This window comes from Enhydra lutris, unplaced genomic scaffold, assembly GCF_002288905.1.
Source record: "Enhydra lutris kenyoni isolate GAN:26980312 unplaced genomic scaffold, ASM228890v2 scaffoldscaffold18, whole genome shotgun sequence".
Classification (NCBI taxonomy): domain Eukaryota; kingdom Metazoa; phylum Chordata; class Mammalia; order Carnivora; family Mustelidae; genus Enhydra; species Enhydra lutris.
In genome coordinates this window covers 2,285,524-2,357,612 of record NW_019154102.1, presented here as the reverse complement: position 1 = coordinate 2,357,612, position 72,089 = coordinate 2,285,524, and positions in this window count along the sequence as shown.

The window sequence follows — 72,089 nt, the reverse complement described above, 5'->3', positions numbered from 1 at the left end:
GAGAATGGCATTGGTAGAAACTACTCCATCCCATTCATGACTCCATTTCAAGTCGCTCCACTCACATACTGCAGTCTTCAATCCATGGCTATTACATCCTTTACTTTTCACCTCCTCCCCATTTCTTTTTATTCTTCCTTATCTGTGTCACCTCTGTATTGTAGCTCCCTTTCATATACCATCTCCCTTATCCCTCTCCTCTTTCAGTGTTTCTGTTTTTGTTTTTTTCCCTTTTGGAAAAGGAGCAATACTAGATAAAGGCAATTCTTCATTCACTCATCACCTACATTTGAGAAGCTGAATTTGTTTCATGAAAAATAAACATCCACTCTAACAAATTTTATTTCATATTCATGACCACCAACTTCAAGTGAGCCTTTAGAAGTACCTTTGTTGGTCATCTTGATTGCTTTTTTTTTTTTTTTTAATTTCTAACCTTTTTTTCCTTCTATTTCCTTTAGGTTTCCTTAGCTATTCCTTTTCTAAATTCTTAAAATGCTTTCTTTGACCACTTAGTCAAAATGTTCTAATTTTTATTGTGGTATCTTTTTTGACCTAACAAATTTTAAAAGGATCTCATATTTCAAACGTTTAAGTTTTTGTTCTCATTATTTTTATTAGCTTCTAGGTTAATTCCATGGTATTCAGAGAATATACCTTGAGATTTAAATCCTTTGAGATTTGCTGAAACTTTCTTTAAGGCTAAGCATATAAGAATTGAAAAACATATATTGGGTCCATTTGAAATGATTATATCCTGTGTAATTCTTTGGTGTCATGTTGCATGTGTTATTTACATGAAATTAATTGGATTGTTCAAATCCGTATTAGATCTATCAGTAAAAGATGTTAAAATCTGTCTATGGTTGGTTTTTTTTTCTAATTTAATATATTGTGAAGTTACGTAACTGGAAGTCTACAGACTCAGAATTGTTACACCTTTCAGTAGACTGAAACTTATATCATGATGAAGTCGTCTTCTTTCTCTGGTAGTTCTTGCCTTAAGTTCCATTAATCAGATATTGATATGTCAATATAGCTATACCAGCTTTATGTTAGTGAGCAATGGTTTTACCAACCTTTTGCTTTCATTCATTTTGTATCTTAAGACTTGAGATCTGTCTCTTGTGGTTCGTATAGCTGATATTGTATATGCTCCCTTCATGTTCCCTTGGACTGCTTACCCGCTCTTGTGCATGTCAGTCTATCAATATCCAATACTTACGTCAAATTTGAGGGCTGCCCTCAGGCTATAGGACCTACTTTGCCCATAGACAAAAATGCTCAGAAGTACTTGGAAATTAACATTCACCAACGGCATCCCTTAACCTATGACTGACCCGTGTGGAAAGATGAGTACCTCAAATCACTTGAACTTTGGTAGGGTTGTGCATTTTGCAGGACTGTCTAGGATTTCCTCACTGTTTGAAGCAGCAATCATGTCCTCTGGCAGCTGGCTGGACAGCGTCCACCTTATACACTGCCTTGCCTTCCCTATATCACATCTTCTTCTCCTATCTTTGTTCTTGGTATCTTCTAATAAGCTACTTATACTTGATACCTAGGCACAGTGTCTGCATCTAGGGTAATCCAAACTAAGAAGGCTTTTGAAGCAATTTTTAAATCTAATTTGATAATGATTGTATATTAATTGAACTATTACTATTTTACATTTAATAAAATTACTCATTTAAGGGTTTAAAACTATCAATGACTATTTCATTTGTCTTTATGCTATCAGTTTTAGGCACTTTATTTTTTGAGGATTTTTAGAAGTGTTCTAACCCTTGATAGCTCCTTAACTGTACATTTTCTGCTATTTTTAGTAGTTTTTAGTTATTAAAACATATATTCTGACTTACTAATGTCTAATAAAAATCAGTACTGTTAAGATTTCCTATAGCCAATGTTTTATTAAGGACTTTAGATGATTTGCTCATAGGAAAAACTGAGATAGATAAACATATATTTCATGGATGAGTCAACATTCTAAGCTGGATATGTTTAATCCAGAGCCCACAATTGTAAGGCTGACACAATACTTGGTATAAAAGGTGCTCAATAATACTAATTTGCTCCTTCCAATTAAAAAGGTAAAATTGTAAATGAAATCTTGTGCAATTATTCTTAGCCTAAAGTTTGCAAATGAACACTTCTTAGCATCATATCCTTTCTAATTTTAAAGAGCAGAAAGAAGGGCGTCTGGGTGGCTCAGTGGGTTAAGCCGCTGCCTTCGGCTCAGGTCATGATCTCAGGGTCCTGGGATCGAGTCCCGCATCGGGCTCTCTGCTCAGCGGGGAGCCTGCTTCCCTCTCTCTCTCTCTCTCTGCCTGCCTCTCTGTCTACTTGTGATCTCTCTCTGTCAAATAAATAAATAAATAAATCTTTAAAAAAAAAAAAAAAAAGAAAAAGAGCAGAAAGAAAAATGAAATAGCACTTTAGAAAACCACAGCCTACTCTGTTATCATTAGAAGTGGAGCTCACTGAGTATTGCTTGATTTAGGGCACTGTATACTGAAAGGAGGATATACTTTCAGGTGTACTCTAAATGACCCACCTTGAGACCATATTTCAGTGATTGTCTTTATGGCATAAGGTCAATATGAATACCAAGATTTCCACATTCCAAAGTCCAGAAATGGCACAGTGGTATGGCCCATAGTGTTAGCACATTTGTAGGGGAGGGAAAGAAAGTAAGGAGGAGATAATGCTTTAGTTTGAAGACTCTTACAAGTTCTAGGGATTGGATGTTTTTGATCTGCTGCTAACACAAAGGGATTAGAGAAAATACATGCAAACACAGTTGCCTTTATCACTAGCTTCATTTTTAATAGCAATAATGGTAAAGAGGAGATTAACATTATATGTGCCTATATATATATACATATATATATATATGGAACTAAAGAATACAGATAAGGTTGAAAAAGAGATTAGCTTACTCAGTACCTGTACAGAAATGCACATTGAAAACCAATTTTGTAGAATCCTTTCTATAATACTACCTTGTATAGAAAAGTATTCTGAATCAGAAGGTTTTATTTTGGACCTTTCATACACGATAATCCAATTGCTCAAGTCCCTTTCTCTGGGGAGTTAGGGACTGCCTTAGTCGCTGCCTGGCCTTTAGTTCTTTGATGCTGGCTATGAGTGAGGAGACGTGGATATCAGTGCCTTGCTGTAGGTGGCAATAAATGTGTAAGTGTTTCATGAGAAAGCTCTGCCAGAACATCAGAATGTATTCAAGTCTGGGGTTCTGTCTCCTTAAGCGACTTTAGAGTAATGAGGTCAGTCAGAAAAAAAGCTAAATAATTCTTGATATTGGATTAGAACAGAGATAGGATATAAATAGAATGATGACTCATAATATTGCAGTATACTGGGGTAACGCAGCCTTGGTAATAGAGATGGAGAGAAAGGGAACAACCCCTCACAAAAATGCCATGGCAGCAGTGTCTGTTCCCACCACCCTCATAGAGCTTCCTTTTGATAACTCAAAAGTGATCAATACCATTCAAACAGTCAACTGATACTTAAAATTTTTCCCTCTCTATGAGTAACTAATATACCCAATAGTTTTTACCCTGTGCTGGAGAGAGGTACATCAGGCTTTTAGAAATAGATAAATTAGACTAGTAAAACATAGAACTAACTCCCTTTGCTCATTTTCCACACTTACGAAAAGTCTTTTTTACACACACCTAGATGTGCATGTAATTTTTTTTACAGAAGAAAGGGTATTGATGAGGCTGATGCAAGTTTTATCTCATGAGATGATGAATAGTAAATAAGATACATTTTCTCACTGGCACTAGTTTCAGATCGTTCTTTCACTAAGATGTAAATTCCTGATGATTACATAAAATGTTATTTACATTGCAGATACTCCTAGTAAATCCAGTCAAAGATTTAGGTTAGAGGAAGAAAGTTCTTGTCAATTACATCTCAAGAGCCAGTGGAAAGGGTGAATTTGGGCAGTGGGAAGCACTTGGAGTCCAAATATCTGGTTATTGTCTCTACTACTATGTAAGATCCATTTTAATGATTTTTTTAATAAAGATTTTATTTATTTATTTGACAGTCAGAGATCATAAGTAGGCAGAGAGGCAGGCAGAGAGAGAGAGGAGGAAGCAGGCTCCCCGCCGAACAGAGAGCCCGATGCGGGGCTTGATCCCAGGACCCCGGGATCATGACCCGAGCCGAAGGCAGAGGCTTTAACCCACTGAGCCACCCAGGTGCCCCCATTTTAATGATTTGGAGAAAAAAAAAATACAATCAAATGTGGAGTGATCCAGGAGAATCTGATTCTTTTTATAAATTACCATAGATCATAGGAGATACTTAAGTTTTTACACTCGAGCGAATAAGAACAAGTTTTACCATATATGAAAAGGGATTTCAAGCAAATGAACCTTTAAAAGTATGACAGCTTATGGGTGCTGGGTGGCTTAGTCAGCTAAGTGTCTGCCTTCAGCTCAGGTCATGTTTCCAGGATCCTGGGATTGAGCCCCACATGGGGCTCTCTGTTCAGCAGGGAGCCTGCTTCTCTCTCTCTCTCTCTGCCCCTCCCCCTAGCGTGTACTCTCTCTCTTTCGTTCTCTCTCAAATAAATAAAATCTTTAAAAAAAAAAAGAGTATGAGCTCTTGTTCTATATTCTTAGAAATCTTCAATGAGGGAAAGATGTTCAAATGTGGAAAGTATATAAAACTTGCAGTGTGCATTTGCAACTTAAACTATGATTCAGAATACAGTTTGTGTGATTTTTATGGTAAGCAATGTTTAACAAAGACTAAAGCAAGGATATTTCCTTTCTCATTTTTGTGTGTTTTAGCCTCTTTTATTTGCATCATTATTGTAATAGGTGCCCAAAAGTTCAAAATTTAAACAAAGGGTTGTGTTTGAGTCCTGTAATTTAGCGCTGCATTTTGCTTTAAAAGCCTGAATGCTAAAATTGCATTTGAGATTTCTGTGTAAAGTAGTGACACTGTCTTCCAAATGCCAATTTACTGCTATAATTTTGACAGCCAGTTTTTGAAAGTGGACTTTTACCTGTCTTGAAATGAACCTATGCTAATTGTTTTTCTTTCTTTCTTTTTTTTTTTTTAAGTTAAAATGTGCTGGTTTAAGGCAGATTTTAGCATAGTTTTGATACTCAGCATCACATTATGGGTTGTTTTCTTCCTTTCACTTACTACTAGAATCAGAAAATCAATAGATCACTTAAGAAAGAATTTGAAAATTGAGAAGCTAAATCAATAGATTGATGGGTCAATAAATTTATCTATTGGTAGATAATACATTTTCCCCCTCCCTTTTTTTGGAAATCACGAATGCTCCTTAGGGGTTACAAGTATGATTTTTAATGAAAAATATACACTGTGAAATACTGTTAACTTAGCTTTCTTACATGAGGCATTTGGGAAGAGCCCCTTTCACAACTAGTTGAAATAAAACGACTATCTAGTAAGTGCACCTGATAACTTTTGCAAGTTGAATACTTCCCAGGAGCATTATAAAATTGGGTTAAAAAATCAGAATTTGACTTTCTTTGGGTACAGTTCTATGAATTTTAACACTTGTATAGAATTGTGTAGTTATACCCCACTCAATCGATAAATCAGTTCAATTAACCAAGAAACTCCCTCATATTATCCATTTGGAACCACATGCATCCTTAAATATCTGATGGAGAACTGTTCTCTATCACTATAGTTTTATCTTTTTGAGAATGTCCTATAAAAGGAATCATACATTATATAACCATTTGAGACTATCTTCTTGCCCTCAGTGTGATGTCTTTGAGATTTAGCCAAATCATTGCATGTATCCATAGTCCATTCCTTTTAATTGTTGCTAATGCTCTATGGTGTGGATATATCATGTTTTGATTATTCATTCACCGTTGAAGGACATTTGGGTGATTTCTAGCTTGAGGCATTAAGAAATAGAGTGGCTTACAAACTTCTGTGTACAGGTATTAGAGTAAACATATGCTTTTATTATTTTAGGTTAAATATGGAGGATAGAAATTAATGCATCATACCTAAGTGTATATTCAGCTTTGTAAGTGTCAAATTATCCTCCAGAGTGGATGTATCATTTTGCATTTTACCAGCAATGCGTGGGAGTTCTGTATTTGTTCTGCATCCTTGCTAGCTAGCCCTTGATATTGTCAGTGTTTCTAATTTTAGACATCCCATTAGGTGGATAGTGATATTTTGATTTTTCCAATAGTTAATTTCATTGAACATAATTTGTGTGCTTATTTGCAGTAAGTATATCTGCATTGGTAAAGTACCTGTTCACATATTTTGCCTATTTAAATGAGTAATTTTATTTTCCTACTGTTGAGTTATTTATATGTACATACAAGTCCTTTGTCTGAAACATGCTGTTTAATATTACCTCCCATTCTGTAGCTTGACTTTTAGTTTCTATGCAGAAACTGTTATAGGAGAAAAATCTTAAATTTTGATGAGACGTAATTTATTACCCCTGCCTTGCCATTATGGATCATGTTTTTGGTGTAATCTCTAAGAATTCCTTGACTAACTCAGGTCATAAAGATTTTTCTTCCTTTTCCCTGGAAGTTTAATAATTTAATGTTTTACATTTAGATCTAACACATTTTGAGTTATTTTTCTATAAAGTATGAAATTTAGGTCAGAATTTATTTATTTATTTTTTTGCATATGCATGTCCATTTTCTCCAATACCACTTGCTAAAAAAGATGACCATTTCTCTGTTGAGTTGCTTTTGCACCTTATGTAAAAAATCAATTCACCACTAAAAAACATATTTCTAACTTTCACATGGGTCATAGAAGAAATATCAGTTTTAAAAATATTTTAATGGAAAATGAAAAATACACCATATCCAAATATATAGAATGCAGTGAAATCATCTCAATGGGAAATTCGTAGCATTGAATGCATATATTAAGGAAGAAAATAGATCTAAAGTCACTGGTGGAGGTTTCCACCACAGAAAAATAGAAAAAGAGGAACAAATAATCTCCAAAGCAGAAGAAAATAAATAATAGAAGAGGAAAAATACATGAAATTTAAAACAAGAAATCAATGAAAAGCAAAGAAAAGCCAAACCAAAAGCTCATTCTTAGAAAAGATAAAATATTTAAGCCTGTAAATACACTAAATAAGAAAAAGCAAGAGAATAAATCACTAATATCAGAAATGTTAAGAGACATACCCATAAATCCAGTGGACATTAAATAAATAATAATGGAGTACTATAAACCACTGTATGCTTACAAATTCGATAATCTAGATAAAATAGATCATTTTTTGAAGGACACAACTTTCCAAAACTCACACAAGAAGAAATAGTAGACTATCAGCATAGGCATGTATCAATGAAAGAAGATTAATAATAAGGCTTCCAAAATAAAAACAATACCACGCCCAGATTGTTGAATTCCAACAAATGTTTAAGAGAAGAACTCTTGGAATTTGTGAAAATCTTTCAAAGATAGAAACAGATGAAATAATTCTCAACTCTTTCTATGAGACTAATTATACCCTAATTTCAAAACCAAACTACATGTTCTAATATTTCACATAGACTAGAAGTTTATTAAAGTGGACACTAAAGGATAAGAGATTTAAGAAACAAGCACATCTTTGTTTCTTTACACATCAAAATATATTTTTGATACACTCACATGAGAGAACTATTCATCAATAAAGTACTGATGGACAGTTCCGTAGACACTTTCATTTCATGTTTCTTGTCAGCTTTCTGTGCCTTTAATCCTAGCGAACAATGTAGGTAGTGCTTCAAAAGTTAAGAAAAGTCATGTTTTAAAGTTTAAGAGTTGTGTTTTCCTTTTCATTTGTTTCCATGATTTTTTTTTAATTCCTTAATTTCCTGGTTGACCCATTCATTCTTGAGTATGATGCTCTTTAGCCTCCATGTATTTGAGTTCTTTCCAACTCTCATTTTGTGATTGAGTTCAAGTTTCAAAGCAATGCAGTCTGAAAATATGCAGGGAATGATCCAAATCTTTTGGTACCAGTTGAGACCTGATTTGTGAGCCAGGATGTGATCTATTCTGGAGAATGTTCCATGTGCAATTGAGCAGAATGTGTATTCTGTTGCTTTAGGAGGGAATGCTCTGAATATATCTGTGAAGTCCATCTGATACCAAAACACTGTATTTCTTTGGTGTTGGTTGTGATCTCTCTGCTTTCCTTCATGATTTTATTAATTTAAGTCTTTTTTTTCTTTCTTTTTGATAAGCATGGCCAGGGTTTTATCAATCTTAATTCATTCTTTCAAAGAGCCAGCTCCTAGTTCCATTGATTTGTTCTACTGTTCCTTTGGTTTCTATTTCATTGATTTCTGCTCTGATCTTTATTAGTTTTCTTCTCCTGCTGGGTTTAGGCTTTATTTGTTGTTCTTTCTCCAGCTCCTTTAGGTGTAGGGTTAGGTTGTATATTTGTGAATTATACAACCTTTCTTCTTTCTTGAGAAGGACTTGTATTGCTATATACTTCCCTCTTAGGACCACCTTTGCTGCATCCCAAAGGCTTTGAAGAGTTGTGTTTTCATTTTCATTTGTCCCATGAATATTTTTCATTCCTTCTTTAATTTCCTGGTCGACCCATTCATTCCTTAGTAGTATGCTCTTTAACCTCCACATATTTGAATTATTTCCAAATTTCCTCTTGTGATGGAGTTCAAGTTTCAAAGCACTGTGGTCTGAAAATATTCAGGAAATGATCCCAGTCTTTTGGTACTGGTTGAAACCTGATTTGTGACCCAGGATGTGATCTATTCTGGGAGTGTTCCATGTGTACTGGAAAAGAATGTGTATTCTGTTGCTTTGGGATGGAATGTTCTGAATATATCTGTGAAGTCCATCTGGTCCAGTGTGTTATTTAAGGCCCTTATTTCCTTGTTGACCTATTGCTTAGATTATCTGTCCATTTCACTGAGGGGGTTGTTAAGTCCCCTACTATTACTGTATTATTGTTGATATGTTTCTTTGATTTTGTTATTAAGTGGCTTGTGTAATTGGCTGCTCCCATGTTAGGGGCATAAATATTTAAAATTTTTAGATCTTCTTGTTGAATAAACACTTTAAGTATGATACAGTGTCCTTCCTCATCTCTTATAATAGTTTTTGGTTTAAAATCTAATTTGTCTGATATAAGGATTGCCACCCCAGCTTTCTTCTGATGTCCATTAGCATGGTAAATGATTTTCCATCCCTTCACTTTAAATCTGGAAGTGTCTATGGGTCTAAAATGAGCCTCTTGCAGACAGCATATTGATGGGTCTTGGTTTTTTTGTTTATTTGTTTTGTTCCTTTAATCCAGTCTGATACCCTGTGTCTTTTGATTGGGACATTTAGCCCACTTACATTCAGGGTAACTATTGAAGGATATGAATGTAGTGCCATCATGTTGCCTGTAAAGTCGCTGTTAGTATATATGGTTTCTGTTCCTTTCTGGTCTATGTTACTTTTAGGCTCTCTTTTTGCTTAGAAGACTCCTTTCTATATTTCTTTTAGGGCTGGTTTGGTGATTACAAACTCTTTTAGTTTCTGTTTGTCCTGGAAGTTTTTATCTCTCCTTCTATCTTCTGTGACAGCCTAGATGGATATAGTATTCTTGGCTATGTATTTTTCTCACTTAGTGCCCTGAATATATCATGCCAGTCCTTTATAACCTGTCAGATCTTTGTGGATAGGTCTGCTGCCAATCTAATGTTTCTGCTATTGTAGGTTACAGATCTTTTGTCCTGAGCTACTTTCAGGATTTTCTTTTTTTCCCTGAGACTTGAAAGTTTTTTTTTTTTTTTTAAATATTTTATTTATTTACTTGACAGAGAGAGATCACAAGTAGACAGAGAGGCAGGCAGAGAGAGAGAGAGAGAGAGGGAAGCAGGCTCCCTGCTGAGCAGAGAGCCCGACGCGGGACTCGATCCCAGGACCCTGAGATCATGACCTGAGCCGAAGGCAGCGGCTTAACCCACTGAGCCACCCAGGCGCCCCGAGACTTGAAAGTTTTACTATTAGATGTCAGGGTGTTGACTTATTTTTGTTGATTTTTGAGGGGTATTCTCTGTACCTCCAAGATTTTGATGCCTGTTTGCTTCCCCAAAGTAGGAAAGACTGTCCAGTGGACAAGACAGTCTCTTCCACAAATGTTGGGAAAATTGGACAACTGCATGCAGAAGAGCAAAACTGGACCATTTCCTTACACTGTACACAAAAATAGATTCAAAATGGATGAAAGACCTCAATGTGAGACAAGAATCCATCAAAGTCCTTGAGGAAAAAACAGACAGAAATCTCTTCGACCTCAACCACAGCAACATCTTCTTAGACACATCACCAAAGGCAAGGGAAGAGAGGGCAAAAATGAACTATTGGGACTTTATCAAGATCAAAAGCTTTTGCACAGCAATGGAAACAGTCAACAAAACCAAGAGGCATCCCATGGGAGAAGATATTTGCAAGTGACAGATAAAGGACTAGTGTCCAAAATCTACAAAGAACTTATCAAACTCAACACCCCAAAAACATATAATCCAATCAAGAAATGGGCAGAAGACATGAACAGATATTTCTACAAAGTAGAAATCCAAATGGCCAATAGACATATGAAAAGGTGCTCAACATCTCTCAGCATCAGGGAAATATAATCAAAATCACAATGAGATACCGTCTTACACCAGTCAGAATGGTTAAAATTAACAATTCAGGAAATGACACATGTTGGCAAGGATGCAGAGAAAGGGGAACCCTCCTACATTGTTGATGCAAAGTAAGCTGGAGCAGCCACTCTGGAAAACAGTATGGAGGTTCCTCAAAAAGTGGAAAATAGAGCTACCCTATGACCCAGCAATTGCACTACTGGGTATTTATCCCAAAGATACAAGTGTAGTGATCTGAAGGGGCACCGGCACCCCAATGTTTATAACAACAGTGTCCACAATAGCCAAAATAAGGAAAGAGCCAAGATGTCCATCAACAGATGATTGAATAAAGAAGATGTCACACACACACACACACACACACACACACACACACACACACACTCACACACACTCTGGAATACTATGCAGCCATCAAAAACTGAAATCTTACCATTTGCAGTGACGTGAGTGGAACTTGAGGGTATTATGCTAAACAAAATAAATCAGTCAGAGAAAGACAATTATCATCTCACTGATATGAGGAATTTGAGCAACAAAGGCAGAGAGGGAAAGAGAGGGGAAAATGAAAGACCAAAACTAGAGAGGGAGACCAATGGTAAGATACTCTTAATCATAGGAAAACAAACAGGGTTGCTGGAGGGGAGGTGGATGGGAGGGATGGGGTAGCTGGGTGATAGACATTGGGAGGGTATGTGCTATGGTGAGCGCTGTGAATTGTGTAAGAATGATGAATCACAGACCTGTACCCCTGAAACAAATAATACATTATATGTTAATAAAAAAATGATTAATTCCTTCAATATGTAAAGAATTTGTCAATGGTCAAAATCAAGAAATACATGAGAAGGAACACAAATGGCCTATAAACACACATGTGCATGTGTGCACATGAACTTACATATATACACAAAATTTCCTAACCTGTAATTTAAGAAACACTAACTGGAAAAAATAAAACAATATACCATCTCTTAAAGAAAAAAAAATTTTTAAAGAAAATGGCAGATTGTATAAATTAGATTTATTGTTTAAACTCAGGATCCAAGATATTTTAACCTCCTCATGAACATACATATGTCAAAGAAAATAGAAAATACTTTCCCCACAGGGTCACTAACATAGTTCAATCTAATTGGTAATGCCTGTCCATTAACCATTTATGCATTATTAATAAAATTATAAGAATAAAATCACAAGACATTTGAAGGAAAGAAAACTAGACTAATATCTCATAGTCTCATATCTCATAAACATAGATGAAAAAATCCTCATCAAAGTAACCTATCAAATGAATTATACACTATGACCAAGTGAGGTTTATTCCATACATACAAGACTGGTTAAATATTCAAAAATCAAATAATGTAATCTATCACAACAGGTTCAAGAGGAAATCAATGATCACATCTAATATAATTCAATGATCATACATATATAATATATTCAAAAATATTTTTATACAAAAAGCACTGAACAAAATCCACCAATTCATGGTAAAATCTCAGTAAACTAGGACTACAGAAGACCCTCTTTAACTTGACAAAGAATATCTGCAAAACTACAGGTAATATCATATTTAGTAGTGAGAAGCTGGAAACTTTCTCACTGTAATCAGGAACTAAAGACAAGGACGTTCCCTTCTCAACACTTTTTTAACATCATACTGGAAATTCTAGGTACTGAAATAAGACAAAAAAGGAAATAGAAGGTATGCATATGAGAAGGAAGAATTAAACTCTCCATGTTCACAGGCTGGGTAATCACCTACATAGAAAATCTGGAAAAATTGACAAAAATCTCCTGGAATTAATAAACAATTATAGCAAGGTTGCAGAACACAAAGTTAATACACAAAAGTAAATTGCTTTCCTATATGCCGGTAATGAATAAATGGAGTTTGAAAATAAAAATACAATACTGTTGATATATTGCCCCCAAAATGAAATACTTGAGGCATAAATCTAATTGGATATATATAAGACCTACATGAGGAAAACTACAATTTAATTTTTAGAGGTACTGTAGATCTTGTTTTTATAATTTTAGTTTACTAAGTATTCATTGCTAGAATATAGGGCACAATATTTGTTTTCTTGTATAGTACAACTATACTGAACTCATTCTGGAAATATTTTTGTAAAATTCTTGAGATTTCTATGTTGAAAATCATGGCATCTGTAAATAAGGACCACTTTACTTCTTCTTATTCAATCTACCCATCTTTCCTTTTTCTACCTAATTGCACTGTTAAGGATTTATAGACAATGTTGAATAAATTTGTATGAGCCTCCAGGCCTTGATTCTGATGTTAAGAGGAAAACAGTTAGTCTTTCAGTATTGAATATGAATATAGCTCTGGTTTTGTAGATCAGATTTAGGAAATTCCTCTGTATTCTTAATTTGCTGAGAGACTTACCCATGAATGGCTATTTATGCATCAGTTGACATAATTATGTGGCTTATTTTCTTTGGACTCTTAATATGGTAGATTACATGGATTGATGTCTAAGTATTGAACCAGCTTCACATTTCCAGGATAAACCACAATTGGTTATGGCAACTTCTGGATAAGATTTTCTGGTATTTTTTGAAGGGTTACGTTGGAAGATTTAGTTGAAGATTATTTTCATATTGTGAGATAACATTGTTGTAGGATTTTTTTTTTTGTACTGTTTCTGTATAGTTACAGAGTAATGAAGGTCTCTTATGGTGCTTCTTTTTCTCTTTTATGAATGAGATTGTGTAAATGGGTGCTACTTCTTCAAATCTTCAAATGCTTAGCAGAATTGTCCAGTAAGACCATTTGAGCCTAGAAATTTCTATTTCAGATTATTTCACTACACTTTCATACACATTTAGCCTCTTTAATAATTACAGGAGCCTAGAAATTTCTATTTCAGATTTTTTTCACTACACATTCATACACATTTAACCTCTTTAATAATTACAGGACTATTTAAGTTACCTATTTCGTGTCGTGTGAGTTTTGGCTGAGTTGTTGAACTAACTGCATAGAGTTGTTGGTAGTATTCCCTAATAATCATTTAATGTTCCTAGTATCTGTAGTGATATCCTTCATTTCTGATGCTAGTAATTTGTGTCTTCTTTTTTTCTTGTCAATGTTGCTTCAGATTTATCAAATTTACTGATCTTATAACCAGTTTTATTGGGTTCACTGATTTTCTTTGTCATGTATTTTTGCTTTTTATTTTCTTCTGTTTCATGTATATTTTGCCCTTAAATATAGAATCTTAAATTATTTGAGACTTTTTAAATATAGGTATTTAATACACATAGTTCTCTTAGTATTGCTTTAGCTGAAGCCTACAAATTTGGTAAGTTGCATTTTCATTTTTACTAAGTTAAAAATATGTTATATCCCTTCAGGCTGCTGCTTTGATCCATGGATTATTTAAAAGTGTGTTTAATCAGATTTTTTTTGTATGTGCCTATTGCCCTTCTGTCTTTGTGCTTTTGTGTCCAGTCTAATCCCATTATGGTTAGAGAACATGATTTGTATGATTTAAATTACTACATATTTAGTAAGATTGTTTTTTGACCAAGATTATTATCCATCTGGGTGAATTTTTTATACTCAGTTAAATGTGTATCCAGCCTTAAATAAATATCAGTTATAGTCCATTTATTTATAGTATTGTTCAGTTATTCTGTATCTTTACTGATTTTTTTTCTTATTTCTATTGATTACTGGGAGAGAAGTATTGAAATATTCAACAGTAATTATTTACTGATTACTGGGAGAGAAGTATTGAAGTATTAAACAGTGATGGCTGGGTTTTTGTTGAAATATTTTTGAGGACTTACCATTCCTCCTCCTTAGTTCTGTTTTTGTTGCACACATTTTGAAACTCATTTGCATGCACATTTAAAACAGTTTTGTCTCTTTTGAGATTTGACTCTTTTATCATTATATAATGTCCATTTTCATCCCTGGTAATTTTCTGTGCTCCAAGGTCTATTGTACCTAACTTTCATAGTCACTATAGCTTTCTTCTGATTTGGTCTGAAAAATTTTTTTTTTTTTTTAACTTTGAACCTATCTATATCATTGCAGTTAAGTGAATTTCTTGCATGTAGTATATATTCTGGTCATTTTAAAATCAGTTCTCTATATGACATCTCTATATTTAAATGATGTTTTAAAATTACATTTAATATAATTGTTAACATGTTTAAATCTGTCTTTTTAAAATTTTATCTTTGTTAATCTGTTTTCAATACTTTGTTTCCCCTTTCTCTGCCTTCTTTTAGTTATTTGGATAACATTTTAATATTTTAGTTTATATATTATTCCTCACAAATTTTGGTGGTTTTTCTAGCAATTAAAAATTAGTTATCAAAATGTTATAGTCTGTTTCATTAATATTTTGTCATTTCATGTGAAATATAAAAAATGTACACTGGATACTTATACTATCTTTCTCTTACAGGAATCATTTCTATATTACAAATTCCATTAAAGCGATTTGATACTGGTTGCTTTTAACCATTAAAAACATAAAACAAGAATAATATTCTATGATATTTACCAAATACTGATTGTTTCTGTGTTCCTCATTGATTGCTGATTTTTCCAATTTCTTTTACTATTTTATATCTGCTGTATAATTACCTTAGCCATTCTTTCAGATTGAGTTTATAGAGTTTAGACTTCTTTCATCTCAGAATATCTTTATTTGACTTTCATCTTTTGAAACATCTTTGCTGGGTGTGCAACTCTTGGTTATCTTGTCTTCCAGCACTTCGAAAATATCCTATTTCTACTGGGCTCCATAGTTTCTGATGAGAAATTAAAATCCATTTGAATCATCGTTTTCTTGTAGGTAACATGTCATTTTTCCTTGTTTTGTCCTCAAGATTTTTTCTTTGTCTGCAATTACTAGCAGTTCTTTGTGTTTGGTCGTGGACTACTTTATGGTGTACCAGGTTGGGGTTTACCCAAATGAAATTGTAATTTGTGTCTTTCACTAGATTGTGAAGTTTTCACTTATTATTTCTTAAAAGTTTTCTTTTCACACTGCAGTTTTTCTTTTCTCAGACTATAAGGACATGAATACTAGGCTTTTTGTAAATGTTTCACAGTTTTATTCTTTTCCATCTCTTTTCTCTTAGTTCTGAGTGAATCAATTGTATTGACCTACCTTCAAGTTCACTGATGCTTTCTTTTATTGCCTATATTTTAATAATAAGTTTGACAAAATTTCTATTTGGTTCTGGCTAAATCTCTGTTTCTCCCACCCCCCCCCCCTTTTTTTTTTTTTTTTTTTTGCTCAGATTTTTTTTTTCTGTTTTGAGAGCATTCATTCTGAAATATTGAAGGATATTGATATTAGTTGCTCTAAAGTCTTTTTCAGACAATCCCACATCTATGTTTTTTAAACATTATCCATTGCTTCTTTGTTTGCCAAGTAATTTTAGTTTTTCTCTTGAACTTTTTGAACAATTGGTTATGAGATTCCAGGTCTTGTTTAAATACTATGGGAAATAATAATTTCACTTTACATTTATTTTTTTTAGGAGGCACTTGAACTGGTTAGGCCACAAGTCTTCAGTGGGTTGTATTTCAAGGTTGGTTCCACTTCTAAAATTATTACGAAGTTGGACATATTTGTTCCATGGGTGGACTGCTCATTGGCCAGTTGGAGTGTTGGTGGTGATCTATTCCATTGTTCAATTTTCAAAGACGATAGGATGCTTTCAAGAACAGATCTATGCAAGTAGAGCTTAGATGTAAGGTTCAAAATTCATAAATGACTATGGAATCATTTTCATAACCTTTCTTTTTATCTCCTCGGTACTTTTGCTTCTTTGAGCTTCTTTTTTGTGCTTTACCCAGAAAACCTGGAATTTTATTTTCCAGGTCTATCACACATTTGCCATAATTGTGACTGTATCTGGGATTATCAATTAGAATGATATATAGAGAGAAAAAGCAATGGAGTTTTATCCCATGTTTTTGAGATCGCAGGTTTTCTTAATATGAAGGAAGGTGATGCTTGTTAGAATTTCAGCTTTCTGCAGGCTCCTATTTCTGCCACTGTTGGTGCCACCATTGCTAGGGGATTGTTTTAGGGTTGAGGTATGAGAGAACGTAGGAAAAGAAAAGAAAATTGGAAGTCTTTCACCTATGTTCTTTGACCATTAGAAAACTATTTGCCTCTTTTTGAGCCAGAACTAGATACCTCCTGGAGCAGAGATCATGACTACTAAAGGAAAAAATAAAAAAATATCAAAAAAGACAAACCAATTATTTGAGGGTGTACATCAAATTCTGGTCTTCTGTCCACTTTACCAACCATTACTTAATTTCACATTCCTTAAATGGTTGTTGTATGTGCTCTGTCCAGGTTTCATCTTTGCATTTATTCCCTCTTACTCAGAGACAAATTCCCATGTGAAACATTTAAAAAAAATTTAACTATTTCAGTGTTGTATCTCTTTTTTATATATTTTATAAATATTTTTAAAGGAGCTTATAGAGAAAAAAGCATAAAGGATTTCATTTTCATATTGATTGGCTTTTCTCTGCTGCTCTGTGATTTTTTCATGCTGTAAAAAAGCAAAAACAAATTGATTATTTGAGGGGCAATCATGCCAATACCTCACTTTGCTTTAGCTCATCACTCTGACAAAAAACAACAACAATAACAACAAACAAAAAAACCCCAGCACTATGTATTGTTCCTGTGAGTTTGAAATTATTTCTATCAAAATAGGTTAGAAATGGTCATAAAAACTTGAAGACAAATGCCAAGAGAAAAGCATCTAACTCTTAGACTTTACGTTGAATTTAGTGTTACAACCTTCACCCATTTTTTGTATGACAGCCCCAAGCATAACACAGAATATGACATATAACAGATATTTAAAACATATGCTCTGGGGTGCCTGGGCGGCTCAGTGGGTTAAAGCCTCTGCCTTCCCCTCAGGTTGTGGTCCCAGGGTCCTGGAATCGAGCCCCTCTGCTCAGCAGGGAGCCTGCTTCCCCTCTCTCTCTGCCTGCCTCTCTGCCTACTTGTGATCTTTGTCAAATAAATAAATGAAATCTTAAAAAAAAAACAAAAAACCTTAAAAAAACAGTACGCTCGGCTTACCGAAAAAATAATCAATGCATTCAATTCTTCAAGTGCACACACATAGAATGCCTTTTGTGCAGAAGACACTATGAATGGAGATTTTAAAAAATGACAAGGAGATGTCTGTGACATCCAGGAACTTTGGAAGTGGGAAAGACAGACCTGTAAACAAGTTACTCTAGAATAGACTGATGCAAACAAGACAAAGATATATAGGGAGTATTTAATCAGGAGAAAAAAATCTGAGTCGAGGTAAAAATGTTTCTGTTGAATCAAAATAAAATGCCACATAAAATCTGTCTGATTGAAGTCAGTGTAATTTTATGGAAAGAACACTAAATTAGAATCTGAAAACCTAGATTTTTTTCTAGTTCTGCTGTCATCTATCTTTGTAATCATAGTGTGTATACTGTCTTGAGTTTCTTCTCCATACTTGAAAAACAAGGGACTTAGCTAATTGTTAGGATCACTCACAGCACAAATTTATTTTATGTAAAAATTCTCTATCAGGAAATAGTAAATAGTGCTATTTGGTCATAGTGACTTCAAATGGTTTTTTTTTTTTATGACATAGACATGAAATAAAAAGTTAGGTCTTTTTCAACTTGCCTCACCAGTCTAGTTCTTTGTTTTGACTACATGTTTTTATGTCCAAATTATTGTGCCATACATTGTAGCCATAGTATTTTTATTATAATGTAAGTATTCAGTAGCATGGTTTTTGAGGAATAGAACTTAATGTTTATAATTACATGTATGTATTGGAGGCTTATACCTGTAGTTGAATATAATCAAATTCATTCATTGAATAGTAATACATTATAAGAATATATCAAAATATGCATGTCCATCAGTATGGATTTATTTCCACCTGTATTTCTTTATTCAAAATCATGCATATATCTTTTGTATCCTTGCGGCCATATGAAGGATTCTCTAACATCTAGAACTAAAATGGCTGAATCCTAGTGTACACATATTTTGAAGTTTATTAGACACTGATAAACTGTTCTCTAAAGTGATTTTACTGTCTATCAGTGTTTGAGAGTTATGATTTCTCCACATACTCTTTGATTCTTGTTGTCTGACTTTAAAATGTTCCGGGTATGAAATAATAGTTTCTATGCTAAAGGTTTCAGGTAAATATCCTTCATAAAGCTTGGTAAATCCCCTACAACTCTAATTTGCTAAAAATTATTTTCCGTATGTGAGGTTTTTGCTTGTTTTATATAGTACATAATAATGTTTTTGTCACAAATGTGAGTTTTTTAAAAAAACTATATTGGACTGTTAGGACAGTGAGAATAGGGTACCCAGAATTGCTGAGGACAGTCGTTGTGCCCATTTTCCCACCTAATAGTACCCGTTTTATTTGTGGAGCTGTCTTAAGTTGAATGATAGACTGTAGAAAGATAAAAATACAAAACATCTTGAACTAAACAAAACAAAAATTGATCTAGTTAAATCCTTTTCTGTAACTCCAGACATAATCACAAGTTATTTTTTCATTGATGTGCTGAACTAGTGAATTATGTCATTAAATGCTCTGAAATTAAATACTTCTTATATACCTGAGATGATCTTACTGCATATACCCATATATCCCAGACATTGTTAAATTTGTATTATAATATTTTCCTCAGAATTTTGACATTTATATTGATCAGTCAGATTTATTTTTGTTATCCATGTCCAGTACCTAAATTTTCATGATCTCATTAAAAAAAAAAAAAAAAAAAGTTCTAGTACTCTGTTCTCCAAAATGTTTTAAAGTTAAGGTATATCTATTCTTTTCAAAATTGGAGATACTTTATAACCTGCCAAAATTTTTTGATAACTATAATAACCAGTAGCCCCAAAAAAAATGATTGTAGGTATTTTACTTCTCTGTACCTTAGTTTCTTCATTAATGGTGATATTAACCACATCAACTTTATATGCTTCCTATGAGAAGTAAATTAAATGGAAAGCACATGTTGAATTTAAATGTTAATTTTAAAATGTAGAATGGAAACAAATTGTTGAGGATTTTGACTGAATGTGACTACAAGGGAATGACATTAAGGCTAGGAGTCTGAGCATAGTCAGTGAAAATAATCCAGAAAGAAGATGGACAGTAGGAACCCTGTTGTTGAATCAGTGTTCACCCAGCATCTCAAATCTACAGGCTTTTTTATAAGAGGCTTGGGTGTGGATTTTGTGTTACATGCAGGCATGAGTTTGTGTGCCCAAAGTCAATCTAGATATAATACCAATTGATTTTGGAGAAAGCAGTATTTACTTTAGTCAGAGGCCTCTCCATACCATTCTTGCTAGAGGCAAAAAAAAAAAAACCCATAAGGATGATGGATTTGATGTGAAGCCAAATGGCTTTAATTTGTTAACATTTTGAAGCAACAGCTATAGTTTTGATTGAAAAAAAAAAAATACCCCTAGGACACATAACAACTGTGTTAAATAAATTTTAAATGGTCATCCAGGGTACCTCTGGACCATCTTACCCACTTTCCAATTGCTGTGTGCTGAGAATATACAAATTGAAATATTGTCCTGAAGGAAGTTACCATGGTCCCTAAATCACATACTATATTCAGAAGATTGTTGCAAATTTAAAGATGACTATTGTCAATAGCCTTGGATTCCAAGTCCAGAGAACTTATAATTCTCTGCCACCATCACTGTGCCAAGTTTACTTTCTTTGCCTTTACACATATGTGGAAGTGAGCACATCAGATCATTGCTTTTCTTCCTAAAATGTTATGAAGATCAAATAGTTTCTTTTTTGTAAAATAAAGGAGAGTGAACTACTTTATTAGTTAAAATATTACTAACAGATAGTGACAGATAATTTGACACTCAAATTTTCAGTGGCTTAATTCAAGATCTGTTCTGAACTTGCTATATAGTTGCTGTCACTCAAATGAAGATACGTCTGCAAGTGAAAGGGGACACCATTAATTCAATGGGAAAATAGGCACAGAAAGCATCCTGAGCAAACTCAAATACCCTATTTCCCGCAGACACAGCTGTCTAATAGAGGTATAGCTCATCAGGTGGCTTCTTTCTGTAGGAGTGAATCAGACTAAGCACTTTTTAAATTTTGGCTCTGTTACCTTCCAAAGGTGGATGACAAACCTTTTTAGGGGTATTAGTATGCTGGCATCCCATCTCTCCAAATAAGGAGGGGAAAACACCAAACACTACTATGCAGTATTTGCTGATGTCTCTGGTATAAAAACTCTCACCGTGGTAAATTTCAAGCTGCTGATAGTGTAACAACTGGCTCAAAACATCCTGGGAATATTTAAAAATGGGCTTTTGTGTGCTGGTCAAATCAACTTCCACAATGTCACTGGTAAACTGTCTTCTCCATTCCAAACAGCTGTAATGGGTAGAAAGCATGGAAGATTATATATGGGACATTTTTTATGGCTCAAGGCTTGAAAAAGAGCTTATTGTGTTCACTTGTCTGTGAATGAATTCCCATCAGTGAAATGTAGTGAGTACAATGGAACCTGTGATATGTATTCCGTAGACCCAGGAAGATGCAGGATTGGGTTACAAAGATAGCAAGAATGCCTCTGCAACAGTTATGTAATATCCAGGATGACCTCTTAGTTAAATACTATAGAAGTAGGACTGTGAACCTCTACTTTTCTGTCTCCTAAAAAGGCAAATATGTAACCTTTTGTGTACTTTGGGTGGATAGGGTGATCATCAATAACTGGAAATTGAGAGCGTGAACTGAACATGTTGTGTGAAACTTTCAGGAAGAGATTTCTTGAATCATGGCTTGATGAAATAACTCTGTATATGTGTTACTTATGAAACCACTATAATATAGCTTTTATTAAATATTGCAACGCTGTCTTCAATGTAGAAGTCAAGATATACTCAAATTATACTTTTTAGGTTTGGAATTTATTCAAATGTAGCATATTAATTAAGATCAATTCTGTTCTTACCATGAAGTGATACATGTGCAATTTAAAAAAAAAAAAAGTAGCTCTTCCAAAATGGCAGTAGTGAAGATGTGGAGCAAAATAAAGCTATATCTCATTCTGATAAAATCTCCATGTGTCAGCTTCAAACACGAACTTGTTAATTTTGTAGCTAGATCTCCATTGATTCTGTTAACCGATACATGACAGTGTGCATAATAAATTCCATAAAAATCCTATTTTGTTCCATTTGAATTTCAATTAATATTGACCATAAGATTATTAGAAAATACTTTGAGTGGTGGAATATTGAAGTGATGGAAGTAAGATAATTCAGTGTCTAATCTAACCATAATGGTATCATTACATTTTCTATTGAACTCATTTTCAGGGCATACTTCTCACATTTACAATGAAACTCATTTTTCAATTTTTTTTTTTTCTGATAGCTGGTTAACTTGGTAGACAGTATTAAGATATTAAAGTGTTAAAATACAAAGAAGATACTTTGGGGTTATAAATCAGTGTGAAATTAGTCACTTTCACAGCTTCTATAGTATTTATCACGTGGATTTACATCCACTGAACCACTTGGTTCTTTAATGTTCATGATATACATCATGTAAAAATGAGGTTCCAGCAATGGAGAATCACGCATAACAAGCAGTGATCTAAAACCCAAATCTCTGAACTTGGAAGCCTGGCTGTCAGTTGGTAGGTCTGTTACTGAGAACAAGCCGCCTTAACCTTCCTGTCACTCTGATTCTTTGCTGTGAAATAGGACTGTAAATTTTGAGTCTGTGCCTCAAAGCTTTTTATGAGGGTTAAATGGGTCAATATGTTTTTTAAAATATTGAGAATAATAATAGTTACTGGTATTATAATACCAGTTATATAATGCCCGTTATATAACTGGTAATATATTACAAAATACTATAATTGTATTTATTAGTTTTTGGTAGTAAGATCATCATTAATTTTCTAGCTTTTCTTCAAGTATATATATATATTTTTTTCCTAAATTACCCATTTGTTCTGTTAAAGGGAAAGTGAAGGCAAAAACAAATGACTTGCCAATTGTTTTCCTAATACTCTTTCATCCTAGGAGTCGACATGATTTTACTAATTTTAGTACCAAAAGAGGTGAAGGCTATATTTAACCTAGACAATTATTGCAATATGGTATAATAATCATTTAAAAGTCCAATTTCAAAATAAAAAACCAACAACTGCAAAATTAACTCCTGATTTGAATACTAAGAAAAAATAATTGACCATTTTTTTAAAGATTTTATTTATTTATTTGACACACACAGAGAGAGAGACCACAAGTAGGCAGAGCAGCAGAGAACCCGATGTGGGGCTGGATCCCAGGACCCCGAGATCATGACCTGAGCCGAAGGCAGAGGCTCAACCCACTGAGCCACCCAGGCGCCCAATAATTGACCATTTTTACACCTTCAGCAAAGTCACATGAATTATTTTTTTCTGTGTATCTTTTGTGTTTCCTGTGTTCTAAAATTTGTCTTAGAATTTTACTTTCACAAGAAAGCAATTTTTAGTTAGGATTAAAGCAAATAATTACTTGGGTTTAGCATTTTGCTAGGTAGAGGGCATTAACTATTTTTTTTTTTAAAGATTATTTATTTATTTATTTGACAGAGAGAGATCACAAGTAGACGGAGAGGCAGGCAGAGAGAGAGAGGGAAGCAGGCTCCCCGCTGAGCAGAGAGCCCGATGCGGGACTCGATCCCAAGACCCTAAGATCATGACCTGAGCCGAAGGCAGCGGCTTAACCCACTGAGCCACCCAGGCGCCCTGGGCATTAACTTTTTAATCTGTCACTATGATCTATCATGTTCTTGCTATTGGATTCGCTGGGGTCTCCAACATAAAAGAGACTAACAATGCGAACTTAAAAAAAAAAAAAAAAGGTATAAAGTAATTTGTTTTCTATATATAGCAAAACCAAACACTGATGGGACACAAAGTCTTTTGGTGCTTCTTTGTTCTTTTCAGATCTGAATTCCATTGTCCAGGAGCACATCACCGACTTGCTTAGAAGCCTAGGTTTCTGGCCTCATGCTGGGAGCTATATATATATGTAATTTCTCCCCAGTAAGAAAATGCCAGTTAAAATCATAGTTGAAGCTTTTATAGTTTTATTATCCACATTAGATTGAATGTTAGAGTATCTGTCTGGTTAATATTGTCACTGACCACTTTCAGATTTACATGCCATGTCTGAGAAAAATAGAAGTTATAGTCTAGTGACTGCCACTCATTAGCTTGATAAGCTCTAAATGCTCCAACAAACTAAGATGTTATAATAGATGGGTTTGTTCCTTTTGCTCTATAACAATCCATATAGCTCATGAAATTTAGCAACTCTTCAGGATTCTTTATGTATTTCACTAAGAGGGGCACCTGGGTGGTTCAGTGGTTTAGTGTCTGCCTTCAGCTTGGGTCATGGTCCCAGGGTCCTGGGATCAAGCCTGGCATCAGGCTTCCTGCCCCACGGGAAGCCTGCTTCTCCCTCTCCCACTCCTCCTGCTTGTGCTCCCTCTCTTGCTGTGTCTCTGTCAAATAAATGAATAAAAAATCTTAAAAAAAATTCGCTAAGAGACAAACAGACAAACCCTGTGGACTAGAATGTATGCAGTGATATGAAGAACCAAGGAATCAAGTCTGCAAAGTGGCTATCCATGTGGAGCAGATGTAGTGCAATAGCATGATTAGAATCCAAGCCAGAAGGATAGTGTCCTGGCTAATGGAAGTGTCCTAAAGAACAGACGATGCATACCACACTTTGGAAACTGTAGAGTAGCATGCAGATGGAAGGTAATAGCATTATTGTCACTTGACATAGAATTAGGGACGGTGGTAGGGTTGAGAGGAAGTGAGCCAAATGGCTATTACGAGGCAGGTTATGTTTTGGTCAAGAGCACTAACTCTGGAGATAGACAGCTTGAGTTTGAAACCTGGAACCACCATTTACCAGCCACATACTTTGAGCAAGTTACTTCACAGGCTGTGATTCAGGGTCCCCATTTGTACAAATATCATCTAAAGGGTTGTTACAAGGATTAAATGAATTTATGTATATAAGGCAATTTGAAAGTCTTCCCAGCATACTGTACTGAGGATATAATGTTTGTTGCTCTTTATCTAGTCAAACTGCAAATTATTAAAATAAGAAAATTTAGACTCTTAATACTTTGCCCATTATTGAATAATTATTAATTTTAATAATAAAGATATTAAACCTTTATAGTTGCACTTGCCACAAAGTTTTTTTTTGTCATATAGTGATTTGCCTTTTAATTTTAAAACTTTATGTAGTCAAAATTACTGCTCATCTCTAAAGAATGTTTAAAGATGAAAAGAAAAAACCCTTGAAATCACATCAATAGAATTTAATCTTTGTGTATTTCCTTCTATCATGTGGATATCTTTTTGCAAAGTTGTAAACTTGTTATGTGCATGTATTCATATTCTGCTTTTAGCACATAATCTTTACTATCTTCACCATCATCATCTGGCAATGGCAGCATCATATTGGCCCATTTTAACATGGAATTTTCTTTAGAGAGGAGAGAAGTGCACATGAACTCATGAGCAGGGTGGTGTGGGGCAGAGGGAGAAAGAATCTTAAGCAGGCTCCACACCCAGCATGAGCCTGATGTAGGGCTCAATCTCAAGATCCTGAGATCATGATCTGAGCCAAAATCAAGAGTCAGTCACTTAATTGACTGAGCCATCCAGGAGCCCAACATTGAATCTTTTTTTTTTTTTTTTTAATTTTTATTTATTTATTTGACAGAGAAATCATAAGTAGGCAGAGAGAGGAGGAGGACCCTGGGATCATGACCTGAGCCAAAGGCAGAGGCTTAATCCCCTAAGCCACCCAGGTGCCCCCAACGTTGAATCTTAAAATTGATTGTTCTCTTTGCTGTCTGTTAAAACCACAGTTGAATTTGTGACCCAACTTTAACACTTGACACAGTACTTAGAACTAAATTTGTGTTACAATATTTCTGTGATATTTTTGTAGCAATTTTTTAACTGTTGTAATTAATGGGGTAGTGAACCCACTTATTTTTTCTTTTTCAATGGACCCTCTCTTCAAATAATGACAAGTCCACTAATGAAATTGATGAGCAAGGAGCCGTTCTGTGTAAAGCAGTAATAGAATCCCAAAACTCCATCGTGTCTACCTCTGTACCTTTTCTCTTCCTTTCTCTGGCATCTGTAACAGAGACAAAGATTTCTGAGAACACAGTTTTTAAAAGCACTGATAACCCCTTTATAGTCCATTGAACCTTCCAAATGTTCTAAATTTGCTGCTGATTCCAACAAGACCATCAGAAACCTCAGTGCTTTGACCATTATTTGGTCCCTTGTTAGAATTTTCACTGAGCTACACATTTAATAGCTCAGAATATGAGCTACAGTCACATTCTGCAGCATTTGCTGTCAGTGTGCTGTTGAAGAACATTCCAAGTTCATTAAGGAGAATTACTTTGAGGCTCCATAGGAGTGATTTTTCTCAAACCTTTATTCCAGTGGGGAAAAACAGGTTTTATTTTATCCTTTGGTCTTTTATATTAAAGACACTGAATCTTATATTTGATTTCTCTCTTTGCTTTGATCTCTGGTTAGAGTTGAATTTGTGGCCCAACTCTCCCAACTGCATGCAATACTTCACATAGTAAATTGATGGTATCTTTGTTTTACCCTGATTTTTTTTTTTTTTTTTACTTTGACTTGATTTTTTTACTTCATCACTCTCAGTTTTAAACCACATAAGTGATTATTTATTGGGTTAAGTTCCCAGTAGGAGAATTGCCATCTAAATATATATAAATACTCTTATACCTTTTGGTATCTTACTGGGGGCCTTTGATGTGATTTGATGCAAGAAAGAGCCTTTACCTTTCCTCAAAGCTACTTTTCTTATGAATTGTTCATGAATTCATAATAATGAACCTAAATATTGAAGATGAGTAATGTGTACATGTGATGGTTAGAATTAAGGATATATGTACACTATGTCTAATAGCTCTTTATAAATATTGATGTATTACCAAATATTAACCACGATTAAGGTATTTTCTTTTTTTTTTTTTTTAAGATTTTATTTATTTATTTTGACAGAGAGATCACAAGTAGGCAGAGAGGCAGGCAGAGAGAGGAGGAAGCAGACTTCCTGAGTAGCAGGGAGCCCGATGTGGGGCTCAGTCCCAGGACCCTGGGATCATGACCCGAGCCGAAGGCAGAGGCCTAACCCACTGAGCCACCCAGGCACCCCATGATTAAGGTATTTTCTAACGAACCACATTACTAGTGTCTTTAGTTTCCACTTATGAAATTGAAGGTTAATTTGTAGCAAACGTCTCCATAATAGAAAACTTACTCTTAATTGTGTCACCAAGATCTTAGAAGTTTTGGGCAAATAGCAGTCTCCTGTAGCGCACATTTTAGCCAGTTCGATTTCTCACACCAGTCTTTGTGGGCCTATGCTGTAACTGTCCTTGCGAAATGATCGAGACATATAGTTGAACCCCAAAATTAACATCCATTAACCAGAAGACAACAGGTTCTCAAACACATACACTTTGTGGGACTTTGTTTGCTGCCCATAATGAATGAAATTACCACACTGTTTATTTTCAGCCAAGAATTAGTTTGTAATTGTAAAAGGTCGGAATTCCTGCCAGGGTTTTTATTTATGGAGTTGACTGCATCATTCGGCCTGGGGATAATGCGGTATTTACCGTGGCGTGCACGTTGTTTACTGTGAGGATTACTTTCACACTCACGGAGTTCTAAATGGTAAATTAACTCAGGTAGAGGCTGGTAACATGTACCGCTGAGCCGACTGTCCACAGCCTACAGGAACAGGTTTAATTTTTTCAGTAACAGATTGAGCAATAAAGATGTGTCAACGTCTGAAAATACGTACTCCACTGGATGTGAAATACATTCTCCCCCTGCTTTCTTTTGTGAGAAAGAGAAAAGAGAGGCAAAGGGTCCACTTGTTATTCATCCCAGCTTTAAAAATGAATGCATCTGTGGCTCACTGTACTTTAGTTTTTTTAATTGCCTGTTTGATAGGAAACCTATTTCCATAGTGCCACGTCCATATTTCATGTTTATTTGATGTGCTCCTAACTCCAGATAACAGGATTTAGCTGTTTTTGTTTATATAGTTTATTCTGTGTCACAGCTTTGTTTTGCTTTTTTTTTTTTTTTTTTAAAGATTTTATTTTATTTATTTGTCAGAGAGAGAGGGAGAGAGAGCAAGCACAGGCAGACAGAATGGCAGGCAGAGGCAGAGGGAGAAGCAGGCTCCCTGATGAGCAAGGAGCCCGATGTGGGACTCGATCCCAGAACGCTGGGATCATGACCTGAGCCGAAGGCAGCTGCTTAACCAACTGAGCCACCCAGGCGTCCCATGTCTTACAGTCTTTATCCAGTTTTTGTATTGAGGATATGCTGTTTCGTCATGTAGCATTCTGTCCTCTTCTACTTTCTGAGTTTATAGGAAACTTGTTTTATTTCTTAAGTATTTGATAGCATTACCAACAAAGATAAATTTATGTTTTAATCTGTATGTAACTTCCTAATTGGTAAGTTTCTTATGTTCATTTAGTGTTTATCTCCCTATGACCTCTAATAGAAATTGCCAGGATAATTTGGTTGGCAAATTATAATGTTTTTAATTATAAGACATGTACTATAGCTGTCTTCAACTATTGTTTATTTGTTCTTGCTTTTTAATGTTCTACATCATTTTCTGAACCTTCCATGTATAAATTTCTTCATGGTAGGGCCTGTTCTCTATGCCTCATAATAGTCACAATTCCTAGACACTGTATTACCATGGTGTCTTGAGTACTTGGTGAATTCTTACTCATTTGATCTTCTGTCTAAGGGAAATGTCCTTTATTTGTCTTTCATTAATTCTTTCAAGTATCAAGGGAGTCCCCTTAGTTCCATTATTATTAAATTTGCTGATTATCAAATCTCTGTTCTTCGTTAAAATTGATTTTATCTTATCCATTACTCATTCCACAATAAAAATGTAAAGTATTACCACCTTCTTTAAGCACATTCCTTACCTTTTGCAAATTTATAATCCTTGAGTGGAGTTTTTGACATCCATTCATTTTTTTTTTCAATTACCTCTAAAACAAAGAACCATCTCTATAAATCAGCCCTTTTGTTCCTTATCGAATTACTAGCAGAAAATTATAATTGAAACAATTTGCAGAAAACGGATGGGATATAAATATTAAAAGTAGACCTTGAGAAAATAAAATTTATAGAATTAAATAAAAAATTAAACCATGAATTCAATTAAATAAAAAGAAATACACTTAAAAAACAAAATTCCGTTGCCTTAATAGGAATGAGTCAGAAATGGTTGCATGGTCCATTCTGGCCAATGAGATATGGAAGATGTGGGCAGAAGTTCAGTGAAGAGTCATTTTTACCATTAGAGTTGAGTTTTCAAGGAGCAAGTCTCTCTGGCATTCCCAAAATAAAGAAGAAATATTGTCTATCTGCCTTCCTCATAGCTACTTTAACAACATTAGGGGAAACATTCTTACATTGAAATTGTTATTGTGAATGGCAGATGGGAGTAGTAACTAGAGCTTGGACACCTGATGATCTTAGTGAATTTCTCAATCAACTGATCTTGAACGCTGCCTCATTCCTAGACTTTACCATTTGGATCAGTTATATTATTGTTTAAACTTCATCTTTCTTGTAGCTAGAAATGCCTCCAATGTTAGGATTTAATAGTTGAGAACATGTGATAAAAAGAGTGTATGCATGTGCATGTATATCTTTGGGATTCATGAGAAATTACTTTTTAAAAAAAAATAGATTTTATTATTTGAGAGAAGAGAGAGAGCACAGGTGGGGTTGGGGAGAGGCAGAGGGAGAGGGAGAAACAGACTCCCTGCTGAGCAGGGAGCCCTAAGGCTGGGTGCTCTATCCCAGGTCCCTGAGATCATGACCTGAGCTGGAGGCAGACAGTTAACTATGAGCTACCCAGGCGCCCCTAGGAGAAATCACTTCTTGCAGTGGCAGCATTTATGCAACAATAGAATGGACCCTACTGGAAAAATATACATGACATAGCAGAGATAGGTTTTAGAAAAATTATGAAAGATCTCTACAGACTTTACAAACTGTGGTTTGAGGATCATACTTAAGGAGAAAGCAAGACTGAAAAAGATGAAGGAGAAAGCTGGCTCAGAGGAAGTGGGTAGATAATATCAGCCTGATTTTAATATGGATATGAGTTACAGATTAATTATTTTAAGAGCAAACTTGAGAATTCTGTTTCCATGGTTTATAAAATTTCCTATGTGGCTAAAGCCAAAAAAAGTTACTAAGTGGATGTGGTATTATATCAATAATTGCTATTTACTTAAATAGAACATACAAGTTGAACATATTTAAGTCGTCAATAATTGTTAATTGGTTCTCGGTTTTAGCTTTATTTTTATTCTCGGTGTCATATGGCTCTGAATGTTGCAGAATGTTGATGAGCAGTAAAACCAGATCTTAGCAAATCTGACAACAAGAAAAGCCTTCTTATTAACCTACTGTAATAAATATTTGGGAGGTAAGCAGAACAATATATGTACTATGTAATTAGCTTATTTAATCAACCTTGATCATGTTCACAATTTTCAAAAATAAAAACATCTTGTTAGCAAGGCCTGCTAGGAATTTGAAGAAAAGAATCTGGAATGTATTCTACTTTATGTCCACTGCAGCTAATCTACAGTAGCTAATATATTTTCAGTCTGGTAAAACTAAGTTTCTCAAGTGTGATAACCATAACCATACTCACTCTGCTCGTCTCTGTAATGGCATTTTGCTTTTTCTCATTTTGCTTAGAGCTTATTTCAAAAGATAAAGTTTGGAAAAAACTTTAAGTGGACATTTACTATCTCTGCTTTTCCTTGAAAGCCATAGGATTCCTTATTTTTTCAGAAGAAGAAAATCATGAACAAGGATTCTTTAACCAAACCTGGACATATAATCAGTATGTATTGTAGACTCATCCTTTGTTTTCCAGGAATGCCATGACACAGAAGATCATCTTGTCAGAATTCTGTAAGGCCAGAAATTTCCATTTCTGCCTCTTTTCAGTGTTTTTCCTCCCTTTGTATAGTATAGCCTATAGAGGCATGGAAAACTGTTTCTTCCACCAATTTCACCTGTCATTTGCCATCTTTGTGTGTGAGTGTGTGTGTGTGTTTGGAATGGAGTGGAATTACTAAAGACAGAAATGGTACAATTGAGGCCACCTTATCCTAATCTTCACAGTACTTATTTCTGTAGACCAAAAACAACCTGTAGGTTTTTGCAAACTTGATTTTTTAAGGTAAATGTTTCTTGCTGAATTTTCATAAATATTTAGTTCATAAAAAATAATTTTCTATTTCCAAAATGAATCCTAGGGTAGACAACAAAACAACCCACCACCAAATCTAAAATGGGGTCAAAGCTGATAGCTTAATATATAACAGAACAGAGTTCATGTTTTCTGGGTCAGGAAAACAAAAAAAAAAACAGAGTGCAGAGAGAATTCATCTACAATTTAAAAATACTTCACTGCAAATGTGCCTTCAAATCTGTGCCAATTGTTCTTGGATCATGAGTCATTCTGTAATTTTTCTAAAGGAAGGAATAAAGCTTGCTTGTTGAAAAGGACTATCAGCCAACTCAGTTTAATGGGGGAAATGTGAACAGGAGAAATGGTTAAATATTTCGATTTGTGATGGGGATTTTTGTGTCATTATTCTGTACCTATGTTTATTGCACTGTTTCAGGCTCCCCAGCTGCCAAACAAATGTAGCATGCCTCACAGAGGACTTCTGAAAGATTGAGCAGTGAATGGGGTACTGGGCAGGAGTAAGGATGTCTGGACTCAGTTTTTCCTGGATCCCAGGGCTCTTAATGTCTGTGATTCCCAAGTGCTTAGTGTCTAAATGAAATTAATAACCTGGAGATACAGGGAGAGTTTGTGGACATTCTTTGAGACCTATGGTGGAAGATATAAAAACAAAGTCAGAATTATAGCCCTATCATGTGAAGTTTGCAGAATGTTACTAAAACAGAGAGAAGTCATGAACCTCAAAAGTATTTACCCATAATTTATGACATAATTTCAAGAGTGCTGCCATTGTTGGAAATGAAGGATTCTAGGTAGAGGTTAACTTCAACTTTTCAAGGTCACTTCTCAACTGGAATCTGAACCAAAGCAGACTAGAAAGATTTCGATGCTTATGAGATAAATAATATGCAAATGGAATTCAATAAAAGACTCTGCATTAGGCTCTGTGAAAGGCATAGAGCTGATGGAGATCGATATCAATACTAAACTGATAGGTACCCTTTGATCTTTGAGGTTTTCTTTGAGGTTTTCTATCTTGATAAAACGATGTACGTTGGCTGGGTAGAGTATACTCAGTGTACATGTAACAAAAACGAAGAAAAAGCATTATAGTTCATGTAGGATAATGGCAATTACACTCTCAACATAGATAGTGCTGTAATTGCACCTATTGAACTTCTAATCCTTCGTGTTTTACTGTCTTCCTTGGTTTTCCTAACACATGATAGAGGTATTAATTTTATTCCTCTTTACAGATGGAGAATCCATGATACGGCAAAGTTGAATAATTGACACAATGTCACACTGCTAGCAAGTGCTAGAATAGCATTTGAATATTGCCACCTGATTTCCTGTCCCCCAAGATGGCACACAGCTTCAGATGTCCCCCCTTCCACACACATGATCCAGTCATCAGGCTACAGAAGAATGGACAGACAGAACACCAAACCCTGCTCACAGACGAGATAGAGCTCAGAAAGGAAATGAGAGGTCTCTAACAAAGCCTCTCCCACAGGACATGACAGCAAACACAGACCTGAACAGAGCCATGAAGCATGAGCAAAATGAAGAGAAGTGGCATGAAATTATGCAGAGATGTAACAAGAAATGAAATAGAAATAAGGAGGTAGAGAGGAAAGAATGGAGAAAGCTGAGCAGTTAGGATTAGTTTTAGCTGCAATCAAAACAAATGGCAAGGTAGTAGTGGCTTAAAGAGATTTTTTTAAATTTGAATTTTATTTAACATACTGTGTAATATTAGTTTCAGGAATACAATTTAGTGACTCAGCATTTCCATAGATCAGTTGGTGCTCATCACAAGCACACTTCTTCATCCCTATCCCCTATTTCACCAATTCCCCCCACCTTCTCCCTTCTGGTAACCATCAGTCTGTTCTCTATAGTTAAGAGTCTGTGTCTTGGTTTGCCTCCCCCCATCCCCCGATGATCATTAGTTTTGTTGCTTAAATTCCACATACAAGTGAAATCATATGGTATTTGCCTTTCTCTGACTGACTTATATCACTTAGTATAATATTCTCTTGTAATGACATGGATGGAGCTAGAGAGTATTATGCTAAGTGAAACAAGATTTTTAATAATTCATTTGTCATGTTGAAAGTCTCTACGTAGATGTTCAGATTTTTTAGAGCCGTGAACAATATAATCAGAGATCAAGGCTCCAACATATTACAGCTCCAAAATGACCATTTAATTTACAGCCTTATATTTACATTTTACTTAGGAAAAAGGACGAAAGGAAAAAACAAGGCATATTTCACCTCTTACAGGTCACTTTATGTAATTTAGAGGCATTACTAATTATGTTAAGGTGGCCAGAACATAACCGCATAACCATACCTAATTCCAGGGGAGGCTGGAAAAATTCCTTTAATCCAAGCTTCCATGTGCTTAAAATTAGACTTATATTATTTAGGAAGAAGAGAATCAATATTGGGAAGTGGTAGATGGTAATTTCTGCATGGGAAGAAAGGATGAAAACATAGTCAATAGAATCCATCCAGGAAAAGAACACAATTTGAAATAACATACACCCGAGACATGCAAATAATACTTCACAAGTACTCTATGATGTTGAGCAGGTGAGTAAAAATACTGATTTGCCAATGAAACACTCACTTAAGAATGAGATTACAAAGGAAATTGCAAAAGTAAGAAAGCCAATTGACAAGGCAAACTAATAAGCTGAAAACAAAACAGGATAGATAGATCTGAAATAGTATTAATAGCATAGTTAAATAGTATTATAAATACGATAAATAGCATAAATAGTATTAATAGCATATATGAAAGAGTTCAGGTATAATAGCAGAGAATATAACAGATGTGGAAGACAGTATGAAGTGTGAAGACAGACAACATGAGAATAGCTGTGTTTCTGGAGTAAAAATCCAATGGATAGAACAAAACTAGACTTGAAAAATACGATCTTTAATTTCCCTAAAATAAAACAAGTTGAGCATTCAGTATTGAAAGTATGTAGTCTAATACAGGAAAAGTGACACAAAATAATTAATATTAATGTATACCTTTGTTATCATGAATGAATCTTTCAGTCATCTAGATGGATAGAAGCATTAAAAGTAAAATGCAAGGAGGGACTAAGCTGACTTCAGGTGAATCCACCACAACATTCAGTGGTGGAATATAACAGAGAAGCATCTATTTATTAAATGAAGAAGTGATCCAAAACCATATACTCACCAAAGATACAGCTCAAAGGCAACATCAACAGAGAAACCTTAAACATAAAAGAATCCAGGGAATAGACCATCCATGTTTCCTTCTTGAAACAAAAAAGGAAATCCAACCCATTAAAACATGAATAGAAATTTAAAAGTCCCAAACTGGTAAGCTGGCTAACTGATAGTCAGCATTGAATCTATTTAAACATTGAGTTACACTAAAGAGCCATCAGAACTATAATTATAGAATGGAATGTAAATGTTAAACACTCTGATAATATAAAATCAATAATATGATTCACAAAACTTGGGAGATAAAAGTACTAAAATAAGTGATAAAATTATTAGAGGAAGAACTATATGGAGATCTCAATTTGAAATATCAAAAACATTTTTTATGGCAGTATAGTTAACATACCATTCATGTTAAGTTAGTTTCAGGTGTATAATACAATTCAACTATTGTATACGTTACTCCTTGCTCATCAGAACAAGTGAACTCTTACTCGCCTTCACCCATTTCACCCATCTCTCCATTCATCTCCCTTCTGGCAATCAGTGGTTCTCCGTATTTAAGAGTCTCTTTTTTCTTTGTTTGTTTACTTTATTAAATTCTACTTAAGAGTGAAATCATATGGTATTTGTCTTGGTCTTATTTCACTTGCTATATTGTTGCAAATGGAAAAAATTGCTTTTTTATGGCTAATAGTCTGGGCTCAGTGTGTGTGTGTGTGTGTGTGTGTGTGTGTGTGTGTGTGTACTACTTCCCATTCATTCATTTATCTATGGTTCATCTATGGATGGATGGACATGTGTTGCTTCCATATTTTGGCTATGGTAAATAATGCTACAATAAACATAGGGCTATGTATATCTTTCAAAATTAGTGTTTTTATTTTATTTGTATAAATACCCAGTAGTGGAATTACCAGATCACATGATATTTCTATTTTTTTAATTTTTTGAAGTATCTGCATACTGTTTTCCACAGTGGCTGCACCACTTTACGTTCTTACCAACTGTGTGTAACTGCTCCCTTTTCTCCACATTCTTGCCAACTCTTGTTACTCCTTTTTTTTTTTTTTTTATGGGTGCCAGGTGGTATCTCATTGTGGTTTTGATTTACATTTCCCTAATGATTAGCATCTTTTCAGGTGATTGAGCATCTTTTCATGTGTCTGCTGGCTGTGTGTCTTTGCAAAAATATGTATTCATGTCCTTTGCCCATTTTTTGATTGGATTATTTGGGGTTTTCTGGTGTTGTATAAGATTTTTTTAAATATATTTTGGATATTGACCCCTTATCAGATACATCATTTGTAAATGTCTTTTCCTATCAGTATCTTGTCTAGAAGACTCCATCTTTGTAATGATTCTTCTTAAATCTTTTATGGCACTTTGAAAAATACTAGCTATCATGAGAAACATCTATCCCACGTTGAACAGTTTATTCCTCTTCATTTCATTTTCCCATTAATAAAGTAAATAAAACTTAATTTCCATCAGAAATAATATTCTAGTCATCCTAAATACATATATTTTTATTTCCAAGGACAGTTGCCTTGAAAGCTAATTATTTAATAATTTTTTATAGGTGGTAGGAATTGGGGATTCTCTTTGGTAAATGAAAACATTCAAATTTTTATCTGTATAAATCATTTAAATAGGACAATAAATCTTTTTTTTTTTTTTTTTTTTTTTTTTTAAGTAACATGGTCAGTGAAGGTCTCCCTGATGAAATATCATTTAAGAAAGTATGTGGAAGGGGGTGCCTAGGTGGCTCAGTAGGTTAAAGCCTCTGCCTTTGGCTCAGGTCATGATCCCAGGGTCCTGAGATCGAGCCCTGCATAGGGCTCTCTGCTCAGCGGGGAGCCTGCTTCCTCCTCTCTTTCTCTCTCTCTCTGCCTGCCTCTCTGCCTACTTATGATCTTTGTCTGTCAAATAAATAAATAATCTTAAAAGAAAAAGTACCTGAAAAAAGTGAGAAAGCAAGAGTAAAGATGCTAAGGGATAAATATACTGGACATATTTGAGGGACTTCAAGAAAAATGGTATGATACAGTAGAAAACAAGGTACAGAGCAGTATAAATTGAGATTATGTGGTTTCTCACAAATCCTTGCAAGGCCTTTGGCTTTTATCGAGTGAGATGGGAGTCAACTAGAGATATTTTTTTATTTAAATCCAATTTAATTAACATATGGTATATTATTAGTCAACTGGAGATTTTTTTCACAGGAATTGTGTCGTTTGGCTTACATTTTAAAGGGTTCCCTAGATTTTTTTTAGAGGAGATAATGTAGTGCAATAGGACTGCTAGGAATAGGACATGACAAGGGGTTACCATAATAATTCAGATGAGAAATATTGTAGCTTGAACCATGGTGGGTACGGCTGGAGTAGAAGATAAATGGTTAGAATCTGGACATTTTCTAAAGAGAGATCTAATATGAAGTGCCAATGAATTGGATCTTAAATGTGAGAGAAAATGGATAATAACAGCAAGAATTTTGGCTGAAATAACTGGAAGAATGAGACTGCCCTTTACTGAGATAGGGAAGCCTGGAGAAGGAACAAGTTTGAGGGCTGAACATAATAAATTTGGTTTTAGGACTTCCAAGTTAGAAATTTTTCTTAGATAGCTAAGCGGAGAGGTTGAATAGCTAATTAGATCTGGGAGGATGTAATTCATGGAAGAGTTCTGGATTAAGGCCATAATATTGAAAATCACCAGCCTGGAAATGCTATTTAGAGCCTTGGGATAGAATGAAGCATTGAAGGGAGTGTCAGCAAAGAAGAGTTTCATGGAGCAGCCCAGGTGTGGTCCGAGGAGTACAACATTAGCGAAACAGACTAAGGTGGAACCCCACGGTCAGGTGTTGGGAGGACATAGAGAGTTGTTTCCTGGACTTCCAATGATGAAAGAATTTTAGGAGGGGAGGAGTAAGCCACTGTGTCAAATGATGCAAAGAGGTTCAGGGAGATGAAGACTGAGAATTGGACATTGACTATGACAACTTGGAGATGATGGGTGACTAACAGAAGCTGCTTTGACAGAATGTGGGAAATCCTGATTGGAGAGGGCATACAAAAAAATCAAAGGAAAGGAATTCAGTTCTGAATAGTTAATGAGATATTTGGTTATTCCCCTCCTTTTTATCACTTGCATTTTGAATTCTCAGATGATTTATCTTTTCTATTTCTTTTAATTTTACCTGTTGGCTTGAAATATTAGTAAACTTGATGTCCCACATTTCTGTCGAGAATTTTATCTATCTTGTCACATGTTTTGTTTCCAAAACTGTGTCAACATCACTGTTGATTATTCTTCCTTTTATTTAAATCACCCTATTCTTACTTCACTCTTTTGATATCTTCTATGAGATGTCTTGTCTTGCATTCCCTGGTGTAAATTGCTTCTCTTTTCCTTTCTGTGTTTCAATTGCTTTTTTTCATGTGAAAGGTCCATTGCTGTTCACCCCAATTTAAGAGTAAGGCCCTAAAGAGTTGATTACAGTTTACCTGCCTGTGAATTCCATCACCTAAGGACTTGGCTAGAGGATGATCCGGCTGCCTAATTTGGCTTATGTGTTTTGTATATCGTTATGTCTTTTCTTTAGGGCTAGTTAGATTTCTCACACACAAAAATATCTTTTACGTTCCTCTTTGAAGTTTTTAAAAATACTGTTTGCAGAATTCTGGAGAAACCAAATTAGGAAAGCAAGATGAGGATTTCATTTAGCATGTAAATTTACTTTAACTTAATTTGCCTATTTTTACAGTGGCACAGCAAACCACAGTTGTGCCTAGTGCCCTCCTGTCCAAGAATTCTCTATTATTCTTTAAAAATAATTCTTAAGGGGCACCTAGGTGGCTCAGTTGGTTAAGTGTCTGCCTTCAGCTCAAATCAAGATCCCAGGGTCCTGGGACGGAATCCTACATCAGGCTCCCTCTCCCTCTGCCCGCTGCTCTCCCTACTTGCACACACACTGTCTCTCTGCCTCTGTCAAATAAATAAAACCTTAACAAAATAATCTTAAAGACTATTGAGGTTAAATTCACATGAGATAAAATTAACAATTTTAGAGTTGACAGTTCATTGGCATTTAGTACATCTACAGTGTGGTATGATTGCCACCTCTATGAAGTTACAAAATATTTACCAGTGCAATAAGAAAGTTCCAAACTCATGAAGCCGTTACTCCCCCTTTCCCTTTCGTGCCAGCCTGTGGTAACCCCAATCTACTTTCTGTCTCTATGGATTTAACTATTACAGATATTGTCTAGAAATAAAATCATCCAGTAAGTGACCTATTGTGTCTGGCTTATTTCACTTCCTGTAATGTTTTTAAAATTCATCCACATTGTACCATTATCAGCATTTCATCCTTTTTTATGGGTGAATAATATTCAGTACATTCATATATATCTCTCCCCACAATTTGCTTACCCATGTGTCAACTGATGGGCTTTCTTTCACCTTTTACCTTTGTGAGTAGCACCACATTAAAAATTCACATACAGGGGCTCAGTGGGTTAAAGCCTCTGCCTTCCGCTGACGTTATGATCTCAGGGTCCTGGGATCGAGCCCCGCATCGGGCTCTCTGCTCAGGAGGGAGCCTGCTTCCTCCTCTCTCTCTGCCTGCCTCTCTGCCTACTTGTGATCTCTCTCTGTCAAATAAATAAATAAAATTAAAAAAATTCACGTACATGTGTTTGTTTTAAAATAGTTTGGGTATATACCTAAAAATATATTTAGGAATGAATATATGTTGCAGAGGGGAATAGCTGGTCGTATGGCAACTTTCTTTAACCTTGTGAGCAAAATTCTTCCATAGTGACTGAATCATTTTACATTACTCCTAGCAACATTCGAAGTTTCCAATTTTCAACATCCTTGCCAACACCTGAATTCTTTTTCTGTCCCTCCTCCTTCCCACCCTCTAGTCTTCCTAGTAGGTGCTGCAAAGTGTTATCTGTTGTGCTTTTAATTTGCATTATTTAATGACTAATAATACTCAGCATTTTTTATTTTCTCATTGGCCATTTGTATATTTTCTTTGGAGAAATGTTTAAGTCTTTTTTCCATTTTTTAATTAGGTGGTTTATATTTTGTTGCTGAATTTATCTATCTATTTATTCATTTATTATTTCTAAAGATTTTATCCACTGATAAGAGAAAGAACGAGGAGGGGCAGAGGCAGAGAAAGAGAAGGAGAAGCAGACTCCCCACTGAGCAGGGAGCTTCATGCGGGGTGAGTACAGGGGGCTTGACTGATCAAGAATTAGGACCTTGAGATCACAACCAGAACCAAAGGCAGATGCTTAACCAACTGGGCCACCCAGGCGTCACTTGTTGCTAAATTTAAAGAGTATATTATATATACTGGATACTAAACCCTTATCAGATATATGGTTTGCAGATATTTTCACCTAATTTGTGGGTTGTCTTTTCCCTTTCTTCATAAAGTGCTTTGCACAAAATTTTAAAATTTCAACAAAGTCCAATTTATGTATTTCTTTTTTGCTCAAGCATTTAAGATCAACCTAAGAATCCATTGCCAAATCCAGGGTTGTTAATATTTCGTCCTATGTTTTTTCCTAAGTGTTTTATGTCTTTAGGTTTTATTTTTGGATTGTTGTCTATTTTGAGTTTATTTTTGTGTATGGTATTGAGGCATAAATCCAATTAGTGTTATCATTTTGAGAGCATATTCTTCTGGTCTTCTGTTGAAGTTGGGGTCATGTTGTTACTCTGCTATGTGGACTCTTGGAAGAGATTTGGGGGGTCAATCTTAGACTGACCAATCCACTTGTTTTCAGGCCCTCCTTTGTTCCTACTTGAAGATGTACTTGAAGTGAAATTTCTCTGGCCTTTAGCACAATTTGTGTTGCCTCTTAATTTTTCTCATTACTTCTGGGTCTTGGCTCCTTGCATTTACTAAGTCAATTGCCATTTGTCTTTGGCTTACCATTGCAAAAAGATTTTGCTACCGTCTTTTCTATTACTTTTTTTTTTTTTTTTTGGTTTTGTGCTTTAATTCTTTTACTGTTCTTAAAATGGACCACTTATAAAGAGAAGAGATAATGAGTTACTGAATCTGCCATCTTTTGCTTAAAGACTCCCTATTTGTGACTCCTAGTCTAATGTGCCTTTTAACCTTCAGTGGATAGAATTTCTCCTAGATACGTGAAGAAAATAAGGGAAAAATAAATTTCATTTTGTGTGAAACTTTCAAAAATAAAACATATTACCTATCCTTTTGGAATTAGCATTATCTGTATCAGCTGGAAACAGTGAGCCTCAAAAGTATATGAGCATCAGGGGGCAGAGTTGCAATTTTCCCCTTTACTGAAAAACTTCATGCAACTTTCTTTTCGTATTTATTTGGACAATGTATTGCACTTTGTTTACTTGAGAGGGACCCTTCTAATAGATGTGGCATAGAACTTCCTGTCATAACTAAGTAAAAAACAACAACAAAAAAACCCAAAAAACAAAAACCAAAACCAAAATGAAAAACTAAACAAAACGGTGAAACCCCGCCAGAAATCAAATAAGAGGACTTTCTCTTCTGAACGTCTATAATTTTTTCTTGAAAGAGGGAGAGAGTACTTCTGTTATTTGGAAACCCCATTAGAATCTGGAGACAATTTTACAAAGAAAAGGTCACTATATATAGAGAGATACTTAAATAGTAGTATTGGATCTTACATCAAGTAAAAATTGATAGAAATTACTGGTGTTTTCACTTTTACAAAGAAATGTATATATACACATATAAATACACACACACACACACAAACACACATATAATTTTCCTAAAAGATAGGAAAAGTACATAGAAGGAATACTTAAATATGTGAATATGAAGTAAGACATTATTCATGGGTGATCTTTGCTATTTTTCTGCATCCTTCCAAATGTTCTACAATTAATATATATATGTGAATGTGTTTATATGTGTATATGTTAAGTCAAAGCTTAAAAATTCACAACTTGCCACAAAAAATATATTACTCACTGTTAACAGGTTCATAATAATTTTTGCTACGATGAAACAAATTGGCAATAATTCAACTAAAATTTATTGAGTATATATTATGTATAAGGCACTGTTCTATGAACTGTGGCAGATACAAAGAGAAGTAAGACATGATTCTTGCCCTCAAGAAAATAGTTCACCACTGAATTTAATACATATAATAATCAAGATAATAGAAGAGAGGTTCCAATTTTGAAAATTGCCAGTGCATGAGAATCACCTGAGGAAATTATTAAAGATGCCAATTTCTTTATCCCTTCCTTAACAGACTAGGAATTTACATTTTAGTAAGCACCTCAAGGTGCTTCTAGTAGATGATCCTTCAAAGAAGATTGAAATAAATGATAATGAAATGAGCTCTGATTTGAAAGATACATATATTTGATATGGCTCTATGTTTCTGCCTGTTACTAGGAATGCTTTTGAGTAACTTGCTTAATCTCTCATCTTCAAATTCAATGTATGCAAATTGAGATAATCATAGTTACTTATGTTATAGAGATATTATAAGTAACGTAGATAGTATTATAAGTTATCTAGTCCAGTCTAAAGTACATAAAGAGGTGTTCTCAAGTATATAGTATGGCCATTTTTATCAGTTCTAAACAAGTCCTATTGGAGAGGGAAGAAATGCTCAATCTAATGAAGGATGGGAAGAAATGCTTAATTTAATGAAGCAGGGGAAGCAGTCAGAAAATCTTCATGCGGAAAGGGAGTTTGGATTAGGTCTTGAATGTTGAACAAAATTTTGGTAAACTAAAAAAATTTGTTGAACTAAATTTTGATAAAGAAGAAATACATTCTAGTCAGCAAACACAACACAAAACAAAACAAAAATACATGATGAGAAAACTAGGTGTGGTTGGGAAGCCAGCAGCTATGAACCTGACTGGAGCAGAGAAAGCTTTGATTGTCATGGAAGACAAATGTGGAGACATACCTAGTGGGCAGATCATAAAGCATCTTGAAAATCTACCTAATGAGCTTTAAAGTACTATTAAATAGTTGTAAATTTAATGTAATTTGAGCAGGGGAGTAATTAGGGCAGATAGGGTTTTAACACGATGATTTGCTGCTCACATAGAAGGTGTGTTCAAAGAGCAAGAGAGTAGAGGAAGGGAGACCAGCTCACAGGCTACGGCAGTAATTCAAATAAGCAGTTAGGAATGTCTGAACTCAGGCAATGGAGAAGAAATGAGAAAAAAATCAAGTAGAGACATAAGAGGGGCATATCTGAAAGGGATAGCTAGAACTCAGGGCATCTGGGTGGCTCAGTTGGTTAAGCGTCTGCCTTCAGCTCTGGTCATGATCCTGGGGTCTAGAGACTGAGTCCCACATGAACTCCCTGCTTGGTAGGGAGTCTGCTGCTCTCTTTTCCTCTGCCTGCCACTCCCCCTGCTTATACTCTGTCTTTCTCTGTGTCAAATAAATGAATAAAATCTTAAAAAAAAAATAAAAAAAGAGAGAACTCAGACAGATGAGAGAGGAAAATTGAAGAATACATGGTTTAAATTGACCAGTAGGTTTTGAGATTGGGTGAATAGAACAGTTATGATATCATTTAGAAAACAGAGAATAGGGACACCTGGGTGACTCAGTGGGTTAAGTCTCTGCCTTCAGCTCAGGTCATGATCTCAGGGTCCTGGGATAGAGCCCCGCATCAGGCTCTCTGCTCAGGGGGAGCCTGCTTCCCTCTCTCTCTTTCTGCATGCCTCTCTGCCTACTTGTGATTTCTCTGTCAAATAAATAAATAAAATCTTAAACAACAAAAAAAGAATTAAAAAAAAAAAACAGAATAGAGACAAATAGTCTAAGAAAAAAAAATGAAGTCTTCAGTTTGGGGCATGTAACTGGAAGTCCTAGCAGAACATTCTGTGGACAATATCCAAAAGGAATTTGGCAGCTTAGGGGTGAGGTCACAGCTAAAAAATTGGAGGAGAAAAAGAGTCGAAGGTTATTCTCACAATGGCATGTATTTGAAGATTGAGGACTAGAAGTGGCGCACCTCGGTGGCGCAGTCTGTTAGGCGTCTGAGTGCTAGATTTGGCTCCGGTAATGTCAGTGTCATGAGGTTGAGCCCCATCTTGGGCTCTGGAGTCAGCATGGAGTCTGCTTGAGATTGTTTTCTTTTTCTGCTTGTGAGTGTTCTCTCTCTCTCTTTCTCTAAAATAAGTAAATAAATCTTTAAAATAAATAAATAAATGAAGATACAAGAGTTGATGTGTTTTAGTCTAAGCATCATCATAATGCCAAAGAGTTCACAGTGCTGTGTGCCAGGCATTGTTCTAAGCATTCGTTATACTTCAAAGCATTTATGTTCATAACAACCTGGACAGGAAGGCAATGTTATTGTCACCCTTTCATAAAGTGTGACCCAGAGCGAGTCAGTAATTGTCAGAGGTAACCCTTGTATGTATGTGGTAGACTCAGGATTTGAACCCATGCAGACTGGCTCCAAATGATGTGTTCTTAACCTTGATACTCTGCTGTTCTCAACAGAAAGATGAGTGTGGGAAAACCTACATCCTAGACTGGAATCTTCAGGAGTTCTCATTGAATATATGAGTGTGAAACTCATATACCCCAGTGTCAGACTGTGATGAAGGGGAGGACGGGACCACCACATTGTTAAGATAAACGATGAGGGAGGAAAAGAGGAACAAAACTGCTGGTTGGTAGACAAATACTGTACAAGGACAAGGAAGATGGGCTTAAATTTGTTTTTCTTAGAAGGGAAAGCTCTATGGGGATTCAAAAAAATCTTATCAATAAGATATGACTTTGAGTGGGGTTTTACCTTTAATTTCCCCCCTACTTTTTAACATAGACACAGTAAAGTTTATTTTTAGTGCTTAATACAAAGCAAGTTGAATATAGAAAGATTGCCAACTAAATCCAGGAGAAAACCAGTGCTCTGGCTGGGTGTGCTCGATGTGGCCATCTGTATTTGGCTCTTATTCTGTCACCTGGTCTCTCCCCAATGCCTTGCATTATTCTTCATGTCTCTGTCTATGCAGAATCTGCCGTGTTTTTATTTTCAGTTTTTTCATTGTGCACTCCACCATGATAGCTTCTTAATGCCTTCACCTGGTTCATATGTGAAAGGCAAATCTTAACCAAACTTAACAAGAAATAGGCGAACTATTTCAAAACCTCATGAGGCTAACCTTCAAAACAATCCATATTCTATATATGTAGACAACTTCAGTCTTCAGTACTGGCTGTCTTTTTTGGCGGTTTTTGGCATTTATTCTGATGCCACATGTCCATTGTGAGCCGTGTGTGCTATGAATTGGATCCCTTGTCTGAAGTGTTTTCATTGTGTAACATAATTACCCAGTCCACTCTATCCCTTTGAGCTCAAACCAGCTACTGGCTCTGGAGACAATTGGGAATCCCAAGTGTGGAGTACATGAGAAACTTGAGGTTTAAACTATCCATCAGAGCAGTCTAACATAAGTCTTGCCAAGGGTCCTGTATTAATCTCAGCACTTGAGTTTTCAGGTAGGATTGGGGTTCTTGCAGGTTGTCTGTGGAAAGTAGGAGTTAGCTAAGAGCTTCTACCTCCTCATAGATCTAAGTGAATTCATTTGCATACCATTTCTACAGTTGACTGTAGACCAAAGTTATTCCTGTGGTAGTTTAAAGATCCTTACTTATTTTCCTTGGGTTACGTGCATTTCCAGCTTTCACATCTTTGTGTCCTATCTTGGTTCCACCCTGTCTCCACCCAAACTTGTATTTCAGCCTTTACTAGATTTGATTAAAAAAATCTATCCACATGAATACTTCATGGAAATGTTTTGGCTGAAGATATATAGAAGCAGTGGTAGGAAGGATTTTTAATTCAGTCCTATAATCTGTTCTTCTTCCTTACCTACTTTCTTCTGTCAACTTATTTCTCTCTCTCTCTTTCGCACGCATGTGTGTACATCTCTGGTAAAGCTGTATTTATTCTTTTCTGTAAAATCTTGGCCATTACTGATGCCTTGAGTTTCTGAGCTTTTTGCCTAAGAATAGTTGTTGCTGCTGGCCTTTCAAGTAAATGCAGTATTCTCCCTAAGAGGCACTTTTGTGAATAAAATTTTCTTCATCTCATCACACTCATAAGACCTGTTCATAAGTTTTCATAATATGCACACATGACTCTGAAGTGTTCTTTAAGTTGCCCTCCAAATGAGTTCCCTTTCATTTATCTACCTTGCCTGAATAATGAGTTGCTCTAGATCTTTGCCAGGTTAGTCTGTTGATGAATGGTATCACCATTCTGCTTGTGCAGTTTGGGAACTCCTTGTCCTCAAACCCTCATGTGGTCACTTATCCCTGAGTACCCTCACTGAAACAGTTTACTCCTTTCTTTGATTACACTTTCTGACACTTGGCACTTACATTACCTTATGGACCTGGGATTTCCAGACCTTTCTTTTCTTATTTTTGTTCATCTTAACTTTCCCTGAGTCCAAGTTATAACACCAGGGGAGTGTTCAGTAAATATTTACAATCAATGATGAAATCACACCTACTCTTTCTGCTTCAGAAAACCCATGGACAGGTCACTGCCAAGTGTTTCTCCTAGGTTATTCTACTGCTATGCTAAGATGTCATTCTGGAGTATGTGTTAATGTCATGGTCCAGAACATAAGTTACAAGTAGGCTTTGATGACATGAAATAAAATTTAGGAACAAAATCCAAAGGAAATGAGAACTAGCTGGAACCTAGATAATGGTTTTTTTGTTTTTGTTGTTGTTGTTGTCTTGTTTTTGAACCAAGTTTCTTGTCTTCTTGACTTAACTATAGTAATGAAAAAGTTGTGAGTACCTAGTTCTATGAACATAATTATTTTAAACTGGTTTGATGCCTCTTCTCAAAAGTACCATGTTCTAACCAAATAATTCCATTTATTTATCGTGGAGAAATTTTTGCATATGTGCTTCAGGAAACATATACAAGAATGTTCATAACAGGAGAGGGTAGAAAAATGGCAGTGCCCTTAAGACAGAATGTTAAGGGGTGGCAAAGGACTAGCAGTGCATCAAGGGGCTCTGGGCCAGTAGCCTGAGTTCTTGTAGCCTGGCCCTTGAGGCCACACTCTGGAGCAGTGGATCTTCATGGAGCCTGTTGGGCATGTTGTGCCTGCAGTGGCCACCACTGGCCTTAGATATGGCAGCTCTATGACAGCAGATGGAGACAGAATATGTGTTTAGGCCTTGAGCTTTGTGCTTTGGATGAAGCCCAGTGACTGGCAAAGAGAGCTGACTTGGAGCTCGCATTATAGAGAAGCCAATGAAAAGAATGACCACCACACCAGAAGCTAGACAAGAACCTTGTTGTGTTGGTCAAAGAGAAGCTTGGGGACCGGCATGTTTGGTACTCCCACAGGCAGAATGGCAGCCCAAGAAGACCATCTGAGGAACAGCTGAGCAAACCATGGCTGCGCTCTGAGGAAATGACATGGAAGCCAAGTTCCTGGGAATTGCACCCTGTGGTCACAAGTTCAAGTTCCCTCAGGCAATGGGGACATCAGACCCTTAGGGCCAAAGTATTCTTCAAAGCATTGCTATCAACTTTTCCTAGGTGGGAAATAAGGACCATCTTTCTGGGTCTGTAAGGAGGATCTGGGTGACTATTTGAAACGAAAATACCAGGTCTAGGTTGGGGGATTTCTCTTAGACCTCTGATGTACTGTGCTGCGTATGGATAATACTCAGCTCTGTGACTGGGGCCTCATGGACATTGTGTGGTTGCTCCATCTTTGCAGGGAATAGCATGCAGCAAACTAAATTCAGAAAAATAAATGAATTTATCATTAAAGAGAAAAAAAGAATATTCGTAGCATTAGAGGTAATGACAAAGAACTGATAGTAGCTTACATGTTCCCTGCTGAAGAATCAGTAAATAAATTGTATATCTATATAGTGGAATATTATACAGTGAAAAGTCAATGAATAGGAACATTTATCTATATGGGTGAAACTAGAAGCAGTTTAAGTAAAGAACCAAGTTTTAGAAGACTCTGTAAAATATGGCATTGTCTTATAATATTCTAAAATAAGTAAAATAGTGTTTGGGTTGGAGGGCCTAGTGGGTTTATTTGGTTAAACTTCTACCTTTGGCTGGGGTCATGGTCCCAGGGTCCTGGGATCGAGCCCCACGTAAAGCTCCCTGCTCAGTGTGGGGCCTCTTCCTCTGTCTCACTCTGTTGCTCCCCCTGCTTGTGCTCTCTCTCCCCCAAATAAATAAATAAAACCTTTAAAAAAATAGTGTTTAGGCAGCTTATTTTTTTCTAGTGACTTAACCAGGAAGATTGAGATTTCCTGCAATTATGAAGAAGAGTTGGAATTAAAATAAGCCTTTTAACTTATAAGAGTTGGTCATAGTGAAATGTCAAAAATTGGCAAATATTAAATTACACTGTAATGGTGAGTATTCACCAGCATTAAAAGTAAATTGATATAGGCTATAGGAAAACATAAAAGAGTTTATAGCATTTATTTTTAAAAGCATAATTTATGATTAGTAATTCTAATTTTTTAAAAAGATTTTATTCATTTATTTGACAGAGAGAGAGAGATCACAAGTAGGCAGAGCAGCAGGGAGAGAGACGGGGGAAGCAGGCTCCCTGCTGAGCAGAGCCCAATTTGGGGCTCGATCCCAGGATCCTGGGATCACGACCTGAGCCGAAGGCAGAGGCTTAACCCACTAAGCCACCCAGGTGCCCCAGCAATTCTAATTTTTAAAAATGAAAGTAATTCCAAGGTTCTTTATTACTTATTACTGATTATGTGAAAGATGAGAAAAAGTATGATTGGCAATTATAAATAGCATAAAAGTTATGGTAGCATTTCCAGATGTTAAAATAGTATGTATTTTAAAACTTCTGAAAAATATTCAAAGCATGAAAACATGTTGCCAATATAATTGGAAACTGACACTGTAAGAAGGAACTATAATCTTCATAGTTTATGAATTATTATTATTATTATTTTGAATGATTATTTTCTATCCTTTCCTGCTATGAATATTCTTGTACATGTTTCTTGATGCACATGTGCAAAAATTTCCCCAGGGTAAATAAATGGAGTTATGTAGTTTATGTCAACTACATAAATATATATGAATGTATTCATGACACAAGTTTTCTTGTAGGCATTGCTATTGCTCATTTTCATCTAATTTATATTTTCCAGGTTTTCCCATTCATCTAAAGTGGACATTTAAAAAAATCTTAAATAATAAGAAAGCGATAAACTCTTAAAAATGATGTATTGAAGGCCTTAGAAAATTTTCCTTTCAACTCGTCCAGCTAAGCTTTCAGTGAGGCAGAAAGAGCACAGGCTAAGCATCAGGAGATCTAATTTTGCCACTAACTAACAAGCTTTGTTAGAAAATCTCTTTGAGCCGATTTTTTTGTCTTTAAAGTGTCCAGCCTATCTCAAAGGGCTTTTGTGAGGATCAGATGGCATAATGTACTTGTAATCTCTTTAAAAGTACAAAGTGCTGTACTAATGCTGGTGAGACAAAACACTCTCTTCCCAAAAAGTGATGGGTAACTCCTAGGCAACTTTTCTCCCTGTCCTTGTCAGAAGATCACACATAGTGATTCACCTATCTTGTCTTGAACAAAATGAACTTTAGTCATTCAAATGGGCAATGTGGACAAAGAATCCAGAGACCCAAATAATAAAATTGTTGAATTCTCCAGAGTCAAGCTAGGTGCTGTCACTGGACTTAGTATTTAAGGATGAAGTAAGGTGGGATAGGCTAATGGTCCCTAACCCAGCTGGAAATATGATGTGTCCAAGTACAGAGAGCAGCAAGGAAACACTAGGAACACTTAAAACTTGGGCCATACTTAAACTTGATAAAGTAGATACCTCAACATTCTTAACTTACTCTAAACAGTTTTATGGCACCTTAAAATAATGGCTTGGTTGGAATATCATGGGCAGAGTAAGAAAAAGGATAGTTCTCATGAAGCTTGGGAAAACTAAGGAGGTTAAGGATATATCTAATATGAATTTTTAGATAAATTGGACTTCGACTTATGGATGATGCAAAGATTTAATCTGAAACCTACTATCTAATAACTCAGAGGTCTCCATTCTGTCAGTCCCTGTCACAGCTGAAAGCCATGTGATTAATACAAGAATTGGTCATGCTAATTATCATGGAGAATACAGGAATTATAATTCTGACAACCTGGAAGTCCTACTTTCCAAAGAAGAAAGCACTAAAAGTAAAAGAATCATTGTGAATGCTCAATAATGTCGTGGTTTCAAATTGATGACTTCCTTAATTAGGCATATGTTCATTCCATTAGATTTGTTTTTTGATTATAAAAACAAGCACAATGCAAAACTCACACTTAATGATGAGTCGGAAGAAGGTGAGTGAAGTTACTTAACATGCCTTTAAACCTGTGTTGTGTTGCTCAAAATATTTGTGATGTTTTCTTTTGAATAAAAGGGGGTAAAATGATCTTCCTCCTCTCCATCACGTTCATCACCCAGCTAAATTGGAAGAACAATTGAGACGCCCTATGTGAGAATATGGAATTATTCTGAATAAAAGCAGGAATATACAAGAAGGATATTTTTAGCATGTTACATTCCTGAGAGGGATTTTGAGTATATTGAGTACCTCTGAGTGTTCAAAGACCAGAGATTTTATATATATATATATATATATAAATATATATATATATATTTTTTCAAGTGCATGGTTATTCTGATAGGAAGGAAAACATGAACATCTAGAAAGTTAATATAATCCACATGAGTTGGAACAGTATAAAATGATGTAACTGAAAACTTGATTTCACTGTAGATTAGTTTCATGAATTATTTTCATTTTTAAAAAATTTGGATATTTTACTAGAATGCGTGACATTTTAGTTACTGGAAAATTTAAATCATTAACATTTTGAGATGAAAAAGAGATGACTGAAAAGAAACCATGAACTGATGATTCAGAAATAAAATATAGTAAACAGTGTATTATTTCAGATGACAAGAGATTTCTCTATCTACTCTAGCACAGACAGTTCTAAGCCAACTAAAGGAATCAAGTCAAATAGTTTATGGCAAGTCTAGTCTCTAATCAGATAAAATCCTAAGATGTAAAGAAACACAAAACGTAGTCATTAATAAGAGGGACTTGTGAAATTCTTAAAATCTGTATTGTGACAGAAAAAAGTCTATGTCTTAAAGTAGAAGGCCTAAGTTGTGACACTGATTCTGCCTTTTAGTAGTTGGCTGACTGAGTGAATCCACTCTGTAAGCCCCAATTCTCTCACTATGAAATGGGCAGTAAATAATAATTTGCCTGACAACTTTTTTTTTTTTTAAGATTTTATTTATTTTTCTGACAGAGATCACAAGTAGACAGAGAGGCAGGCAGAGAGAGAGAGGGAAGCAGGCTTCCCGCCGAGCAGAGAGCCCGATGCGGGACTCGATCCCAGGACCCTGAGATCATGACCCGAGCCGAAGGCAGCGGCTTAACCCACTGAGCCACCCAGGCACCCCTTGCCTGACAACTTTAACGAGTTTTTATAGGAGTCAAATACGTCAAATGAAATAATCAATTTTAAATACAGTAAGCTGAAATGGATTCTACAAAAGTAAAGCATTAATAACAAAATAGTCTTAAAAATATACTTTTTTAAAAAAGATTTTATTTATTTATTTGACAGACAGAGATCACAAGTAGGCAGAGAGGCAGGCAGAGAGAGAGGAGGAAACAGGCTCTCTGCTGAGCAGAGGAGCCTGATGCGGGGCTCGATCCCAGGACCCTGGGATCATGACCTGAGCTGAAAGCAGAGGCTTTAACACACTGAGTCACCAAGGTGCCCCCCCAAAATATACTTTTTAAAAAAGAAATGTTTTATTTAGTAGAGTGAGCAAGCGTGAGTGGGCGGTGGGGCAGAGGCAGAAGGACTAAGCAGACTTTCCGCTGAGGCCGGAGCCCCAAGGCAAGGCAGGGCTCATCAAAGGACTCTGAGATCATGACCTAACCCAAAGTGAAATGCTTAGCTCACTGAGCCACCAGCTACCCCCAAAATAGACTTTTAAATTACATTTTTTAATATATAAATTACTCATTTGATTAAGGTCTTACCATTTTTTGTAATAAGCTGGTAACTTTTTAGGGGGTTCTACACCCTAAAGCCCATGTTAGACTTTTTTCTGTTTGTTAGCCAATATTCATTTTGGGAACCTAGAGTGTGTACCTCATGTTGCTCATATGGTCTGTTAGGTTCAGAGAAGTTGCTATTTAATAAATTCTAATTTTAATATTCTCCGTGGCTCAATTACTGGTGTGAAATTCTCTAATCCCTCAACACATTTCATTCTTCTAAAGAGAATTTTTTTCTGTTCCTAGATGATTTTCTCGTCTACATTTTATTCTTAATGAAAGATGTAATAATAGAAACACTTTTTACTTTCTCTAATACATAAATAAGAGAAGTAGAATTTAACTTTTTTTCTCCTGACGTTTTTGTGTCTAGGTTACCAACTGGTGAGCTTCTGTAAGATCATTCTCTGAGGTTGCTCGCTGGTGCAAACCTCTGAGCTTGGCTCTTAGATTCCTCATACATTTCTTAGCCAGTTGGAAGTTAGGATGACATATATAAGGGTTCATGTAAATAATTTATTTGGTAGATAAGATATGTGGATGCTATATCCCACACAAAAAAGAAATGTTTATACTTTGCTAAAGTGTATCTGAATACAAAATGAGCATGAAATAAATTCACATCTGTCCCCACAATCAAAATAAAAAAAGAAATGCTCAAGAAACACAAATTGTGCTGTGTTTTCATAACTGAAATAGGACATACAACACTATTTTCACACAATTTGGATGACCTAGCAAAAATTACTGAAACCTGTGGGCTAGGTTTTTTTTTGTTGTTGTTTTGTTTTGTTTTGCTTGATTTCTACACAAGTTATTATGGGCTTGAATGACTTACAAAAGTGAACATTTTCACATTTCCTGCAAACTGAATTATATGACTACTCAGGAGTATTTTTCACCTCTATATTTTTCTTCTGACTTACTGTTGTTGGTGTTAAAGGTAATAATCAGTAATCTAAAGGGGGAATTCTTTCTCTGTCTGTAGAGCACATTTTTCATTGAGGAAGAGAAGAGAAAATGAAACAAATACCCAAGCAGCTATCATATTGGGATAAAGAGACTAAAGAAAATAGAATGAGTAACATTTCATGCCGGGCTTTCTCGTGCTTGGTTCTCAGTGACTCTCAAACTGCAATAATTTGAAGAAAAGTTGTCAACTACTAGAGACTGCTAGAACAAAAGCGAAACCATATTGGTGGAAAATCAAATGTATAGGAAAGCTGGCCAAGTAGCATAGGTAAAGAGAATAAAATAAAGACATGAAAAGAATAGTAATGAAAATGTGATGTCCCAAAGATGCTTCAGTGAGAAAAGTTTGAAAACAAACCCGGTAGATGATTATTCAAAGTCTGGTTTTTTGTTTTTGTTTTTGTTTTTTTTTGCTTGTTTGTTTAGAGGTAGGTTTTTGAAGTATAAGAAGGAAGAACTTGATTAGAACCAGTTTTATTTTTTGACTTTGTAATACACAAATGTTTTTGGATATGTAACTATAAGGAGGCTTATGTTCATAGATGTACAAAGATTTTTTCATTTAGAGAACAAGGAAAATACAAACACTGGCCATGCGCGTCTGAACTGGCAGCATCTGGAGCATACAAAATAGATGTTCCACTAAGTGCTTCTTCTCCAAGGCTCCACTGATTTGAACGAACTAGCCAATTGGAGTTTGTCTCCTCTTCTCTCTGGTACATTGATTTCAGCGTGGACATATTGATCCCAGACTTTCTAGGTGGTTCACAAACAGCTCAGGTTAAATTAACTTGAGGACACTGTTTGAAAATGCAGAATTAATCTCACTTTTTCATGCCTGTTATTAAGCATTGTTTCCAGAAGATCAATCTTTTAATTACATTGAGCCTCCCTACTGGTGGCTCTCGGTAACAAGAAGTATATTGTGCACTGACTGGAAAAATAAAGAGAGAGGAAAAAGATGGTTTATAGCACATTGCCTTCTCTAAAGTGACACCTTTAGGGTATTGAATGTGGTCTGGTCTTCATCAGCATATCGAAGATCGTGGTCCTGGCATTCATCAGTATATCACGAGTTCACACTAGATGGAAATAAATTATAACTATATGCTAATATTTATTGTGTGCTTTGTAATAGGAATTGTCCTAAATATGCTAAATACTATATATCGTAAAGTTGGCTCTGTTATTCTTCACTATTTTAGAAGTGAGGAAAGCAAAGCTCAGTGATACTCTATAGTTTGCCTGTGGCCTTACAACTATAGTGGTAGAGCTGTGTTAAATTTAGCTCTGTCTTACCCCAGGGTAATGGTATTAATTCAGATGTTTTTCTTTTTTTTATGCAAAATTCAAATTTTTCTTGCATAGCTTAATGCACTGCCATATTTTTTATTCTTTGTGTTGTGGCATTATTTTGGGGAAGTAGGAAGTGCAGGAATCATACTTACCACTTTGCAGATGGGAAAAACAGAAGCCTAGAGCATTCAAGTTGCTTGGATTAAGTATAGAAGAGAGGAACAGAATTAAATATATATCTTCTCACTGTGAATGTCTTTTTGTTTCAAGATACATTTAAAATGCTGCAAATTCTTTGCAAATCCACTATTGTGAGATGAAGTCTAATTCCCCTCCTCTGTGATGTGAATGACTTGACCGATATGAGGGAGTGGAAATCATGTTTTCATTCTTTTGAGGGTTGTTTTGTTCTGTTTTGTTTTTGTAAGTTTCCAAGGTTTCGTTAAAAGTCTGGCAGCTTCTGCCTAGACTTGGTCCAATCACTCTGGGGGAAACCAGCTGCCCTGTAGGAAGCTACTCTGAGATAGCCATTCTGTGAAGAAGCCTGGACTAGCTATCCTATGGAGAGGGTAAGAACAAAATGCCTGGCTAGGTCCAGCTGCTCTGATCGTCTCAGCCCAGATACCAGACAAGTAAATGAAGAAGCAGTTTTGGACCTACGAGTCCTGGCAGCTGCAATGTGGAAAAGAATCTAGGAGTCCAACCAAAGACGGAAGCAAATCCTCTGAGACGGTATCTCAGGAGAGCTCTCCCAGTCAGAGCCAGCCATTTCAGTGATTGTCTTAAGGTCCCAGCAGCACCGGGTACGTGTACCGTGGACCAGTTGTTCCACCGAATGCTAGAATGTTATGGTGTTCTGCTATGTCTCAAGTTTAGTTTATCTTCTCCATAGATGAGCTGTTTTATTGCGGGCTTTAAAGGTTTAGTTCTTGAGCTATAATAGTAGCCACAGATTTCCAGTGAGCCATTATCCTCAGACACTCGGGGCCATGTCCTCAAGCAGATTTGAAAATCAATTACAGGCTTTAGTCCCCTGTGAAGTTAAATAAGGTGCACTGATTCTTAGGGAATTTTAACTTCTCATCAGACTCTTCTTTTATGATTCAGGCCCTTCAAAATATAGGGACCTTAAAAATTTTTAAGAATGAAGTGAGATGATAGACTTAGGTGTGTATTGAGAAGAGATACATGAATGCATGAATATGAACTTCTGATGATGGAATGTGCACATTATACACTATCATACCTTCCAGGAGTTTTTCATACTTTATTAATAGTGTGATCTGAGGTGCATTTTTCTCTGCATAAACCTGACCCCACTCCCTTTGAATCTTACTGCTATTTTTCCGGGCTCACTTACGTTATTCAGATACTGTGGTGGTGAGGGGTACACATTTGACCCAAGAGAATCTGGGACGTAATCCTCTCCTTAATGAAAAGTGTGAACAGCTTCTGTAGGCAAGCTTGATTTCCTGCTTCGCAGCATCTGTCATCAACCCATAGACTTAGGAGATCACCCACAGGGGAATATCCAGTCACAGGAGCTGCAGAATATATTTATCTCTTGTCCGTTAAATTCCTAACCTTTCAAATGTCTGGGAGCTACATTTTTCTCAGACTGGAGAAAGGGCTAAAGAGTAGCTCCACACTGTATATACAAAAGGAAAGAAGAAAGATGTGCTGCCTTCTCACCTGTGTTATCTCTTTATGCTGATTCTGGTTCCGCTCAAATATAATCTGGGATGAAATAGCAAGTTACAAAAAGTAACTGGAAACAGAAAAATAGACAAGGCAGAATTAAGGACATTCCCTTGGAGACTTGGATTTATATGGAGTTGAATTTTAGCTTTTCTTTCTGAGGAGTTGGGGCAGCAACATTTGGTGTACTTCTCTTACCTGATTATTATCCTCCCCCAATGTCTGCTACTCATTTATCAAAAATCTACCTGGCGTTAGCTGAAGGGAGAGCAGTACTTGTAGGATTTTGAAACGCTGAATCTACACCAGGCTTCTGAAAAGCTGCTGAGGAATACCATGGACTAATATATCTAAAACATAGATAGCAAACTTCTCAAAGTTGTGTGATACACTGGACTAAAATGACAGTGGGATCTAAAGGATTCACAGATGTGTCAAGCACTGGGAGTGGGAAATAATGTAACTGAGTAGAGTTACTGGGAGAAAAATTCTTTCTTGCTGAACATTAGCTTCCTATCAGATCATTTCAGTCAGGAGTTTAAATCTAATTGTCCTATCGTGAAACACCATGCAGCTAAATGAATACTTATTTTTTCTCTAGTCTACAAGTTAGGAATAAAGTTCAAAAATACTAGGGTTAGACAGGGATCTTCTGACCAGCTGGGTCTTCAAATATAGTCTTGTTTATCTCAAAGTATGTCCTTGAGCACAAGCTGGTCCAAAATACAAGTCATTCATAATAGTTCCTTAAAAGCTTTCCTCTGGGCACCTGGGGGGCTCATTTGGTTAAGCATTGGACTTTGGGTTTCCACTCAGGTCATGATTCTCAGGGACATGTGATCGAGTGCCCCCACTGGGCTCCATGCTCAGCAGAGAGTCTTCTTGAGATTTTCTCCCTCTCTCCCAGCTCGTCTCCCCTCTCTCTGCTTGTGTGTATGCTCTCCCTCGCTGTCAAATAAATAAATAAATAATCACCTATCCTGTGGAACATTTCAACTGTCACTTTAAAAAATAAATAGATGAAATTTTGTCAACTTCAATTTAAATGTACATTCAAGAACTCAAAAATAAACATACACACTATAGCCACAATTACTGACCTAGACAGATTGTCAATATTTTGAAGATTTTTTTTTAATGGCTGATAAATATTTACAGGTAGAATCAGACATTGGAATCTGATTTGACAATGACTGGGTTATCTCTAAGCAGTGCTATAATTAAATTTTCTGATTAAAAGCTGATCTAATTCTCTTGTCCTGAGAATAGTAACCAAAATCTCTTAACATATGCTATAATGTCTTGCAAGGTCTGAGACGTATCCCTATCTCTGGCTTCCATTTGAATCACTACTCTTCCCTTCTGCTCTCTTCTGCACCTGTTCCCCCACCGTCTTTTATTCCTTAAAACAGTCTATTCACTACCACAGCCACTTTCACATTGTTTCAGCCACAGTAAAAGTATACTTACATTAAATTTCACTGTTGTCATATGATATTGTCCGGATTCTTTGCTGTTTTCCTTTTCTGTCTCCTTCCACTCTACCATTCATATTAACATCTAGGAGCAAGAAAAACACTGTATTACGGAAATATAAATCGTGATAATATTCTAGATTAAGTGAAATCAACATTATGTGGCAAACTCAGTCTTTAGTGCAGCCCATAAAAAGATGTTAACACTGTATTCCGTGGCTACAACAGCCATTCTCTGAGGGATCTATCTAAAGACAGAACCCAGAAATTATGGCAATATGTTTTTTCTACACTTGAGACTACAGAATGAGTTATTTCAAGTTGCAGAAAGTATTTTTGCATGGCAAGGCAACACAGTAGTATAAATGATACAGAGTATAGATAAAATTCCCAGTATTTAGTCTGTCAGTCAGTTAGCTGGTCGTTAAGTAGAGGCAGATCACTGTGTGATATACATACTAATTTCAATCTGGCAACACCTGCTGTTCTGGAAGATAATTTTAAGTCCTACAGCAATGAACATTTATAATTTGAATGGTTAGGCACTCATGAGAAACCAATGGAATTTCATTGATGGGAATGATAAAAAATTTATGAATAAACTTAAACTATTTTTCAGGGACAAGAAAGTAATGTAGCTAGTGTCAATGGACAGGGCAAAAAAGCATAAAAATGGGGTGTGTGTAATAGAAATATTAATCTTCTCATTTTTGTCTTAATCCCAGGTACATGGGATTAAGCCTTTAGGGATCATTGTCAATCCTTGCTCAACCAGCTTGAATTTCTGCTGTCACTTCAAAGCTTAAGTATTTCCTCTAGCCTTTCTCCTAATTAGACATCTAATATTATTTCATGTGGGTCGTCATATTAATCTTCGAATCCAGATACAAATTTTTATCTTTGACTGTGGTTGGATTTGCCCCTTTCTTATGCATAAGAAATCAGGCAGGAAGTGAGTGGTTTGCTTAAATTGTGGTTGAGAACAGAAGGGTCTCTTACATTAAATTTGTGTACGTGGATCTAAGTGTGTATGTGTGTATATGTGTATTGAGGAAGGTAGTGGATGATAACAATAGCTAAGATTCAGTGAGATTCTTGTCCAGAGGGTGGCGAGGTAGGGAAGTAGGGAAAAAGATGGATGGAAAATAGGTAGGCAGTGGCTGGAGGTTTACCCAGAAGCTAAAAATAGGCTGGAGAGTCGGGCTAGTCAGGAATAAGAGCTAGTAAAACGTCATTGTCTGGGCTTATGTTGGAGACCAAGGTCCTGTGCTCAAGCAGCCTTTGTTACAAAGCACCCTAGTAGAGGGACTATGTTTACTTTCAAATGAGTGCACTGGATGAAAAAGTATGGATTCTAAGTGATGATAGCCGCACAGACTCTGCCCACAGGATGTCTGTGCCTTAAACCCTGTCTATGTTGGCAGTTGAATCCTCAAGTCTGCCAGTCCTCCATCTGGATTTAACTATTTGCATCCTTCAGTCTCAGGGTCCTCAAGTCATATTTTGGGTCTACTATGCTTTCAAAAATTAGACTTGTTACACATTCCTTTAACTCTCTATTATCCTTCTATCAGTGGCCATTGTTTTTAAGAAATTGCCAAGCTTATTATATAGCTATAGGAATTGGCTATGTAGTATTGTCTAAGGGTTAGACACATAGATCAGTGTGACAAACTAGATAACCTAGAATTATTTCCATACAAATAAACACAATGGGTTTTGATAAAATGCACATGGAATTTAATGGAGGAATCTTCATGAAATGATGCTGGAGCTATTAGACATCAATACTACTGCTACTACTGCTAATAATAAAACCAACCCTGACCTGAGTATCACACTGTATATAAAAATGAATCAAAATGGATCATGGATCCAAATGTAAAACCTTAAATTTAACAGGAAAACTCAAGAAGAAGTCTCTGCTCAATGATTAGGCAGAAAGAGTTCACACCATAAATACATTCCATAAAATGAAAAAATGAGACTTTAGATTTCATTGAAATTTAAAAGTGTAGTCCTATGAAAGACTTTGTTGGAAGAATGAAAACACAAGCTACAGAGTAGGAAAATGTACTTGCCAGCCTCATATCCAACAAAGGACTAGTATCTAGAATATGCAATGAAATCTTGAAACTCAGCAGTGAAAGATCAAAGGGCAGAGCAAACGAGAAGACATTTCACTGAAAAGGAAATGCAGATGGCCGAAAAACACATGAATAGATTTCCACGTCATTAGACATTAGAGAAGTGCAGATTAAAACCACAATGAGATATTGCCATATATTTATCAAAATCACTAAAATAAAAAATAACACTATGTGCTGGTAAGAATGCAGAGAAACTGCATCACTCTACATGGATGGGGATATTATAAAATGTGACCTAGATTTTCTGGAAAAGATTGTTGGTTTTTTTTTGAAACTATACGAGAACCTACCATATGACAGAGAAGTTGCCCTCCTTAGGTATTTATTCCAGATACATAAAAAGTTAGGTTTACACGAAAATCTGTATGTAAATTGTTATGGCAGGTTTACTCACAATAACCAATAACTGGAAACAACTAATGTTAGGGTACGGAGTCGACCACCCCTCAATTAGACAGAGAACACTCTCGATAACGCAAGTCACACAGCGAGGTTTATTCCCAGCTGGCTGGGGTCCAAGTATCCGCCCGGCGCAGCGGGTTTCAACAAGGACCCCAAGTTCTCAGAGCCAAGGGTTTATATAGCATTTTCAGGGCACTTTTTCATAGCTACAGCCATCTCTTGCACCCCACTTTGACAGTTTAACTTTGTTTAAACTTTTGGCTCCCCGGTGTCACCCTGGTGCCATCCTGGTGGTTAAGTGAGATTTAGGTTTAGAAGAAATTTAACTTTGCCTCAGCCTCCCTTAGTTTTATGGTGGGGAGGGCCACCTTAGGCCTTGAGGAACTGAGCCCTTTGTCTCTGGAAATTGGGCCATTGAAGAGATAGCCCTTTTTGTTGTAAATCACCAGGACATTTGCAAACCAAGGGAGACTCCTGTCTTGCAGGATTGTGATCTCTGCAAGTTAACCATTTGTTTTCTTTAACATCTGGTCCCTATGGCGCCATCGCCTAACCACCCTGGTGGTATATGATTAAGTTGTTTCTTAAGTTTTAGCTGCTTTCTCTTATCTCAAGTTACATGCGTGTGTGGGCTGGTTAGGGACGCTCAGTAAAATGGCTTCCCGGCCTTCAGGATGGCCATTCTTATGCTAACCCACCCTTACAGTGCAAGGTGCCGGCTTTTGCTTTGCCAAGATGGCTGTACTTAATGTCAGGGCTAGACTCGAGGTGGGTACAGCCTTGTTTTTCTTGGCCTCCACACCTGGAGCTGGTTTCTGGGACTTGTTTTTAAGTCCCCTGGGGGAGGGGAGCAGGGACGGTAAAATAGGTCCTTACACTAAGATGTTCTTCAAAGTGAGAGGTTAAACCAGTTGTGGCACATACACATCATGGAATGCTACTTGACAATAAAAAGGAACATAGTACATTTGTACCTAACAATGTGGATGGATCCCCAGAGAATTATGTTGACTAAAAAATAATCCCAAAGGATTATATAGTGTCATCCCCAAATTAGAGACATGGAGAACAGATTAGGGCTATGGGAGGGAAAAGGGAAGTAGATGTGGTCATAAGAGGGTAAAATGAAGGAGCATTGGGGGTACTGTATCAATGCCAATATCCTGGTTGTGACATGGTACTATGGGAGTTACCATTGGGGAAGTTACCCTTGGGAGAAATGGAGTACATGGTACACAGGATCTCTTTGAATTATTTCTTATAATTCTATATGAATCGGTAATGTCAAAATTTATTTTTAAAACATTTTATTTGAGAGAGAGAGATTCCACAAGCTAGGCAAGGGCCAGAGGGAGAAGCAGACTGCCCACTGAGCGGGGAGCCCTACACAAGGCTAGATCGAGAGCTCAGGGATCATGTCCTGAGCTAAAAGCAGATACTTGACTGACGGAGCCACCCCGCCGCCCTTGTAAAGTTAACATTTTAAAAAATGAAAAAGGGGGCACCTGGGTGGCTCAGAGGGTTAAAAGCCTCTGCCTTCTGTTCAGGTCATGATCCCAGGGTCCAGGGATCAAGCCCCACATCCAGCTCTCTGCTCCACGGGGAGCCTGCTTCCTCCTCTCTCTCTGTCTGCCTCTCTGCCTACTACTTGTGATCTCTGTCTGTCAAATAAATAAATAAAATCTTAAAAAAAAAAAAAGAAAAAAGAAAAAGGCTGGGGCACCTGCGTGGCTCAGTGGGTTAAAGCCTCTGCCTTCTGCTCAGGTCATGATCCCAGGGTCCTGGGATTGAGCCCCACATTGGGATCTCTGCTCAGAGGGAAGCCTGCTTCCCCTCCTCTCTCTGCCTGCTTCTCTGCCTACTTGTGATCTCTCTGTGTGTCAAATAAATAAATTTAAAAATCTTTAAAAGAATGAAAAAGGCTCTAAATGCAGTGTGGAGGAGTATTGTAGGGAAGTGACTGTAGTACGATGAAGTAGTGAACTAGGAGGAAAAGAATGGATATTGAAGCTACGCCAGTGGCTGTGGTATTTGTGAGGACTCTAACAGTTTGAAACGTGGAGATGGTAGAGTCAGTAAGACTTCCTGAATTTTGGATGTGGGTACAGGAGAGTAAGGTATTATGGATAAGTCCAAATTTGAGGTTTGGATAATTGGACAGATAGTGCTGATGAAAATCACTGAAATGGTTGACTTAAGAATAGGAAAGGTATGAGGAGAGACAGCCAAGCCAAAATAAGTATGTATATATATGTATATGTCTATACATATACATAAATAATATACATAGTATCTATAATAGCCGAATTTGGAGAATATAGAGCTCTCTACTGTGTCAGAAGGAAGGATGGTGCATTGTATTAACAAACTATCTGCAACAGCTGCTATTGTGAATATTCAGCTTTGTTTTCATTACAAACTGTATTATCTAAACAGTAGGTGTTTGCAATGGTTGCGAAAACTTCCTGTGTTTCATTATTTTAAAGATCTAGTTTTATTTGATGGGTGCTAATGAGAATGGTGAATTATAATGTCCAGAAAAGACCAGGTTTTGATGTGAGTCATCATCCTTTATTTTACCTTTTTTGTTATTATGCATTTTCTGTATTTGATTTTCCTCAGGCACGTGTGGTGTTGATGGGTGGAAACATGTTGCATTTCTGACACACCGTGGACCATCACACCCTACCCACACCTCCCCATGACAGGCCATCTTAGAAGCATGTCTGCTGCTGTTGAGGAAAAGGAGTTCCATCTTGCATCACCACATTTTGGCTAACTGCTCTTGAACCCATGCAACGGAATATCTAGGGCCTAAATATTCCAGTTGATTTCATCAGTGTGCAATGAGAGAAGGAGTGAGCATCTGGAAACTGCAGCTCTCTCTGAAAGGCATAATTTTCCATTAATTTCAGATGAGAGCTTACTGGCTCTCAACTAAAATGCACTGCTGAGTTCTCCCAATCCTAAAGAAAAATAAGGGTGAGACTTTAAATTTGGGGAGTTGGTAGAGATTATTTGAATAACTGCATATTCTTGGATCAGAGTCACATGTATTCTGACATAATTATTTTTAAAAATACGAAATCACATTATTTGTAATGGAGAGAGCTAAATACAGTGCTTGTATTTCATATTGTATTTTCTCCCTCTGCTGGCCAAGTGCTACATCAACACTGAAATAAACAAAGAAAGATGTTTTCTTCTGCATTATATAATTAGGCTCTAAAACTGGAAACATCTATTGAAAGGAAGAGTCCTAAAATGTCTTGTATATTTTTCTCACCTTCGGTGCCCTCAAGCAATCTGTGCACTGTCCCCTAAAAACAAAATAAAAGCCTTCTTCCCTCAAGGAAAGATTTATATTAGTAATGTCTACCTTGGTGTAATTTTAAGCCAGTAGGCCCCCTGGAAGAGTCGATTCAATTTCACGAACATTTATTGGGTCTATACGTGTCAGGTGCCCTACTAGTTGCCGGGCACATAAAACGAATAAAGTACTGTCCTTGCTGCCCCAGGAACTCACAGTCGAGCAGAGAAGGGACATTCATAAACACTTAAAGTTCAGCATAAATGCTGCAAGGGAGAATTGTATAAAACACGAGGAAATTACAGATGGAAAAGGAATTTGTAGTCTGAAGAGGCTGGGAAAACTATAGGAAAAACAAATAAGCAAAAATCCGACAACTGGGATCTGAAGCTTTCAGGATTTCGCCTGATGTACTAGGGTTGGTTATGGGGAGGTAATGAAATGAGATGGGCAAAGGTATGAGGGGATGAAGCTTCATTTATAGGTAATAATGACTAGGTACATGGCATAGAGTTAGAGTTTGTGGGTCCACAAAGTTAGGTTTGGACATCAATTTAAGATAGATATTCTAAGGAATCAAGACCTTGCCTTATGAGAAGTGAGACCATGATTTTTTAAGCAGATACTTACCATGATGATCCCACCATATTTGCATTTTTGGGTTAATTTTGTTCATTATGAAGGAATGTGGAGCCTTGATAAGAGGGAGGGGTGGAGGCCTTGTGACAGATGTTTCTTGAGACACTACTTACAGTAGCAGGTGGGAGCCTGGGACTAGTGGCATTCAAGTCTGAGATTCGGGTCTGGGCTGCTTTTCTCTCCATTTATTTACTTTCAGTCTTTGATCACTTAAGGAAAGGAATTCATGTCAGTTTGATAGAAATGCAAGAGATGGAAGTCATAATATTGCACCATAATTCCATAAATGCCTAATGTATAAGCAAATATTTAAAAAATAAGAGCGTATGTGATTTCTAATTTTCTGAAGGACACTTTTAGATTGGTTAATGCATACACCACATGATTTGCTTTGGACTAAAAGATCTCAAAATGCCTCCAAAGTTGTACCTTTTATTCTATGTTGTATTAAAAAAATTCTGTAGCATTCAGATAGAAATAAAGAATATGAGCTGGTACTAAATTAATGTTCTTCTCTGCATATGGACTTACTGTCCCTGGGATCTTGGGAGGTTTTTTGTTTTTATTCTTTCTCTGCAGCAGCAAGACCATGTCACATTTCTAAAACATGCAGATATTATTTTATTGGCTCTTCTCCCCTCTTCTTTTCTTTTTCTGTTTCATAGGTAGTTGGCTATGTGTTCTTGGTTAAATTAGTTGTATTGAGAGAACCAAACAACTTGTGAAGAAACCTAAACATACCTTCAGGAAATACTTGTTACATAAGTTGATGCACTGAAGGGAGAGGATTGCCTCTTTCCCAAGACCCAGTTTCAAACTCAAGAAAGTCAAGTGACTTTCCTTCATGTCAGTGATCTCCCTGATGCAGTGAAGGGTTTGTATTAGAGTCCTCTCTAATGCTCAGATTCTGTATTTTTGACATCCAAACAGAGTATCCATATTTGGCTCTAAGAGATTGTCCCATACTGTGTCCCCATGTCCTGAACTGGAAGGAAGCCCTGCAGGTCTCCATCAGACAATGTCATGGCAAGTGAACCCATCCCAGACAGTCCTGGAGCCCAAGCAGCAGTATCAACTGAGGCCAGCAAAATGTAAGTCCAAATATGTAAAAGTTTAATAGCCATCTGCTGAGTAAAACCGGTTTTATACTACTAAGAAAAGAAAAAAAAGCTCCATAGTGACAAGAGTTTATGGAAAAAAGTAAGGCTTATTTTAATGCTAGAAATTTGTGATTAAAATATTAAAAGTGGATGAACTTAATTACTTTTGGACATGTCTGGGTGTTTTGTTTTGAGGTGACAATGTTTGGATGAGTAAAGAATTTAAAATAACTCCTAAATTGGCACATCTTTATTTCAGTAAATGTATTTATCTTGGCTTATTTTATCAAAATGACTCATTTTGTCATAATCAGGATTTTCACATAGTTCGTGTTCTAGTAACACTAGTAATATAAAGGTTAAAAATAGCATATATCCAATGTGTATAAAATTTAAATACGCATACAGCAATAATATAAAGTGAAAGATTGAAAAAGTAAAATTGTTTTTCATGTTTAAAAGTTTTTTCTTTTCTGATATACAAATTTCCTATAAAAATGCATTATACCCATTACAGTTGATTAATACTAATAATTTTAATTAAACTGTATCAGTAAGGATGGAATCGTATTTAACTTTTGAAGTAGTGAACTTACTAATTTCTTAAGTACAAATAACAAGATTTACAGTTCAAAGTCCATGTAAAAACAATAGAAAGTATCAGTATTAGTCTTAAGCTTGTTATTTCTAACCCCCATATATATAAATTTAAGAATAATATGATTTATTCAATATTACAGAACTGTTCCTCAGCCCCCTTGTAATTGTTAGGCATACCACACTGAGTATTGAGAGCCTCCAATTGGAATAGCCAGAAAAGGAATAAGATAACAAACACTTGGCACACTGAGAAATAATATTTTGTTAAAGAAAGTCTGTTATATTTGTGTGATCTCAGAGGATGTATTTAACAGTTTAATTAATTTGATTTTTTTTCTTAACCTAAGCATTTTTATATTCCAATATAGGCAGCGGCACAACCCATAAACTTTTATGGCATTTGGATGCAGTTGCTTTTTCTTTTTTCTTTTTTTTTTTTTTTCCTGAATGGTGTTAGTTATAAGAATTAATGTTTGGTTTTGGGTTCTGCCAGGCTCAAGTGCTCAATTCCAAGTGACAGATGCCCCCATGTGTCTTTACCATATTTCTGTAGTCGTGTATTTTAATATGTGCGTCCTGCAAAGTGTGGTGCCCACGTCAGCACCTCTAGCCCAATCTAAGAGTGAGAGCTCTGGCATGGTATGAGACAGTCTTGTATAATATGTGTAGATAGTCTACATCATTGTCAGTCACACTTTCCTTACTCCTCTAGTAGCTACGTGTATTTTTGAGTGCATGAGACTTTGAAATTACTTCTTGAAGCAATTTTTCTGGCAGAGACCTCTCCCCTCATGTCCTTATCTGGGTGGGAAAACCAAGTTGGGGCAAAGAGGGAGATCATTGTGCAAGTATATAGGGTAAGCGGTATTTATCAATGTGGTGTAACTTTTTATTTGAATTTTATAAACTATTAAAACAAAGTTTTTAAAGTGAATGCTTGTATAGAAGAGAATAAGTTAAATGAATTTGTTGTTTGAAAATGGGCCATTTTACAAAAGTGAGTCTTGAGATTGAAGGCAGTCAGGGAAGATACATGGAAAGGCGCATCAAGGAAATTGATGGATGGCCATTTATTTTTATTTTTCTAAAGATTATTTATTTATTTACTTAACAGCAAGCGAGCAAGGGAGCACAAGGGGTGGAGGGGCAGAGGGCGAAGCAGGCTCCCCACTGAACAGGGAGCCCGATGCTGGGCTGGGTCCTAGGACCCTGAGATCATGACCTGAGCCCAAGGCAGAGGCTTAACTGACTGAGCCATTCAGGTGCCCTGACTGTTAGCCATTTAAAAAAAAATGATTAAAAGATTAGAGAAAAGTAACAATGAGAAGAAGTAATCATTGGGGAAATCAATATTCCTGATCTGGTTAGTCAGTTAAAGAACTATATTTTGGGTAAAACTGAACACTAGTGAACATTCCCATTATGTATATTAGCCACAGGAAACATGTTATGCTGCTTCTCATGATATTTGCCCTCCTTGGGCATTAGTTTCTGTGATGTTCTGTAGTTGAAGTTTGAGTCAGTGATTGACAGTGCTGAGGTTATTAAAAACCAAAGAAGTTAGAACTGGAAGGACCCCAAAGAAGACAAGTATCTAGTTTCTTCAGTTTACATATTAGGCCTTTCTACTCCAATTGGTTGGAATTAGTTACATTTCAATTTATTTAATAGAGATATATAATTTATATGAATTTTGCTCTAGTTGATAATTCTAAGTGAGTCCAGAACCTAGTTATTTTAATTGTGCTTCTAGGTTAATGATTTAATTTTTATAAGCAAATGCCTGAATTCCGTATTTGTATTATCTTAAAATCTAATGTATCTGTTGAAGATTGTTCTGTCTTTTAGTCTTTATTTTAAAGTAATTGGTAGTTGCTTTCTCACAGCAGCATTAAATTTCAGGACGCAAAAAATACTCTGCAGCTGAGATGTGAAAAGCTAGATAGGAATTATTCTCAACTGCTAAGTACAATAAGTGGCAGTAGGTATGCTTATGAGGAAATTGAGAAGGGAAATTTTGTAAAGCTCCAGAGCTGGTTGAGATTGTAGCACAGATGACTGATATCTCAAATATTAAAAGAGAAGGTGAACAAGATAAATAACATCTCATGATATTATTTATCAGGAATGCACCAACAGTTTGATAAGCAAATATTAGGCACCAACATTTGATGAAGCAAGTTTGGCTTAACGACACACCTCACGAAGGTCTTAGTGCATTATACCCTATTTGAGGTGAAGTAGGAACTGACCATGGCTTTATCTTCAAGTAAACCCATCACTGGTGTAAGGAAGGCTTATGTGCCTGGCTAAGGGGCAGACAAATGCTTGAGTGTTTAATGTGAGAATATTTACTTCCAAGCCTCACCAATCCCTTCTTTTCCTGTCCTTCTAATCTCTCTGTGACCTCTCCATTTGTCTAAGTACCTGCTTGCCTGCAAACTCTAGAGGTATTCTAACCCCCTCTTTTTCTTCACACTCCACCAAGTAGTTATTTTGGTAATTGTTAAAAGTTTCCAAATCCATCCTTCTTTTTTAATTTCCCTATTTCTGCCTTACTTCAGGCTCTTTCATTCATTCATTAAGCAACATTTTTTCAGCTCTACTCTTTGTCAGGCATCATGTTTGGTATCAGGCATGCAAAGATTCATGAATCACAGCCTCAGCAATTGACAGTCCAAAATTCTCCAGCTTATTTAAAACAAAGTATAAAAGAATGCAGATGAGGAGCTAGATGTCAAAGTAAGAATGTGTTTGCAGAGTCCTAATCTGATATCTGGAAGTGGTGTGAAAAGTGTGGGTTGGGGCTGGGTGGCTCAGTTGGTTGAGCGTCTGCCTTTGGCTCAGGTCATAATCCCAGAGTACTGGGATCCAGTTTCGCATCATGTTCCCTTCTCCCTGGGAAGCCTGCTTCTTCCTCTGCCTGCTGCTCCCCCTGCTTGTGTGCTCTCTCTCTCTCTCTCTCTCTCTGACAAATAAATACATAGTCTTTAAAAGAAAAAAGTGGGGGTTTGGAACTGAAGAGTAGTAATAGCCTAATAACTGGCATGAATACCTTAATGACCACTGATGGGAGGACAGCTGGGGACTGGAGTGACTACACGTTAGCATACCTCGAAGACTTCGAGCATGGCCAGCAGTACCTCTCTTTCTGTCCACTAGTTGCCCTCCCTAATCCACAGCCCATAGTGTGTCCCTGTTCTCTGCAGCCTCGCCTGGGTCTGAGAATCAGATCTAGATTCACCACAATGTGCTCATAACTCGTTCTCTGGCACATGTTGGCCTAACACAAAACAAGAACTTGTGAAGATTCTTGGACAAAAAAAAATAGTCTTGGCTATACAGTGATGCCAGAGATGTGATTTTTGAGAGCCAAGTGAATCCTGAGTTACTGACTTCATGTCTAACAGTTCCTTAGTCAACAAGAACAACAAAAGAATAGCTAACAAAATAATCATTATCAAACTTGTTCCTGTCCTGTGGCAATTTTAATACTAGCAATGACTGTCATCCCCTCTTACAGGTGGGGAAGGGAGTGGAGACATACACATTTAAGTCCCCAAAGAAAGTTTTAAAATCCTATGCTAATAAAACTCATTAATGGATGGATAATTCCCAAACAGGAAAGAAAGGAGGGCTTTTAAACTCGTGTTCATTGAATAATTTTGTGGAAAAATCACTGTTCTTTTCCACCTTTGTGTATTTCTTGTTATTTGAGGGTTGGAAGTCACCCAGCTAAGAATCAAATCAATACCTGCCTTATAAGACAACTTAACCTTGAGTACTCCTAATGCTTCTACAAGCTTCCTTTAAGCTAGTTAAAACTGTCAGGTAGTCAAAATTAATATGAGCTCACTATCATTGACACATGAAGAAAGCATAACAAACCTCAAGGAATCAGACAAATGATATTCTACTAGTGCTTAGAAACCTACACTTAGAGTCATTTAAAGGTTTTTCCTATCTAATCACAGCTTACCTTTCCAGTTTCATTTCATACCCGGCCTCCAAGGAGTTCTATAAACCACCACACTGTGTTGCCATTGTGTTAAGATAAAAATGTAATAAGTTCTTGCTGTTCACTGTGATCAGAAGAGCTATCCCTCCTCCCTGGTAAAATCTTTTGAACTGTCATCAATACTCCCAATGAATCAACTCCTCTATGAAATTTAACATGGTTTTCTCTCATTTTCTCCTTTGTTCTTTAATAAGATCCATGTAGCATTCTATCTTTATAATTAGAGTTTTATTTCTTAAATCTAAGGTGTCATTGATTGCAATGTACTCCGTTACTTGACACATCATTAAGAAATAGAAGTGGTTCACATGAAACTACGATGCCTTCAGCTTCAGAAGTGATCTCTATTTCAGAGGTGATCGAGTATAAATAAAAAGTGTGTTTTAGAATTGCCAAAATATGGTAGTTGTGTATAGGACTGTTTTCCTCACTGTATTGCTAAATTGTGAGCTCTATGACAGCTGGACAATGACTCAGTATTGTATCCCTAATGTCAGGTGTGCTGTTTGATACATAGCAGATCCCTCAGTAAATGCTCGTGGTAGTGTGCTTCCCCTAAATGAAGTCACAAACCAGAATTTTATCATTATCAGTATTTTCTTAGCCTGGACTTTGTTTTAGGATCACAAATGATAATGTGTAGGGTACAAATAAGGGATGCACAGTTGAAAGATCAGACTTTCTTCTCTCACAGCTTCATGACCTTCACCCAGGGCTAGTTGTATTTGCAGGGCAACTGAACGTGTATGTGTGTAGTTTAAGTTTTTTTCATTTTGTTTTATTTTATTTCTTTTCAGTGTTCCAGAATTCATTATTTATGAACCACACCCAGTGCTCCATGCAATATGTGCCCTCCATGATACCCACCACCAGGCTCACCCCCCCTCACCAAAACCCTCTGTTTGTTTCTCAGAGTCCACAGTCTCTTATGGTGTGTCTCCACCTCCAATTTCCCCCAACTCACTTCTCTGCCCCATCTTCCAGTGTTCTCTATGTTATTCCTTATGCTCCACAAGTAAGTGAAACCGTATGATAACTGACTCTGCTTTACTTATTTCACTCAGCATAATCTCTGTGGCAATTGCTGCTATGAACATGGGGGTACAGATGGCCCTTCTTTTCACTACATCAGTATCTTTGGGGTAAATACCTAGTAGTGCAATTGCAGGGTCATAGGGAAGCTCTATTTTTAATTTCTTAAGGAATCTCCACACTGTTTTCCAAAGTGGTTGCGCCAGCTTGCATTCCCACCAACAGTGTAAGAGGGTTCCCCTTTCTCCACATCCTCTCCAACACATGTTGTTTCCTGTCTTGCTAGTTTTGGCCATTCTAACTGGTGTAAGGTGGTATTTCAATGTGGGTTTTAATTTAAATCTCCCTGATGGCTAATGATGATGAACATTTTTCCATGTGTCTGTTAGCCATTTGTATGTCTTCTTTGGAGAAGTGTCTGTTCATGTCTTCTGCCCATTTTTTGACATGATTATCTGTTTTGTGTGTGTTGAGTTTGAGGAGTTCTTTATAGATCTTGGATATCAGCTCTTTGTCTGTAGTGTCATTTGTGAATATCTTCTCCCATTCCATGGGTTGCCTCTTTGCTTTGTTGACTGTTTCCTTTGCTGTGCAGGAGCTTTTTATCTTGATGAAGTCCCAAAAGTTCATTTTCACTTTTGTTTCCTTTGCCTTTGGAGACATGTCTTGAAAGAAGTTGCTGTGGCTGATGTTGAAGAGGTTACTGCCTATGTTCTCCTCTAGAATCTTGATAGATTCCTGCCTCACACTGAGGTCTTTTATTCATTTTTAGTTTATCTTTGTGTATGCTGTAAGAGAATGGTCAGGTTTCATTCTTCTACACATAGCTGTCCAATTTCTCCAGCACCATTTATTGAAGAGAGTGTCTTTTTTCCACTGTATATTTTTTCCTCCTTTGTCGAAGATTATTTGACCATAGAGTTGAGGATCTATATCTGGGCTCTCTACTCTGTTCTCCTGGTCTATGTGTCTGTTTTTGTGCCAGTACCATGCTGTCTTGGTGATCACAGCTTTGTAGTAAAGCTTGAAATCAGGCAACGTGATGCCCTCAGTTTTGTTTTTCTTTTTCAGCATTTCCTTAGCAATTCGGGGTCTTTTCTGGTTCCATACAAATTTTAGGATTGTTTGTTCCAGCTCTTTGAAAAATGCCAGTAGAATTTTGATCAGGATGGCATTGAAAGTATAGATTGCTCTAGGCACTACACTTATGAAATAAATTGAAGAAGACACAAAAAGATGGAAGACCATTCCATGCTCATGGATCGGAAGAATAAACATTGTTAAAATGTGTGTAGTTTAATTTTAATAGACGTGGGAAGACCCTGCTTCTCAATCAGCCATTTGTTGTCTGAAAAACCCACTCTTGGGTAATCCCTTCCTTGTAACAAAATGTGCAATTCCCAGAAGGGAAATCTCATTAAGCTTTATCAGGTAGAATCATTAAGGGAATTAGTTCACTAGGTCCCGCTTCCACAGCAATAAATAATAATCAATTTAAAAATAGTTCTGGAAAACTAGAATCCTTCCAGTTTACTTTTAGCATGCTAAAGGCTATTTGGAAAATTGCCAGGAAAGGCAGATTTGGAAAAGAGGTTGCAAGCTAAGGACAACAAGAGAACACTGTGGGTAGCCGTTCAAGAGTCAGAAGTGGAAGTTGGCCAGGGAACGGCAAGGCAAAAGACATACTTTGGTAAGAGCCTGGGATCAGCTGGAATGCCACCTCTGGGAAATATGTGTATTTCTTTTACATAGTCCTTTTCTTTATATCTGTTAGTGCTTCTATTCTATATTCCTGCCATTTGCAACACCTGTTGACCTTATCTGAAATGCATATTGCTCTGTCTTATTCCTTTAGCCCTTT